The sequence below is a fragment of the Phyllostomus discolor genome, chromosome 13 (genome assembly GCF_004126475.2).
Source record: "Phyllostomus discolor isolate MPI-MPIP mPhyDis1 chromosome 13, mPhyDis1.pri.v3, whole genome shotgun sequence".
In the NCBI taxonomy this organism is placed as follows: domain Eukaryota; kingdom Metazoa; phylum Chordata; class Mammalia; order Chiroptera; family Phyllostomidae; genus Phyllostomus; species Phyllostomus discolor.
The window spans coordinates 41,619,128-41,686,006 of record NC_040915.2 but is presented as its reverse complement, the minus strand read 5'-3'; the positions used below and the strand labels follow the sequence as shown (position 1 = coordinate 41,686,006).

Below are 66,879 nucleotides of genomic sequence, written 5' to 3'. Positions count from 1 at the left end.
TGCGAGGCATTAAAAGCAAAAAGTCAAATGTAATGCTGTTTGAACCTAAAATGGCAAAGGCACGTACTTGTCGGCTTACAAGGGCGACTCATGGGTGAGGGCCCTGGGCACAGCCGGACCGAGTTCGACCCGCTCTCCCCGCCCGCGCACCCACCTGACATTACCAGGTGGCGGCGCCAGGGGGCACCACACACCTCCAGGCGCCTGCAGCTCTGTGACTCCGAGGGACAGGGAGCCAGAGGGGCGCCCCTTCCCCGCGAGCTCCTGCAAGCAAGGTCGCTCGCGGGTCCAGCGGGCGCTCGTTCCCGTGGCCGGGACTGTGGCGCCGAAGCCGCGCGCCCCCACCGACCAGGCTGGGCTGACCCCCCAACCGGGAGGACCCGGAGGTGGATCTGCCCCCTCCAAGGAAGGGACTGAGATCAGCATGTGGCTCCCGAGAGAGGCGGGGCGGGTGCACACAAGTGCAGACACATGTGCTGGTGCGACTACACACATACGTGCACACATGCCCGTGCACAGGCATGCGCACATGCAGCACATGGTGTGCACACACAGGCACACACATGCAAATGCGTAACACACATGTCCAGCCCGGAAGGAGCAGAGAGAGCCCTGGACGTGGAACCAGGGTGCCCTTTCTGAGGCGGGACCTCAGGCAGGCACCGTCTCTGGGGTGCCTGGTGCCCTCCTGCTGACCGGGGTGGGCGGAGGGTGGGCCGGGTGGGCTCCAACCAGGTCTGACTCACTGCATCCTACTGTCAGCTGCTAGGACAGCTCAGGGCCAAGGGTCCAGTGCACATGGATGGTCCATTCTCGACAACCAGGCCGAGGAGCCAGCGTGGAAATGTACCCTACAGAACTTTCTAGACTCACACTGCCTGCTCCACCCCAGGCCTCCACATGTGAAGAGTGACAGCATCCTGGCCAGGAGGGGGTGGGGGCTTCGGGTCACAGAGCCTGGTGCCCTGCACACCCCTGGGCCGGGCTGGCTTCTGGCAAGCGTGGCTCTGGCTGGCATGGTTCTGGCTGGGGTGGCTCTGTGTGGCGTGGGAAAACACGGGGGGGGGCCTGCGTTCTCTGCCCATCGCAGAAGCCCTCTTGGGTGAGGAGGGGGTGCGGGCAGGTTCCCCGTGCGGTCGGAGATGTGAGCTCGCCAGGCTGGGCTCGGGGGAGAGGGGCTGAGGGAGAGCCCCCCGGGCCCACCTGGCCCCTGGCCCTCAGTGCAGGTGGGGAGGAGGTTCGGAGCTCTGGGCGTCCCTGGAAGGGGGACCGGGGACAAAACCACGGTGAGGCTCACATCCCTCGGGCGTCCCGCCGTCTGACACGGATGCTGCGCAGTCCGCTGCGCAGACACACATCTGGTCTCAGTCACGGGACGCTGGTACCATGGTGACAGGCGCCATAGCAACCTCCACACGTGCGGCCCCGCGGCACAGGTGGGATTGATGAGCGCAGGGTGATTTAGCAGCGCAACTGCCCTGGAGAGTCAGGGTCCAGAGCCACTCAGAACACAGGGGCCCGACAGTCAAGGGCAAGGTTGCAGGTGGGGTCAGGAAGGACCCTCCCCACCCCCACTGAGCCCCATCAGCACCCCCTCCCTGCTGGGATTCAGGAGCCTGGGGCCACGCTGGGTGGTCAAACCCTGCGAGGGCCGACATGCTCGGTGGGAAGAGCCTGCAGACAGCCGGTCTCTGCCTCTGCAGCTGCCTCAGCCCCGGGGGCCAGGGCCCTGCCCAGGTCCCAGCGGCCCACAGTGGCAGGTGAGGGCTGGCCAGCGCCCTGCACCCTCCTCAGTCACGAGACCGCAGGTGCCACAGGGACAGAAGCCTGCGAGCATGCACCCTCTGCCCTCCTCACCGGCGCCCTCCTGCTGCTCTGAGGTGCTCAGCGAACTGGTCCCGGGGGGCACGAACCGGTCCTTTCCTGGAGGCCGGACTCTGGGGAGGAGTGGGGGGTGCTGCGGCTTCGGCTCCAGAATGGGCTGAGCACCCAGAGTGGAGGCGCCGGGCTGAGGGGCAACCCGGGAGGAGGGGCTCCCGGGAGGGGCAGGGCTCTGGGGGAGAGGGAAAGGGGGGAACCACAGAGCAGGTGGGCTGGTCCGTGAAGATCTGACAGGAGGACTCGCTCACCCGGAGAGGTCAACAGGGTGACTGGCTCCACTTCCCAGCTGACAAACAGCCTGAGCGGCGACCCCAGGGCAGCCAGGGTCGAGTGCCAACTCAGATCTATCCAATGCTCGTTTCCCCAGAGATGGTGTCCCTCCCGCCGGGACCCCTGGACCTCCCGGCAGGTGGGGGCTTGGTGCCCGGCCGAGCACAGGCACAGACCCAGGTGCAGAGCTCAAGGCCCACCCCAAAGCCCCCTCAACAGGCCCTGACACCTTTCGGACCCGGTCCCTGCACGCCCCAAGTCACGCTGGGGAGACAGCGTCCGCCCTGATCCTGGGGCAGCCGAGGGCGGGCCTCCTGCTCCCATGGCCGGGGTAAGGGTCCCGAGTGACCTGGCAGCCCGGGACTTTGTCGGGGATCCGGCTCCGGAGGCGTCGCTCCGCACCTGCAGGCCTCGAGCACAGAATGCCTCCATTGTCCCTCGGGTGGAAAGCCGCCCAGGGCTTCCCACCTCCCTCCGGGGCATGCTCATCACTCTCATGCTGTTCCCACAGGCAGTGGGCGCTCGCCCGGCCTACCCAGGCCCAGACGGGCCCAGACAGGCCCAGACAGGCCCGCGGAGCGGGTGCAGAACCCGCAGCTCCTGAGCCACAGATGACCTTCAGTAAAGGTCGCGCTCCACAGGGGGCAGGGAGAGTCCCCTCCCCCACCCTGTCTGCTCCCTCGTCTTCCAGCGCCAGCTGCCCGTTTGGGGGTGGACTGTCCCTACTGCCAGACCAGGGTCAGAGGGCCAGGTGGGGCCCTCGCCTCTTCCTGCATGTGATTCAGTGGGGGGCCTGGTTCACACAACGACCACACAGTATCCCCAGCCACAGCACTATTGGGGTTCGGGCAGGTGACCTCCGATCTGGGCCAATCAGGCTCCTACCTGGGCTGTGGCAGGAGCCCCTGGGGGTGTCCTGTGCTCTTTCTTGAGCCTGCCTGACGGAGGACCTGCAGGGCTGGGCCGGGGCTGCCAGGGGTCCCCGAGGGGCCTCAGGTGGGAGGGAGGCCACTCGGAGGAGTGAGGAGCCAGGAGGGCGGCTCCTGCCCCGGGGGAACAGCCCTGCCTCGGGCTAAAGTGCACAGCTCCCCCGCCCCCCAGGAGCCAGCGGCTCCTTCCAGGCCCTGACTGGAGTCGGAGCTTCTGCCGCTTCCGCCTGGAAACTGCCCCGCTGGTGCACTCAGCACTCACTGAGGGGGGTGAGCCTGAGGGTGCTGTCAGTCCCCCAACCCAGCCCCCACCAGACAGCCCGTGGGAATGAGGCTGCCTAAGGTTCAGTAGCAAACGCCCTTCTAGGTGAAAAATAAAAAAATCCCCACACTTGGACACTCTGCTATTGACACAGAAAATTGCTTGTGAGATTCTGCAAAAACAATGGTCACGCCACCGTGTGCTTCAGCAGCTCGGGTGCGAACAGCTGCAGGGAACCGGGTCTGGGGGTGGACTCCGGGGGGGGGGCCACCGACCAACCTGCCCCTCGTCCCCTGAGGGAGGGGCTGAGGCAGGGGCTGGGCACCTGGTGGCACCGGAGATCCAAGCAGTGTGGACACACGCATGCACGCACACACACATGCACACACATGTGTGCACACACACACACACACACGCACAATGATGGGGCGAGACGAACCATGGCCAAACTGGAACGATTTGAGCAACTAAGTGAATGAAGTCACCTGGGCTGATATCTCAGAGTGTGAACCGCCCACGGAGTTATGCTGATGCTGAAGAGCTCTGTGGAAGGGGGAGGGTGCTCCCCTCGGAGAATTCCGGATCCTGTGCACGGCCCCTGGGCCCCGGCGGCTGACGCGCGACCCCCACTCCCAGGATGGGCTGCGCGGTGACTTCTTCCGAAGAGGGCGGCATGGAAAGGGGGAGACACTCTGTCTGCAGCTGGGACCCGACAGACACGCCCCGGCCGGGGGTCAAGGCCACTGCCCACAGTGACGGTCGTGGGGACAGCAGGTCCCTGGACGTGATGGGATGACCCCAGGGTGACCTTGAGAAAGACACCAGGCATCCCAACACTGGGGGAGGGGGGTGGAGGAGGGGAACGTCCTACAACACCTGACCGTGCTCCTCCCAAGGTCAAGGTCATCGGAACAAGGAAGGCCTGAGAAAGGGTCAGGCCACAAACTGACCTGAGGACACACAGGACTGAACGGAGAGTAGCCCCTGGGCGGGACCTGGGGTCAGAAGAGGACGTTAGGGCGGAACAGGAAATCTGACAGGGCGATGTGTCACTATGGCGACCAACCCAAGACCCAGTCACTGCAGACGCCGGGCTCGCAGATAGGGGAACCCTCTGTGCTACCTCTGCGATAATTCTGTACACTTAGAGCTACCCTGATACGAGGCTCATGAAAAGGACGAGGGTGCACAGCGGGTAGGCAGTGGGGTGTGAAGTGGGGCAGCAGGCCCGAGCCGGAGGGCTTCCTGTTGTGGAAGCAGCTGGGCCGTGCACCGGGGCTGGCAGGGCCGGCCAGTCAGAGGCCACCAGGAAGGCCCCACCCATCAGCGCCTGAGGCGTGTGGGAGTCGCTGAGGTTTCATTCACTTCCGCCCCAAAGTCAGACTCCTGCACCGGTTACAAAGTGTCAAGTGGGATACCCTCCCCCCCAAAAAAGATCACTTTAAGGAAATAAAAGCATTAAATGGCTCGGCTAGGTAGCTCTCTGCCTTAAATCCCTCTCCGTCTGCCGGGTCCTCCCTCGGGTTTTATCTGAGACAGAATTCATCTGACGCTGCCGTTTCAAGGCAGTGTTATTGGCTTAAAATAGAATTTTTTTTGTGCTGTGTATTCCCTGATGGGCATGTTTTTCTGACTTTGATCTTCTAAGCACAGTGAGAGGTTGCAGAATAAAGTGATTTTTCTCTCTTCACGTCCACAGAATTGCCCACTTGGCCTAGCACAAAAAAAAAAAAAAAAAAAAAAATCATCTTAAAAAAAAAACAACCTTTGTTATCTTTTAGATAATGGAACTTAAATGAGTGTTAATATGTAAAAGGAGGTAGATTAAAATTTTTGCTGTACCATAGAGCCATGGGAAATAACAATAGCAACATAAGTTTGCCACATGTTGTGGGGACTTCTCAATCCTGGGTCCCTTTAAAACAAAACACCGCAAAATGTACACTGGGTAGCTTGGGAAGCAACTGAAGATTGGGGGGGCGCAGAGAAGGGTTAGCCGGCATTGCTATTAAAAGCAAGGTGTTCTCAGCCCTTGCTACGGGTCTGCGTCAGGCGATGTAATACTCGCTTCCTCCGCACATCGGGCCTCCTGCGGCTGGTTACAAAGTAACTGGATAGTAGTCACTGGCTTCCTCCGCACATCAGGCCTCTGCGGCGGGTAACAAAGTAACTGAACAGACGCCGGGGTTTCCTCTGTTACTTTGGTCACAATGTATCCTGTTTGCCTCCCCCAGAGGCAGCCCATGTCACCATTTCTGTAACTTTTTCCGGAGCTCGTCTAAAAGGGAACAAGTTTCCTATATCTACCCACCTGTCATCTATGTATTTTCCACAAACGGTAGCACACGTTTATATTAGTCCTTTTGTAGGGGAACACAGCTCTCAAGGATTCTTCCCAACCGCGGCCTCACCCAGAGAAGGCCTGGGAGCCGCACAACGTATTTCAGCGGTCCCCTATCCACAGACGTTGAGTCGAGGCTTCTGGTACAAGTGAGCCTGCGGCGGACAGCCTGGCAGGCCGCCGTGCGCACGCGAAGCTTCTTCGTTCTAACGCCTGCCTGGAGTGCGATGAGAGTAATCCGTCGTGTATTTAATGGCCCCCACTTCCCTCCATTATGAACAACACCGCTCGGGCCGTAAATCTGGCGCGCGCCTCTGATGACTCCCTGGGACGCCTTTCCAGAAGGAAGCGCTGCGTAAACACCGTTTAACCTTCAGCGGCCTCAGGCCCTGTTGACCGGGGCTGAGTCGGGCCGCCCCGGCGCCTGCCTGCGCCTGCCTGCACCGGGGTGGGCGTCTCGGCGGAGTCCTCCCCAGGTTTTAACGGGGACGCTGTATTGCAAAGTCCTGGCAAAGGGACAGCTTCTGTGCACAATAAACGACACCGGTCACCTCAGATCAATAGAGCAATCTCAGAGGATGGCAACAAGCTTCCAGTAATTCTCTCCTACACCCACGTCCCGAGGCCGGGTTCAGCCCGACCTGAATGGAAATGGCCCGGATCCAGACGGTCCCCGGAGGAGCTGGGCACTGGGAGAATCGGCCGTTGTCTCTTGGAGCCAGTCGGGGGGCGGGGCGCGTGGCAGCTTGTGCTCCAGATCCGATCCGACCAGATCGCTGGAGAGGAGTAGGGAGGGGCCGAGGGAGGCAGTTGCCGAGGCAACGGTAAACAGTCGAGGGCCAGATTGGTCGGGAAGCTGAAAGCCTCCAGGGCGCGTGGAATTATGGGCGAGAAGAGGCGGAATAACAGGAGGGCTCCGGGGCGGCTGGCTCGCAGGCTCTCGGGCCGCCCTCCCGAGGGCGCTCGGAGGGCGGTGCCCCAGCGGCCTGCCTTTCCAACCGGCCGGTTACTGGACGGGAGGGAGCTCGGCCCGGCCTAGGAGCGGGCGCGCTCCGCAGAGGGTGGCGGGTTATTCTGTGGGTGCTCTAGAGGGAACAGGCGCTGAGGCTGAAGCCTGCCATTCTTTCAAAATTGCTTTTGTGTATTGTGTTGTTTCCGTTTATAAACCAACCAAGATAACTGAAAACTAACGGCGGAGGGGGGAGGGGACCATGGGAGAACCCAGCGTTGGACTTGAGCGTTAATCGGCAGGCTAAGTGATTCCGGCTTGGACCTGGCGGGCTGGAGGGGCTGCTTTTGCATAGAGACTCCTTGTTTTTTTTTTAGGATTTTATTTATTTATTTTTTAGAGAGGGAAATGGAGGGAGATAGAGAGAGAGAGAAACATCAATGTGCGGTTGCTGGGGGTTATGGCCTCCAATCCAGGCACGTACCCTGGCTGGGAATCGAACCTGCGACACTTTGGTTCGCAGCCCGCGCTCAATCCACTGAGCTACACCAGCCAGGGCAAAGATTCCTTTCTTTAATGTCAAACCTTCGCTTCTGGAATGTTGCCGCGGGGGTGGGGTGAGCATCAGGGGCGGGGCCGGGGGGTCCCATCCCTCTGCTGGGGCTCTGCTCAGGGACTTAACCCACTGACCCTTAACGCACTGACCGTGGCTTCAAAGCCCCCTTGGCTACGAAGGGTCTTTTGAGATTTGGGGCTTTTAACGATCACCCTTGGCCCTGTGAGATGAGTGACTAAATTGCAGGGGAGGCACCTCGGGACTACGGTTCAGAGTGGGGACCCCAACAGGGGATCCACACAGGTGTGGGCAGATACGGGGCCACGTACTAACCCTGACAAGCTCAGGGGAGGCCTGCAAAGTGGCCCCTCAGGATGGTCTGAAATGGAAGCTGCAACTGAAGGCAGGTCGCGGTGGGCAGCCAGGTTCCTGGCCGGAGTCTCCCCTGACGGAAGTCAGCCTTTCCCTTCCCTGAGCCCGGTTGGTGCGTTTTTCCATCTGGGACGCCAGATCTCTGGGAGGTCAGGGTAATTCCCCTTCTCAGACCCCGGGGGCGCAGGCTCCTGCCGGAGCGGAGACGGCAGCCCCACCTCCTTACTGCTCTCGTGTTGGTAACTGGCAAGCTCCCACCTGTGCACAGGAAACCGGTGTCTGCTCAGTTTTCTCATCAACCCCCGAGATCCTCCCCGCCCCCGCTCTCTCCTGCCTCCCTCCTCCATCAACCAGGGATTCGCGTAAACCCCGCCCGCCTTCCCTTTGATTCCAATGTGTGAAATGAGTGGCGAAACCGCCATTTTCCAGACCATTTCCTCAGTCCGTTGAGACTTTGCTTCCTGGCAATTGTTGTCGGCTTGGCTCAAATAAACTCACACAAATTCTTACAGGTTTGGGCGTTTGTTAAATCAACACCTGTGACCCTGAGAGCGCTGTGGGGACAGAGACCAAAGCCGCCAAGATGCAGGAGGAGGAAAGGGGTGTGGGGTCTGCATCCAAGACCAGGGCACCGGCTGCGTCACCACTGGTCAGGGGGTCTGGCCCCGGGCGGGTCCGCCTCGAGCTTCCAGAAGTGTGTGGGTTCTTGACTTCGTGCAGGAAAAGACTTCACGACACAAGTCCAGGGGACTTGGAGGGTGCATTTCACGAAGCTGGGGACAGCGAAACAAGGAAGAGGCCACAGGAGAGCCCAGGCTGGGCTGCTGCAGCCCACTGGGCAGGCACAGAACGGGGGCCTTGGGGGCAGGCCCCAGGGGTCGTCCTGAGCCCAGCTGCCCACCGCTGCCCACGGCTCCCTTGGCTGCGAGGCCGTCGGGAAGAACCTGACAAGCTAACTCTAAAACTCCTCTGGAAATGCGAACAGCCGTCTTGGATACTTCCTTTCACGTCTCCGTGCTTCTAGGAGCCTTGACACCCCTCTCGTGACTGGTGCACAGCAGCTGACACCCCGTTCCTGCCACCAGTCCCTTTGTTGCAGCTCAACGAAACCGCTCTCAGGACTCCGTGGAAATGCCCTGGCCCTCGCCTCCAGGCCTCTCCTGGGCAGTCAGCGCACCTTCAGCCTGGCCCTCGCCCTCGCCCGCCCTTCCCACCGCCCAGGCACCCGGTCAGCTGTTGCTTTGGTGTGAAACTCGGTTCCTGCAGAGGCAGGAGAGAACCACGGAGCAGCACATCTGTCAGCCGGCAAGCAGGGTTCACCTGTGCCATGTTCCCAGGCAACAGAACCGGCCTTGCGGGCGTGGGGAGGAAGGCCCAGGCTCGGGGCAGGACGGCCGCAGGCAAGAGCAGGGGCTGCACGGGCCCCGGTCCTTGGACCCAAGGACTTACACACCATACTGTGCCGTGTATAGTGCGCACCTTTTTGCCCAAATTTTCGAGGGCAAAATAAGGATATGCATTATACACAGGTAGTACTAATTGTGTTCAACCTATGGAAAAACGAAAGATTTTTCCCCCATGAAAGTTTGGGGCAAAAATGTGGGTGCACAGCATACACGGAGAGTGCATTATACACAGCAAAATATGGTGGTTGGCGGGAGGGGGGTGAGGGAGTTACATATTGATTGACAGGTACAGGTGGCGTCAGCTTTTCGGGGGCGGGGGGGCGTGACTACCCAAACAGGTATGCTGGGGGTCTGTTAGTCCGAATTCTTATCTTGCTCCAGACGCTATTTGTTCATCTTGTTGTAAATCAGACACACGGCAGGAAGCAGTTAATTAAAGCTGGGGCTGTTACCCAGGGTTATTTATGGGCCCTTTCTGTAAGCGCTAGGGACTCGGTCGTAAAACAGATAGTGACCAGAGGTAGGCAACCAACCAAGGGTGTTTTATGGACTTCTTCTTTGGGCTCTGTGGAGCCCCTCCCCCTTCCCTTCCCAGGCCTTGGGATATAGACATAGTTTCAAAAGCTTCCCTTCCCAGAGAGTGCAAACGATACATAGAATTTCGGGGGGGGGGGCAGTCCCTCCTCTCATGCTGACACGGTGTTTCTTGTGCAGTTGCAACACCTGGCAATCTTATCCGACCAGGCTCAGGGCTGCTGAGTTAGCGGGAGAGAGGTTTGCAGCCTCCCCGCCGCCTGAGTTTGCCATCCATCCCGCCTGAGTGCTAAATGGCGTTTCCTGGCAACCAGGACGCTAGCCGCTGTCCAGCAGCAGCAGTGAGGTCTCAAGAGTTCTTCCTGCCCCTTCTCCAGCTCCCACCCCGGCTCAGGGCAGAGCGGCAAGCCCAGGGTCCCCGAGCGCGGCTGCAAGCTGCCCAGCGACTTTCTGGAGACGGTGCCGTCCTGTGGCCGTTCCACGCACGAGGAAACTGAGGCTCAGAACAGGGCAGGGCTCGCGGGCCCGGCCCTCGGAGCTGGAGGTGGGACCCAGGTCTTCCGACCCCCAGCCAGGCGGGAGAAGCCCTGCACAGGTCGGCAAGCGGCTCTTGCCGGTTCCAGGAGGTCCGAGGGGGCATTGGAGCTTGGCTGGGAGCCTTGGGCCGTACCGCCCCTCCCCGGACCCCAAGGGCAAGTTCAAAGCGGTCCGGGAGCCCAGCGCTGCCCGGGGCCACCAGCGTCGGTAGCTCAGTAACCGGCCAGAGATACTGCGCGTCCCCCGCGGCGGCCCCACCGGGGCCGAGAGCCACAGACCCTGTCCCCACAGTCCCTTGTCCCCAGAGTCCCCCGATCCCCCCCAGGATCCCGGGCACCCTGGCTTCCCAGGCCCCGAGCCGCCAGCGCCCGGGGCCACACAGCCCCGCCCGCGGCCTCTGCAGGGTCCGCCCTCCTTCCGCCCGGCCCGGGCGCAGGCGGAGCAGGATCCGTCGCCGCACTTTCGTCATCGCTCCCAGCAGTCCCCTGAAAAAGCCGACAGGAAAAACGCGGTCTCCAGCGAACACGAAAGCGCCTGCCGTGGGGGTGCCTCCGGATGAGAGGGGCTGCAGTCAAAACATTTTCTAGCGGCGCGAACGGCTCCGAGCGCTTGGCGAATCTGCCGCACAGGCCCGCCGGAAGTGGGGCCGCCCTTCGCCGGAAGTCGCGCTTCCTCCATTTTGTTGCCCGCTATGGCGGCCGTGTCGAGGTTGGGGCCTGGATGCGGCGCTTTTGACTGAGGGGCAGGCCAGGGAGAGGCATCCGGGACAACGGTGCACGACAGGGCCAGCCTGGTCGCCGGGGACGCTGTCATGTACGGCGCGAGCGGCGGCCGTGCCAAAGCCGAGAGGAAAAGTGGCGCGAAGGAGGAGGCCGGGCCCGGCGGAGCCGGCGGTGGGGGGAACCGAGTGGAGCTGCTGGTCTTCGGCTATGCGTGCAAGCTGTTCCGGGACGATGAGCGGGCCCTGGCCCAGGAGCAGGGACAGCACCTCATCCCCTGGATGGGGGACCAGAAGATCCTCATCGACAGGTCGGTTCCTCCTCACCCGTCGGTCCTCCCTTTCCCGCGCCCGCTCGATGTCGTCTGATGTTGACTCGCTGACCAGGACTTGAAAGGGGGTGTTCTGGAGCCGGCAGGGACCCTGGGGACCCCTCCCCTGTCCCACAGCCCCCTGGTGTTGGGGGGAGGGAGACGGTGAAACCGGCTCTAAGGCTCCGGCCGGAGCTGCCGCGTCTGTCGCCGCAGCCCCCGGCGACGCGCGCCCTGCCGCTGGGCTCCGGTTGGCCCCTGCGCGCGGTGGGAGCTGCCGGAGCCCCGGGCCCCGGCCTCGCGCTGGGCCCGGGACGCCGCCCTGCGAGGCCGCGGTCAGAGCAGCGTGCGGACCCGGGGCGGGAGCCTGGAACCGCTTCGGAGCGCCGGAGCGGTGCCGGCGCCCGACCCTGGGTTCCCACGGCCCCTCCCCCCGCCGCGCTGTCGGCGAGTTTGACAGCTGCTGGCGGAGGGAGCCGGCGCCCGTCGAAGGGCGGCGGGCGACGTCATCAGACGCCGGCCCCGCGCTTAGGGCGGGTTTCACCGGCTCGGAGGGAGGCGCCGGGGTGCAGATGTGCTTCTTTTCCAATCAAACCTGCTTCGGAAAGCCACCCTGCGGGGCGCCCGGCCCTTTCGGGCCGAGGGGCCCCTGCGGAGATCGGGGTGTCGCAAGAGGTTTGATTTGAAAAGGGTGACGTTGCATGATGTAGGTCGTTTGCTCCCCGCCCCCCAGGGTTTTCAGGCCCCCTCCTCTTCCCCCCAACTCGGGCTTTTTGCTAGTCGGGTTGGCTTTTGGCCGCTTCGGCAACTGCACTTCTGGGCCCGGACTGAAAAGCCCGCTGTCACCAGCTATTAAACTGTGGGACGCTCTGGAGCGAAGGAAGCCCATCGTTTAAGACAGTTAAACCTGGATTCCGCACAGCCCGGCACCGCGACTGTAGGCATGACTCTGGGCTGACCAGGATGGACGCAGTGACCCGTAGGCCTCCCCGTCCCTGGCGTTCCCGTCCGGAGTTAGCGCTAGACCGCGAAGACTCGAGCAGGGAGGCGGCCGGGGCAGGCGGGACGCGGGCCCAGCTCTCAGGCCGCTGCAGCTTCACCCCGCGGTTGCCACTGAACGATGCCGCTGCGCCCCTGGCTTGTCAGGCGCTCGCCCCTCCAGAGCGTTACTGGTGACAGTCGCTCCTGAAGCTGGCGGGCGAGGAAGGCAGAGCTCGCGCAGATTTCCGTGTCGTTCGGTGCGTGGCTCCAGGCAGGTCCCGCAGAGCCGGTGGGGAGCAAACGCTGCACATGCGCACATGTGGTAGTTGTGGATAATGAACTACATTTGTAAGTTAAGGAGGTTTACAGCAAAGCGAAAGTAGTTTGGAAATTTAATAAAATGTCATCACTTGGCTACCCTGGAAGTTTTGGCCCTTTTTCTTGTCAATGTCTTTTTTGGGGTCCTCCTTACAAAAGTCAGCGTTAAAAACCAGGCAGACTTTTGTCTGACTCTCGGAGTTTGTTTTTGCGACCCTAAAGCTGAGTGTTCGAAGTAAAACGCACTGACTCGTTTATTACCTGAAAGTCGCCCACTGACAGCCTCTCCTTGAATCGTTTCTGTGAAAGGTATAGCAGAAGGCTGCACCTTTCCTTGCCCTTAATGTGGCAGAAGGACCCGTAGGTCCCTGCAGCCCAGGGGCCTGGGGAGGGGTGGGGGGGGGGGGACGCTCCGAGGGAAGCCGCGCTTGCTCTGCCCCCGGTGAACCTCCTTGAGCTGCATGCACCTGTCACTGTTCCTATGTACGTGTGTCTCTCTACCACATAACCAGCACTTATTTCCTCAGCCAAGTGGCTAGGGGCCAGCCTAGCCCAGATTTTACCTCCCATGGACGCAAGTTTCTTTGGTGAAGATCTCTCCTGAGAGTTCGGGACTAGCAGAGAGAAGCGAGGAAAGTTCGACCGTTTGGTTCTTACGGATAGGTATTTATGTACTCGGTTTGTGTGAATGTAAGCTATGATATTTGACTTTTCAGAAAACTGTATTTTGCAAATGGCATTGCCTAGTTGACCGAACCATAAAGGGCAGGGCAGGAACCGCCAGTGGAGCGGACCTGCCACTTATGCTATCGAAGGGTTGTTTGCTTGTAGTCGTAAGTTTCCTCATATCGTAGCAAAAAACGGAGGCTCTGTTAAGATAACTTGAGTTTACAAGTAGGTGAGGTGGGACTAGACGAATGAGATGTAAATCTGAGAAGAGCCTTTATGTTTATTGACACTAGTTGTATTTGCTTTAATTGGTAAGTATCTGTATGCAGTCACACACAAACCAAGGCGCCGTCCACTCCCCCCGCTGACCAGCGCGTCCGCATTGCAGGTACGACGGGCGCGGCCACCTGCACGACCTGTCCGAGTACGAGGCTGCGCACGCCACCTGGAACAGAGACTACCAGCTCTCGGAGGAGGAGGCGCGAGTAGAGGCCCTGTGTGATGAGGAGAGGTATTTAGCCTTGCATACGGACTTGCTTGAGGAGGAGGCGAGGCAAGGTACTGCTCAAGACAAACCTACTGCGGCACCCACGTTTGACAGTTTTTACGTATTTAAATTAAACTTGCTCCCACTCATTTTTTTATACTCACTCTTTCTGATGTTATCTTGACAGTACCCAGTGGATTGGAAAACAGGCGTCTTTGCGCTCTGGGAGGACCTCAGGATAGTTTATGTGTAGAGCCACAGAGACTCTGCCCAGCCTTTGCGGGCAGGCTGGGATTTGGCAAAACAAAACCAAACTCTTTAACTGTTCTTCCTTGACAGTATCGTATGAACCAAAGTTGATGTTCTTGTCTTTGCCTTCATGACCTTTGATGCAGTTCTTAACCCCCCAGTTTCTCAGCAGGAAGAAACCCCCGCACGAGACTGTGTCCCACGGTCTGTGGTAAATGTCCTGGCAGAGGGACACACCGACAGGTGTCAGGGGGCGTTTGCGACAACACTCTTGCCTCAGAAAGAGGTCGGAAAAGCGTGTTGTGTGCTTAACTGATAGCTACAACGTTAGGAAAATGTGAATTTTTTCTCCGTAAATGTCCATTTTGTTAATAAACTCCCATTTTTATTCAAGAGGAAGAATACAAGCGCCTGAGCGAGGCCCTGGCCGAGGACGGGAGCTATAACGCGGTGGGGTTCACGTACGGGAGTGACTATTATGACCCGTCCGAGCCGACTGAGGAGGAGGAGCCTTCCAAACAGAGAGGTGAGGGGGGCGGGGCTGGCCCTCGGGGCGGCGCTCTCGTGTGTGGCGGGGACATCCTCACGGAGCACAGTCTCGGGCACGGAGTCAGGGCGCCGTCGTGGCGGCGGGAGAGCTGGGTGGCTTTCCCGCACAGGACAAGACGCTGCTGAGCACTGTTAGAGCGAGACCTGCTCGTGGGGTGGAAAGTGGGCCCGGCTTCCACCCTCCGCGTCGGGTCCAGGGCTCTCCCCTCCTCTGAGGTTCAGGGAACCGGGAGTCCCCCGGCTTCTTTGTTTCTCGAGCAACAGCTGGTGCACAGGTGCCTGCCCCAGGGCTTGCTCTCGGGGTGTTGAAAGGACAGGCCTCCCCGGGCTGGCCTGCCCCTCCACGTGCCCCCCAGCCGTGGCCCAGTGGGAGGTCGCCCACGGGCCAGGTGACAACAGCACAGGAAACGGCAAAGGTGTTCTGCTCCGGCCGAGTAGGGCACGTGCTGAGAGCACAGTGTTTCAAAGCAACGCTTACTTGAGAGGGAAGACTTCAGACTTGTGCTTTCCTGGCTCAGCCGCTGAACCGTCTGGAGTCCCGGGGTTCGGGGGGCCGTCCTCAGTCGCTGGTCAGGACGGGCCGCTGTGTGCGGGGCGCTCTTCAGCGGGGGGGGGGGGGGGGGGGGGGTGGCACTTGACTCGAGAAGCCCGCGCCTGCAGACTGGAGCCACACCCTGCAGGGACCTGCCGTCCGGGCTCAGGCGGTTCCTCCTGCAACAGACCGAACAAGTGCAAAGGGACAGTGGTGGCGGCGGTGGCTCCGTGAGAGACCGTCTGTCCTGCCTGGGCTCCCCACCCTCAGGAGGCGGGGCCTGGTGGAGACGCCGGGAGGGGAAGGCGCCCGGGCAGACTCGTCCCCTGCTGCCCTTCCTCCGTCCTGCTCGTCACCTGGAGGACGGAACAGCCACGGCCACATGGCCCCGCCCCGGGAGCTTGTAGGGAGAGTCTCAGACCTGGCGTTCACTGCGTGCAGGTGAAGCCCCGAGAAGGTGTCTGACATCTCGCGTGTTGACCTTTGGGCCCCCGCTGGAAATGCCCTTCACGTGAGAAGGAGACGCCTCTTCACCCACACAGGGCATCCATCGTGGGGTATCAGGTCGCCCCGACCTTGTCCCGTCTCTGAACCCGCTGCCTTCCAGCTGCCATGGACACGCAGTGTTTGGGTCAGAGGGATGGAGAGGGCAGAGCCGTCCTTGCGCAGAGAAGAACTGAAGTGTGACCAAGGGACTCTCTTTGGGCAGATGGCGGACTGTTGGTTTCCTAGCATCCCGGGTCGGGGATCAGCAAGTCCCGAGCGAAGGCCCCGCTGGCGTGTGTCCGCGAGGCTCCCTGGAACCGCACGCCCGTCCGCTAGTGGTCCCAGGGGCGCGCTCCTCCTGCCGCCACCCCCCCCCCACCCCCGCCGTGGGGTTGGCCAGAGCGGTTGTGCTTGCTTGCGGTGGGACAGGGTGGACAGCGGTAGAGCGTTTCTGGGGGAAGTGACACACAAAGGGGGTGGGCCGGCCAAGGCCAAAGGCCAGCCCCCCACATTGCTGGTCACTGCGGGTGGGCGCCGGCGCTCCCGGCGCGCCCCTGAAGCTCCGTGTTTCCTTCCCACGCAGAGAAGAGCGAGGCTGAGCACTCGGACGAGAACGAGGAGCCCTTCGTGGCCCCCCCGGGGCTGAACGTGCCGCCCGACGTGGAGCTGGTGGGTGCACTGCCGCCGGGCCCCAGGGCGAGGGGCTGGCTGCGGGGGGGGGGGGGGGGGGGCGCGCTGCTGCGCCTGCAGTGCACCAAAGTCCCTGTGAGCCCGCAGAGAGAGGCCGCACGCCACCCCTTCCCTCCCAGGGAGCGGGGCCGCTGCAACACAGCCGCTGCCCGGGGCGTCTGGGCCCGGAGGGGCGGCGGCGCACTCTCAGGCCCCCCAGCCAGTGGGAGCCCGAGGCGCGGTTGGAGGGGGGTGGGCGCTCGGCCACGTCGAGGCCCAGAAAGTCTCGCTCAGGGCAGCACAGCCTTCAGTAAAGGTGCCTGGTCAGCTTTTCCTGGCGTTTCCGTGGGCTTCACACACGTCTCCTTATACCTTCTTGACCTTGTACGTGTGGGGGGGCTACTTGTGAGAAATCCTGGACTGGCGGGTGCCTCTGCCGGGCTGTGGGGGGCAGCCAGTGCATGTTCGTTGCAGTGACCAGGTCTGCAGCGGCCGTCAGCCTCGGCCCCGTGAGTGGGGTGCACTGTCTCAGAGACCCCCTTCCGCCGGGCAGAGCCCCTGGTGAGACTGCGACACCGGGCGTGCGTCCAGGTCGCCTTGGGGCCAGCAGACAGCTCCGATCGCAGGCATTTGTCCTGCTTAAGTGTGAAGGGCATCGTTAGCCAGGGATTAGCTTCAGATATAAGGCGTTTACATTTTATGAAATTGCAATGAGCATCTTAATTGCCCGTTTTTAATGAGAACACTTCCCCACTTTATTGGCGTGTAACTTCCTGGGGTTAGCTCTTCATCACGACTATGGGGATGTGTGGCGTCCAGCGTTTGGTCTGACCAGCGGCGTGGCAGGGTGTGCCGAGGGCGCGGGGGGTGGCGGGCACTCGCTCAGGGGGAGGTGGCTCGGGGGAGCCTGCCCAGTCACACGGCCCCGGCCTGTGGGCTGCCGTGCAGGGCCCTGTGCTTTGCGTGGGGGTGTCAGTGACCTGCAGCCACGAGCCGTGTCTCAGAGAGCAGCGGGAAGAACGTTCAGGTGCAGAAGGAGGGCCTAGGAGGGAGCATGTGGCTCTCTGCACATGCCCAGAGGAGTTGTCTCCAAGCAGTGAAAACTCGTTCTAGCTAAGAAACAGAAAGGAGTGATTCTCAGATGCTGGAGAAACTCGCTTGAAAATGCAAATGCATGTGCAAGTTTGTCTGCACCCTGTGAGGCCCCCACCCACCCCCCTACCCCACCCCCGCTGAGCCCCACCCAGAGCCCAGGTGAAGGGCCCTTGTTCTGTGGACGTGCCTTGGTGTAGTGACGGCACAGAAGCGGATGCCGGCTCTGCACAGAGCTGGAGTGGCCTGCCTGGCGGGCGAGGGTCTGCTCCACTGAGTGGGGCGGGGTTCGGGGTTCGGGGGCGGAGGCGGCCTCGTGCCTGGGCCCAGGGTGGTTGGTTCCTGTGTTTCGCGTGCCGGGCCAGTGACCTGCGGGTGTCGTCTCCCAGCCGCCCACAGCCAAGATGCACGCCATCATCGAGCGCACCGCCCGCTTCGTGTGCAGGCAGGGCGCGCAGTTCGAGATCATGCTGAAGGCCCGGCAGGCCCGGAACTCGCAGTTCGACTTCCTGCGCTTCGACCACTACCTCAACCCGTACTACAAGTTCATCCAGAAGGCCATGAAGGAAGGGCGCTACCCCGTGCTGGCGGAGGGCAGAGGCGACGAGAAGCAGAGTACGTGCAGCCCGGGCCCTCGCTGCTGTGCGGGGTGCGGGGCGGCGAGGCGGCCGTTGTCACGGGGCTGTGGTGGGGCTCAGCGGCATCTGTGCCACCCGCCACGAGGGGGACGGCGACCCCGCCACCCCCTGCACACACCCGTGAGGCTCTTCTCCACCAGTCGGGAGAGAGACTAGAGTCCTAATTAACACTCGTGTGGATGGGCGAAGCAATGAACTTCCGATGCTCTCAGAACTAACCCCCTGGGTGCAAGGTCATCCCCTCCCCACCTGGCTGCCAGGTGTTTCTGGAGAAAGCAGGAGAGAGCTGCAGGCCCGCCGCCGCCGCCCCCCCCCCCCCCCCGCCCCCACGGGAACAAAGTGCTGACTTTGCTCTCCTCGCTCCTCGTCGCAGCCTGAGGCTGTGGTGCTGAGACAGTGTTGGCTCTGGAGTTCTCACAGCGGACTCTGTTTGAACCCCGCACGCAGACGAACTGTTTTTCTTCTGCTGAGACGTGGTTTTCTTTTTTTTTTTTTTTAAGATTTTATTTATTTATTTTTAGAGAGGGAATGGAGGGAGAGAGAGAGAGAAACATGAATAGGCGCGGTTGCTAGGGGCCGTGGCCTGCAACCCAGGCATGTGCCCTGACTGGGAATCGAACCTGCGACACTTTGGTTCGCAGCCCGCGCTCAATCCACTGAGCTACGCCAGCCAGGGCTGTGACATGGTTTTCAAATGCAGTTGTATAAATCCTAGGACAGCTCTCACTCTGTGTGTGTGTGTGTGTGTGTGTGCGCGCGGTGGTTTAAAAACGCCTGTTGCTGCTGCCTTGCCTTTCACAAACTGGTGAGACTTTGCCTTCTTTGCACAACAGCCCTGGGCTAGTGCGCAGCAGCGGGAGGCCAGCCGCCGGCGCCCGGACCCTGCGCCTGGCGCTCTGCGGAGCGAGTGCTTGTCAGTGTCCAGAGTGTTTCCAGAGGTGTTTTCTGGGCGGATCCCCTGCAGCTCACCAGCGCCCCTCCTCTCTCCCCTGCAGAGCCGGGGGCCAGCTCCGACAACGAGGACGACGACGACGAGGGCGACGGGAGCTACCTGCACCCGTCCCTCTTCGCGTCCCGGAAGTGCGACCGCCTGGAGGAGCTGATGAAGGTGGTGCCCCGCCCCCGCCCCCGCCCCCGCCCGGGCTTCTGCGCCTTTAGCGTCCGCGCGCCTTCCCTGGGAGGGCTGTGTCTCAGTTTGTCCTCGCCGAGCTCTGCTGGGCACTTCTTCCGCTCGGGGTTACTCCGTCCACCCCGTTTATAAAGCGCACGAGCACCTCCGTGCATTGTCCCTGCGCCACCGGCTGTGCAGGAGACCCCGCCCTCTGCGATGGGTCCCGCCCCCACCCGTCCCCACTGTGCGGGGGCTGCTCAGCGCCCTCACACCCACCGTCCCCGTGGGTGGGGCAGGTCCCCAAGGCTTCTGCTCCTGTCTCAGCGGTGGGCGGGGGCACTGCACACCGCACTGCTTATAGCGCTGTTAGTGATTGGAAATGAGAAGCTTCTCTGAGGGCAGACTGCGAGCGCCCCTGGTTGGCGCCTGCGTGCCTGCGTGCGCGTGCACGTGCATGCGTGTGCAGGGCATCCCTCAAGCTGCAGGCGTCTCTCAGAGGCGAGCTGGCCTTCGTGGGGCTGCAGAGCTCCGAGTGGACAGACCACGGGCACCAAGTGACTGAGCTCCCTTTATCCGCAGCCGCTGAAGGTGGTGGACCCGGACCACCCGCTGGCAGCGCTGGTGCGCAAAGCCCAGGCCGACAGCCCCGCCCCGGCCCCACCCTCGGCCGATGGTGCAGCTGCCCCGCCCTCGCAGGTGGAGTACCCTGCGGACTGTGAGTACCTCAGTGCGCCCCTTCCCGCCGCCCCGCTGCAGGGCCAGGCGGGGCAGAACTGCGGGGTGTCTCTAGAGCTGGAGCAGGCGGCACTGTGCAGGGCTGGGGGAGGTGCCTACCCTCCTGTTTAGGCTGTCCTGCGCTCGAGGCCTCCTTTTGCTCATCACTACCCTCGGCACCCTCTGCCGTGCGGGAAGGACGGAGGGGGTGGTGGGCAGGGGCCAGTGGACGCTGCCCCTCTTCAGAGGCCTCCCCAGCGGCCTTGCCGGGGACTCCCTATCTCCCGTGAACCAGGACGGGGCCGCGTGGCCCTTGGTCCGAGGCGGAGGCTGGGAACTAGGCTCTCCGAGGGTGGGAGGCGGCCCTGAGCAAGCCAGAGCTGAGCCGAGAGGGAGCGGGGAGGGTGGCATGGCCGGCGGGCCGAGTTCCGTTGAAGACGCACAGGCCCCTCAGAGCTCCTCTGAGCTTCCGAGTCCAGGGCTGGCCGTCACCTAAGGTGACCCACAGGAGCTGAGCCTGACGGTGACCCGGGAGACCACTTGGAAGGGGGCGGGGATCAGTGTGAACGCCTCGCTCGGGTTCCCACGTGTGCTCGCTGCTGGCTGTGGGCAGACTCCGGCTATCCGGAAAACGGCGCAGAAGCAGAGGGGTTTGGAAGAAGTGGCGGTGCAGGAGGCGCAGCGGGAGGCCTCTGGGCGAGACCGCGGGCGGGCGGAGGAGGCCCTGTTGCAGGCCTCGGATGTCGTCTCCCTGGGAGTGTGCGGCCGGGCCGGCGGCCGTCCTGAGACCGGGGGCCGCGGCCAGGCTGGAGTGGGGGAGCTGCGCACCCCCCATCGGGACTCGGGAGGCGAGTGCCAGGTGCCCTGGTGCCCTGGGTCGGATTCTAGGTGTGCTCTCTGCCACCGGGAGTCACTTTTCCCTGCTCCAGTTCCACAACAGTTTTTAAAAAATGATTGACTTTTTATTCTGCCTTTCTAAAGGGTAGGTCTCTTCTCACTCAAACGTCATCTGCTGGCATAAATTTTCATTAAATCCATAGTCACAATGAGGTTACCTGGAAACAGTAGTTGAAGGGAAAGACCGCTGGTAGGAGGCAGAGGCCCCGCTGTCTGCAGGGGGCAGCGGCGCAGGTGTGGGGGGTCGGCAGGGCCCGGGACCACATCCTGCACAAGGACGGGCCTCGAGGGGCAGGCGCCGATGGACCAGCGGCGCCCCCTCTCACCCAGCAGCAAAGCCACGCTCAGATGCAAGTGCAGGCGTGAAAACTCTGGAAATAAGGGCGCTTGAACAGAGAGAACTCTCTGTTTTAAGCCAACAGACACATTCAGCTAATGGGAAAAATAAAGTTGATGAGAAAGCAGAAAAACCCTCTGACGTACAAATAGCTTTTACAGTCCAGCTGGAAAGCAGAAGCTGATCATCCCATAGAGACGCAGCTTTTACAGTCCAGCACGGAACGGGAGTGGCCCCGGGGAGAAGGCGCCGACGGCTCACAGGGCTGCCGCGCCTCCCCGAAGCCTGGCTGTGGCTCCCTGCCCAGGGGGCACTGTGCCCGTGGCCGTGGGGTCCAGCCTTGGCAGGCAGGAGGTCCCGTGTTCCGTGCACCAGCCGAGGCGGGGGTCACAGGAACACGGGACTTCCGGCAGGAGGGCACACGACCCGTCAGAACCGTGTCTTGGGATAGAACCGAGGTTTCTGGGCTGCGAACTCAGTGCTGCTTCACGTGCACAGGTTTGGGACTCGCAGTGACGGCAGAGGTTCCATGGAAGGAGCGTCGGTGCAGCCTAGGGACGCGCCGCTCTCCGGCTGTCCCAGAGCGAGGAGCGGGTGGGCAGCCGTGGTTTGCACGCGGCGGGGAGGGCGAGCTGGCAACATGTGGAGGCCCCAAAGCGCACAGACCTTTGACGCGGGGTCTCTCCCGGCATCTCCAGGCCAGGGTGTGCGGGCGGAGCTGCAAGGGCCGTGACTGTGAGTGAGGCCTGTCTTCAGGGAGGACTGCTGGGTGACCGGGGGGCTCCCAGGGGCTGCGGGAGGGGGAGGGTGGCGCCCAGGGCTCCCCGAGGTGCTGGGCAGAGCGTCAGAGGCGGGGACGCGTCCTGCCTTTCTCTGGGCACCTCCCCCGGGGCTGCGGCCAGGGCCTGGCCTGTCCCCACCTGCCTGCCCTGGTGGGGCCTTTTGCCCTCAGTAAAAATGTAGGTTGCTCATTTTGAAACTAAACTAGTATCCTGAGTACAATCTTTGCAATTCTGTGATTTCTGTTCACAGCCCCAGGCTGTTGGGTCAGATCTCTGGGGTGGCAGCCCCTGGGCCCGCCACACCCCTCCCGGCTGGGCTGCTGGGCCCACGGCTGGCCCAGGGAGGGCCCCAGCTTCCCCTTCTCTGTGTGACTGACTGTTTAATAATTGCCTTAGAGCACACACAGGTGCATCTTATAGTGTACTTTCTTTTCTCTTCATTTTTTAGAGGGGGGCGGCGGGAGGGAGAGAGAGAAGCATCAGCATGTGAGAGAAACATCAATTGGTTGCCCCTCACGTGCGCCCCTAGAAACCCCGTAAGTGTAGGTGTGGGAAGCTAGAAGGTTTAGTTTGTTTGAGTGACAGTGCACTGTGTGTCATGTTTCTTTTCTGCTGTGATTTAGTGTCGTCTGCTGTTCGGCTGTAAGTCCTTGCAGGAGAGTCTAATAAGCACCGTTAATTGTGCAGGAAGCAATAGTACTGAAATACTGCCCAGCGCTACAGCATGTGTCTTTTTAAAAATAAAACACCAGCTTCAGTTTTTTAGATGTCTTATTCTATAAATAGCATAAGTAGAATTAAACCCCATCATATGGCTGACTTGCTGTTTTTGGCTTCTCTCCATTTTTTAAGTGTGGTTTGGCTGTTGTATGTGTGGCATTTCTTTTTTCCCTACAAAATCATGACCTTGAAGTGCTTTAGTTACCTTGCAAGCCCGTTTTAACAAGCGGCTTTATTGCAAGTCAGGAGAAGTAGGAGAAAGTAAAACTAGGACCCAAGACCCCACCACCAGAAGTGGCCGCTTTTGCCACCTGGGGTGTCCTCGATGGCGCGGGGAAAGCCGCGGTGAGCGGCGAGGGAGACCGGCCCACGCCTGCAGGACGCGGACGCCCCCTCGTGCAGGGCTGCGGCCGAGAGGGTGGGAGCCCTCGTCCTCACTGGAGTGAGTTCTAAGTCCCGCTGGAACTGAACACACGAACCTGGCAATCAGAATTCACGGTGACGTGATTGCAGATAAAGTTTCTTCCGTATCAAGAATTCAGTTCTAAACGTTAGGAGAACGTTAAAGAAAAGAGATCAAAATTGTAGGGTTTTTTTTTTTAAGCCTGCTTTTTATCGTGGGCTTCAACTGTGAGGCCAGAGGGAGTCCAGGGCTCGGTAAAGCAGCTCCCTCTTGCTCCCCGGGCGCCTGTGCTTGGCAGTGAGACCATGTCGCCGTGTGAGCATGCGTTATAGTAACGGCGCGTCCGGCCACAGCCGGCCCGGCCTGCGGCCCCCAGCGGTGCGTCTGTGTCCCGGGGCAGGGAGCCCCTCCACCACAGCTCCCCCTTTGTCTCGGCTCTTGATCCTGTTTGTCTTGGGGGTTCGAGCCTCGTGAGCAAGTACCTTCCAGCAAAGCTCTGTTTCCTGCCCTCCCACACGGGAGGGTGCCCGCCTCCCGCCGGGGGTGAAAAGGAGTCCTCTCCTTTGGTGGGAGGGCTACGGGGAGCATGTTCTTTCTCCGTGACCTTTGCAGACCAGGGCCTGGCGCGGCCCTTCCCAGCACGGGGACGCCAGGGCCGGCCGGCTTTCGCCGCTGACTGGTCTGTCGGCTGGAGGTTTCTGGTCATTGCTCTCGGGCGCTCTCTGCTGTGGCCGGGTGTTTGGAAGCGTCTGTCGCCTCTGACACGTGCGCGGCTCGGCAGAGGGCGCTCGGAGCCACACGGGCCTGGCACTGGGGGGCGTCCGGGTGTTTCGGGGTGCAGGCCACTGTGACGGGGTCGGCTCCCGCTCCCCGTCCTCGCCCCGCAGGCGGCGGCCGCTCCCCTGACACCTGGGCTTTGCTCCTCCTCCTCCACGCCTCGGCTCAGTCACTGGCCGCCTGCCCTCCCGAGCGCCCCTGGGCCGCGGTGCCTGCCGCGCCGTCTGGTCTCCCTTCCCGGAGACGCCACCAACACTGTCGGTCGGCTTCTCTGCCAGGCAGACAGCCGCCCCTCCCCGGGCCGCCCCTGCCTCCCGCCTGCTGTTTCTGTGTCGATCTGCTCTTGGTACCCAGTGGGCCGGCTTCTGTCGTCTCCGGGGGGGAGTGGGGGGGGGGCTGGGGCGGAGCGGTGCTGCAAGGGTGCGGTGTGACCCCCGCTGGTTTGCGGCCCCAGAGCCGGGTCAGCCGGCCTCCCCTGAGAGGTCCAGGGAAACGCCTCCTCTAGCCCCGGTCAGAAATGTGGGCTGCGGGGTGCACTGCCCACTGTCGGGGCACAGTGTGGGGCGCAGAGGGGGGTGTGGGGCCAGGAGAGGCGGGGTCTGAGGCCTCGGGTCGCCCGCCGCTGACGCGCACAGCCGCCCCGCCTCGCGGACAGCCTCCCCCGGACGTCTGCGCCTCCCTGGCGGCCCCGGACGTGGCGCTCGGGTGTTTCTGTGGGGAGGACGGTGCGGACAGGCCCTCGGGGCCGCTGCTCTCGGGGCCGCTGCGGTGGCCTGGTCAGTGTTGGCGTGTGGCCATGGCCACACACGTGTGGTCAGTTCCTGCCGAGCCCTGGCTGCGCGGTCCCCGTGTCACCTCCTGGCCTGAGGCAGGAGGCAGGGCCCACGGTGGGCGTGAAGCTTCCACTGTCGGTAAAAAGTTCACTTTACAGTAAATTAGTGGAAAGTCAAACTAAAGTTCCTCACTTGGGAGGACCTGTTACCCGCCCCCTAGTGAAGGGAAGAGTCAGCCCTCTGGAGTCAGACCCAGTCGCTCATCTACAACGGGATTAGGAATGAAACTTCTTAATCAGGCTGTTCAGTATTTTATGATATTACTGGTTTTGAATGCTGCCCCCCCCCACACACGCACATGCACGCAAAGATGGGTGACCGTGCAGGACTTCCAACGGTTAAACCCGGGGCTGCCGTCCGCCGGCTGTTCGCACGTAGGGGCCGTGGTGCGTCCCCATTTGTGCTGGCGGAGCCCGAGGCGGCCTCCCGAGTGAGTCACCGCACACCCACTGGCGGGGCCCAGGGGCTGCAGGGCACGCAGGGGGCGGGGGTCAAACGGGCGGCCCCAGCACAAGTGTGTCCTGAGAAAGTGGGGGCCTGGGGGGTGGAGAGTCGGGGCCGGCACAGGGGCACCAGCCGGGGGAGCGGTGCCGTCCAGGCAGCCACGCGGGCAGAGGCGGTGGCGCTGCTGGAGAGGGTCCCGGTCCTCGCCAGCGTCTTCTGGCGTGGGGAGGGCGTGGTTGGCCCAGGCAGGTCTGTGTGGCGGCTTTGGTCTCTTGCCCGGGCTGCGCGTCTGGACGTGGCCTGGCCCTTCAGACACGTGCCGTGGAGCAGCCTGTCGGGCGCCTGGAGCACGTGGAGACAGCGTTGCCCTGGAGGGTGCCCCCCGCTGTGCTTCATGAGCCCTCGCGGCCAGCCCGCCCCGCGCCGCGCCGCGCTCACCCCACACTGTGCTCCGCAGCGGCAGTGGCAGCCATGTACTACAGCTACTACATGCTCCCGGACGGCACCTACTGCCTGGCGCCCCCGCCCCCGGGGGTGGATGTGGCCACCTACTACAGCACCCTGCCGGCCACGGTGGCCGTGTCCAGCACCACCGGAGTGACAGCCACCGCCCCGCCCCCTCCCGGGACCACGCCGCCGCCACCCCAAACCACTGCGGAGACGAGTAGCGGGGTGACCTCCACCACCATCACCACAAGGTACCTGCCTGCTCCTGCAGCTCCCTGGTGCACCTGTGCTCTTGTGGTGGGGGAGGGGGAGAGGGCGGGGGGGCGGTCTCTGTTATCTCATCCCCAAGTCACTGAGTTGACAGGGCAGCAAAAATTGTCCCAGCGCTACGCAGTGAGGTGTAAGCACTGAAAGGGTGGGTCCCGGGCAACACCCCCAGCACCCTCATTCCGGACCTGTCTTCGCCGCCGCGTGCAGGGCGGCTCCGCACAGCCGACAGGGCTGCCTCTCCTGGCCGCCGGCCGCTGAGCGGAGGGGCCGTGACCGGACCCCAGCACCTGCCACTGCCCCAGCCGCCGCCCCCGAGTGTGGGCTGAGCAAGCACCCGGTCCTGGGCCCTCTGCGCGGCGCTGGGCTGTCGTGGGCCCCTAAGGCAGCAGGCCACCCGCGTCGGCCTGCTGCACGGACGCCCCGCTGCCCAGTCCGTGGGGGGCCCAGCCGTGCCAGCGGACACCGGCCCGCGAGCTCCTCCGTGGCCTTGGAGCGCCGGCCCGTCCTGGGGGCGATGGCGGAGACGGGGCGCGGTGGTGCGGTGCCCGTTCACACCGGCCGTGGGGTCCCGGCCCCTGTTGTGAGCGGCGTGACGCCATCAGCAGGCCGGCCACCCCGGCGGTTAGCGCCCCGCCTGCGGCCTGGGGCTCGGCGCTTCAGGGAGGGGCTCCCCGTGACCGAGGCCGCCTCTCCCCGCAGTGCTCTCGCCCCCGTGGCCACCATCATCCCCCCGCCCCCCGACGTCCAGCCCGTGATCGACAAGCTGGCCGAGTACGTGGCCCGGAACGGCCTCAAGTTCGAGACCAGCGTCCGCGCCAAGAACGACCAGAGGTGCGTGGGGGGCCTCGCCACTCGCCCCAGTTTCTCTCTCTTTGTCTGTCTGTCTGTTCACTCCTTTTTCTTTTACGGGAAAACGGTTTTCTCAAAAGGTGGCAGTTCGGACTTCTCAGGACTCGGTACAGAAATTTAGACACACGGCTCGGTTTCTGTTCTTGCTTTTGATCAGACGACGTTTCTTGGGGGGCGGTGAGACAACTCGCGGCACCCCCTCGTCCGAGCTGGGCAGGGCATCCGCGTGGCTGCCACCCAGTCGCAGGGACAGTCAGTGTAACGTGTGCAGCACGGCATCTGGCTGCTCGCAGTGCACTGTCGCCACAGCTGGTGCGGCCGCCTGTGCCGAGTGCGTCTGTGGCTGACCCAGCTGTTCTCTCCCCGTCGGCAGGTTCGAGTTCCTGCAGCCCTGGCACCAGTACAACGCCTACTACGAGTTCAAGAAGCAGTTCTTCCTGCAGAAGGAAGGGGGCGACGGCGCGCAGGTACGGGTCTGTCCGGGCCGCGGGGCGGTGGGGCGGCGGTGGCTTTCAGGTGTGGAGAGAAGGTGTCTTCTCCGGGCTCAGGGAGGCGCCGGCTGACTCGGGCCCGAGGGCCCCCACGCTCCCCCGCACGTGGCTCTCGCCTGCCCACGGGAAGCCCCTCTTCCCGTCCTCGTCCCCCTTCCTGCTGCCCCTGCTCTGCAGACACCCTGGCACGGCCGCCCACCCACAGGGGCAGAGAGAGCAGGAGCGGGCCTCGCCCTCAGGGGCACGGCCTCACGGCTGCCCCTGGCGGCTGCAGCAGAAGCACCCTGACCCAGCTGTGGGCACTGGGCCTCGTTCTCACTCCGCAAGGGTTCCCAAGCCGTCGTCCCCCGGGGAAGGGCGGCCAGCGTGGCCCCACGACAGTGCGGAGCTTCAGGGGGCGTGCGTGCCCCCAGGGGCAGCTCCGACCACAGCTGCCCCGGCTCCGCCGCCCCACAGCCGCGGGCGGGGGTGGGCAGCACGTTCCCTGCTGCTGCTCGGGCGGCGGCCTGCGAGGGCAGGTGTCCGGGGCAGGCCTGTGTGAGGTGGCGTCCTCTCCTGAGGCGCGGTGTCTGGCCACGTTCACGTCCGCAGGCTGCATCTGCGTCGGAAGAGGCTCCGGTGGAGCCGGCCCCCGAGAAGCCGAGTGACCTGGGGGAGGACGGCGCGGCCGAGGACCTGGCTGAGGCAGGGGGCAGAGGTGGCACGGCGGGGAAGAAGGAGGCCGCGTCCAGTAAAGCCGCCGCAGACGGGAAGCTCGTGAAAGGTACGCCGGGCCCGCCTCCGGGTGTCCCCCGCGCTGGCAGGAGGGGCTTTGGGCTCGGGGCGGGGGGGGGGGGGGGAGGGGAATGCCCACTGCGGGTTGGCTCGACGCACCCCCGCCGGGGGCTGTGCTGACACGGGCTCGGGGCCGCCTGACGGTCACCGGGCTCCAGGCCACCCACCCTCACAGTGTGGTGGGCGCGTGCCGGATGCTCTGGCGGAGGGGCCTCCGACTCCCAGGCTGACTCACGGGCAACTGTCGTCCCAGGAGGTGTGTCTCCCGCCACTAGGCGGACGTGACGACAGCCCGTGTGATGAAACTCCGAAAGCTGGGCTGCGCGAGCGCCTGGAGAGGGCACTTGGGGACTCGGTGGCAGCGACCCCTGGGGAAGGGGGCGGGCGGCAGGCCAGGCTTGGGCGTGGGGCTGAGAGAGGGCTCTCCGCTGTTGGAGCCCGGGGTCCGGGGAGCCACAGGCCCCGTGTGAGGCGAGGGCGGGTCCCCGGACTGTGCGGCTGGGGCGCCCCCGACGGCGGCGGAGAAGCGGGGACTGGAAGCCTGGTCTGTGTTCTCAGACACTGAAGTCACGGCTAAACCGGTGCGCCCGGTACCGACCCCGGAGCGCTGCCTAGGAGCAGGCGGTTAAACTAGATCGTTCGCCCTGAAGCTCAGGGCAGAGCCCAGGGGTTCACGGGTCTCCTCCGGTCTCCGAGGAGCGGGGTGGAGGCGGGAAAACAGGCACTAGGCGGGACAGCAGCCTGTCCTCTGGGGTGGGGGCGGGCCAGGCTGGCCTGTCGGGCTCGGGCCTGTCGCCTTACATGCCAGACAGGCCGTGTCCGCAGTGGTGAGGGCCAAGCCCTCCGGCCGCGGGACCAGAGGCTCGCCGATGCGGCGGCGCCCCGAGAGCACTGGCCAGGGGGAGGGAGCGTGGTGAGCTGGCTTCTCACCGGAGAAATGACCGGACTCGGCGGGACCTCGGAGGAGGTCCCGGAGGCGTGGACCACGCTCCACACGTGCCCGCCCTGCGCTCCCCGGGCGTCCAGCTGCCCGGGCGTGTGGGCCAGGCCCTCAGCACGGGGCTTGTGCGCTTTTAACGTGACTCGGGCGTCTGTGAAGTCCGCGGGCCTGTCCCCACCACGAAACGCTGCTGCTCTTTCTAAAACGGCCCCTGGGCACGGAACGTGGGCCCCCCTTGGGTGGGAGGACAGGGCTTGCCAAGTGGAAGCCGCGGCCCGACGACACCTGAGCACAGGCCCTGTTCCTGTGCGTGCGCACCTGCCAGGGCCACCGCGGTCCCCTCCAGGTCGTCTTCCGTTCCCTTCGCCTGTGTCTGCAGAGGTTCCCATGGAGACTCTCGCTTTTGAAGTTGGGAGTTAACAGAAGACATGTTACCTTCCAGACCCAAGTCCATCTGGTGTGGGAGTCGGGGCGGGGACTCTTGCTTTGCTCCAAGTGGTCCCAGATGGCTGCTGCCAGCACCGCGACCCCTCCCCCTCCCTGCCCCACAGCCCCCCCCCACGCTCCGGCTCGGCCCCGGGGCACAGCCTGCGGGTCCAGTGCGGGTGCACAGGCAGGCAGGCCTGTGTGAGCAGGTGCCTGGGAGCTGGGTGGAGGGAGCCGGACGCCAGCAGGAGCAGAGCCGGACGGCTCCGGGCGGGGTCTGCCAGGGTGAGCCTGGGGCTCTTCCCTGAGGCTCGGCGAGCTGGGAGGCTGCCCAGGTGCTTTTCCCAAGGGGGCGGGGGCCGCAGAAGCTCCGCAGAGGAGCTGGTCCCCGCCCCCAGCTCTCTAGCCCCGCCCCCCGTGCAGTGCCCGGGCCTCTGTCTCTTCCACTGTGGGGAGGCGCGGGGCCGGCGTGTCTGTCAGTTCAGTGGTCGCGTCACCTGTGCTGTGTAGCGAGTGGCAGTGGCCTGGCCCTGGGGCGCCGGAGCCTCCTCCCCAACCGGAAGGGTGTGGGTTCCACCCCAGTCTGGGTGTGTCGGGTCCCTGGCCCCGCACCTGTGGGAGGCCACCGTGGGGTGCTTCTCTCTGCCCCTCTCTTCCTCTCTGTCTCTCAAAGCAATTAAAAATGGCCTCGGGTGAGAAGAAAAGCGGGGAGATCATACCACCACAATAGGCAATAAAGGGTCAATAACGTTAAACTCGTTTTCTCTGGAAAATCGCAAACATTTACAAAGACAGCGAGACCACACCCCAGGATGAGGGCGGCCCGGCCCCGCCCCCACCGGCGCTGGGAACCGCCCCCAGCGCTGCTGCTGCGTCCGTGGCGTGCGGGGGGGGGGGGGGGGCAGTGGGCGTGCCGGGGGCGGTCAGGGGGGCAGTGGGCTTGCCGGCGTGCGGGGGCGGGGCGGGGCAGCCTGGCCGCAGTGGAACTCTGTCCAGGCGCTCGCCCCTCCCACCAGCGTGGGCTCCGGTCGGGGTTCTTCTCGGGGCGCGGTCACCGGAAGGCCTCACTGCCCTCGCCTGCCCTCCACAGCCTCGTTCGCTCCGATAAGCTTCGCGATCAAGGCCAAAGAGAACGACCTCCTCCCGCTGGAGAAAAACCGGGTGAAGCTGGACGACGACAGCGACGACGACGGGCAGGGCGTGGAGGGTCAGGAAAGCGCCTGCGCGGTGGCCGGCGCCGACCCAGTGGCGGCCCCGCCCTGCGTGGGCGTCGAGGAGAAGCGGCCCCCGCTCACCCAGGAGGAGCTGGAAGCCAAGCAAGGTTTGTGCGGCTCGGCCTCCGAGACCAGCCGCTGGGAGCCCTCTGGGGGGACGACGGCCGCCGCCCTCGCGTGTCAGGGGCGGTGCGGGGGCGCGGGAGCAGGGGCCTCTGAGTGCGGGTTTCCTTTCCTGGTAGTCGGGCCGCTGCCCTTCCTGTGGCCGCTGGCACGGCAGGCCGAGCGCCCCTGGGAAAGGTCACCGTTCGGCCGCAGGCGCCCGGCTCTCAGGGCCTCGTGCTGAGCTGCTCGTGGCTCGTGGCGGCTCTGCACTGTGCGGGGCCGAGGGGTGTCCCAGAGTGTCTGCCACCCACTGGGGCTGTGCACACGCCTGTCCCCGAGGGCCGTCCGGCTCCCGCTGTCCCTGCCCGTCCACCCTCTGACGTGGGCTCTGACGGTGGAAGGTGGGAATTCCCCTGATGAGCGCCGTGAGTGGCTTCCCTCAGCGTTCAGTTGCTGGGTCCACTCACCTGCCCTGAAGCTGTGTGCCGGGGCCTCTCCCAATCCCCGCTGCGGTCCGGGGCCTCCCGGGGACGCCCGCCCTGAACGCCGCCCGTGCGCTGTTCCCTCCAGCGAAGCAGAAGCTGGAGGACCGGCTGGCCGCTGCGGCCAGGGAGAAGCTGGCCCAGGCGTCCAAGGAGTCGAAGGAGAAGCAGCTGCAGGCGGAGCGGAAGAGGAAGGCCGCCCTGTTCCTGCAGACCCTGAGGCAGCCCCTGCCGGAGGCCGAGGGCGGGAAGGGCGAGGAGGGCCCGTTCGGCGCGGAGGTGAGCCCGGGTCCGCGTCGTCCGTGAGGGGGCTCGCCCTCGCCGGGCTCCCGTGTCCCCCATCGTGCTGCTGCGGTTCGGGGGGGGGGGGGGGGCTTGCTCGAAAGGCACCGGCGTCTGCAGAGGCTGCACCCGGCTGCGCTGCGGCCCCTGTGTTCCCCAGTGTGACTGTGAGGTCACGAGCACTCGGTCCCCGCCGGGGTCCCCCGCCGTCAGCCCTGTGCTCCCCGTGAGCACGACGGGCAGCTCTCCCTGGCGCCTGTGTGGGCGGCACCTCTGCCTTTCTCGCCCTCCAGTGCCCGCGTGGGGCCTGGGAAGTGGCGGCGTGGCCGTGGGCGCTCCTTGGGCTGACCCTGCTGGGGGCCTGGGGGGAGCGGCTGTCGTCCCGAGACGATCCCAGCAGAGGGTGGTGCGCTGCCAGGGGGTGACAGACGACTCTGACGGCTTAGAGACAGATGCCCTTGGATCACGTCAGCGGTTGTCACGAATGAGATTCGGACTCGAAAACACTTCCCGCCTAAAGCAGCTCCCAAGGCAGCAGGACACCCTGAACCCTCTGCAGAGTGGCCGGGCACGGGCTCACCGGCCCTGGCGTGCGGGGCAGAGCTCAGCCTGGAGCCGAGGAGGCTGGGGGCATGCGGCCCTGGGGGAGCTGCCGTGTCTGGGGCGCGTGTGCGCACTCTGTCAGGGGTTTGGTGCCACGCCCTTTTGAGTCACCGCCCTCACAGCAGCAACCTCAGGACAGTTGTGGGTGACAGGGATTTCCTCCCGTCAGTGGTCCTGCCAGGTTTATAGGCCCAATCTGAGTCTGAAAAGGAAATGAGGCCCTGGCTGGTGTGTCTCTGTGGACTGAGCACCGGGCTGCGAACCAAAGGGTCTCCGGTTCAATTCCCAGTCAGGGCACACGCCTGGATTGTGGGCCAGTCCCCAGTAGGGGGCGCATGAGAGGCAACCACACCTGGATGTTTCTCTCCCTCTCTCCTTCCTTTTTTCTCTCTCTAAAAACTAAGTAAACGAGCACTCTTTTAAGAAATGATGTGAAAAACGGGTGTGAGACCCGTGGTAGCGGGTGTTTGCCGAGCCTGTTGCCCACCCAGTGACCACGAAGCCACGTCTGTGCGGCCGGCAGTGCCCACGCTCGCGTCCACCCGGATGGCTGCGGGCACACAGCCGCTCTGAGTCAGGGAGGGGTGGGGTCGGCCTGTGGTCCCAGGCCCCTCCCTTGGGGAGGGGGACTGGTGGAGGCCTAGGCCTGGACGAGGCCTGAGGGGCCACCGTAGTCCATAGAGGTGACAGACGCCTGCCCCCCCCCCCCAGGTGGCCCGACGAGCCGGCCGGGTGCACGTGGGGACAGCAGAGCCGCAGGGCCTGGGAGCGGGTGTGGCAGGGCCTGGCCTGCGGAGGGAGAGGGGCGCTGGCGGGGACAGCACGGCCCGCCCGTGGGCTGGCCCTGCAGGGTAGGGCGCAGGCCCCCAGGCAGGGCGGGGCCCCTCCCGGACAGCGGGGAGGACCACCCTCAGTGCGTCTGCGGCTCACGAGAGAGGCCGGAGTCCGTGTGTGGTCGCCCCGTTTCCTGGTGAGCGTGGTGTCGCTCCACAGGTGAGATTTGAGCGTCACGCTCGGCGGCCTGCTCCTGAGCCGCTCGCTCTCCCACTGCAGGAAACAGGCGTCACTGGCGTGTGCTGGCGCCGTCACGGCAATCGGGCCGACGGGGTCACCTCCCGGTGTTACTGGGGGGGCGCGCTTTCGAGGGTTCTCGTACGTGACTCTGTTTCCAGAAGCTCCCCTCGCTTCTCTGGAACACCGTGGGAACCGGCCTGGGCCCCCTCCCCCCAGACGCCTCCTGCTTCTGTCCCTGCTGCTGGGACGCGACCGCCCCTCCCCGAGGCGCCGCGCTGCCTGCCGCCCAACGGGGTGGGGGGGGTCTTCTGAGGCAGAGCGAGTGGGCCTGCGCCCTCTCACCCCCCGTGACAGATGACAGGGCGGCGGTCCACAGCCCAGGGGGAGCCTCCTTCCTGCGGGCTGTCTCTGAACACTGCCCCTGAAGTGGACAGACAGACGCCCATCGAGACTGCGTGCCGGGGCTCGAGGGCCCTCCTCTCCTCTCCCGGGGGGAAGGCCGCAGAGGAGCACGCGGGGCTCTCTGTGACGCGGTGCCCGCTCGCCCCGTCCGGCCACGGCGGCTGGAGTGGGTGGGGAGGGGGGTCCTCCCTCGGGGGGCTCGGGAGCCACCGTCGCCTGAGTGGCCACGTGCCGCCTCCGCGCCGTGTGCAGCGGTGCGGCCCCCGAGGGCTGCCGCAGCGCGTCGTGGCTGTGAGGGCCCCGTGTGAAGTGCCACCTCTTCCCCACTGACACCAGACGTCTGCTTCGGTCCCCAGGAAGCCAGCCCCGCGGCCTGCCCGCTGCTGAGTGGGGGCCGGCCCCTGCCGGCCGCGGACGCCAAGCCCCCCGAAGGGCCCTCCAGCAGGAGCAGAGAGCCCCCCAGGGAGGCGGAGAGGGAGAGGAAGAAGAAGAAGCACAAGAAGCGGTCCCGGACGCGGTCGCGCTCCCCCCGCTACCACTCGTCCTCCAAGTCCCGGTCCCGGTCCCACTCGAAGGCCAAGCACTGCCTGCCCAGCGCCTACCGGACCGCACGGCGCTCCCGGTGGGTGTGCCGGCGCGTCTGCCGGGGGCGGGGCGGCCTGCGGGCCCGACGGGGGGCTCCTGGGATGCTTTTCTGTGTTTGCTCATCTCTGGACCTCGTGAGCTGCCCCCAGGTGTCTGAAAAACCAGGTGGTTTATTTAAGCTCTAACTGGCCTTGGAGGGGGCCGGCACAGTGCGTGTGCCGAACGGTGGAGGAGCTGCCGGGGCTGGGGGCTGTGGAGGAGTGGACCCCACCCCCACCCCCCACGCCCCACGCCCCCGCCTGTGTGACGGCTCTGCCGCAGGCACGTCCCGCCCCGCCCGCTGAGCCGGGGGGGGGGGGGGGGGGGGAGCAGCGGGGAGGCCACGGGGCGGCTCCCCTTTCCCGGCAGCAGCTTGCCTCCAGACCCCCCACCGGGGGTCACCGCGTGCCCCGACGCTGCCCGGTCCGGGAGCCAGCCTGGCCTGTCCGGCCCCCGCAGGTCCGCCCACGAAAGCCTGTGAGGGTCACAGAGCGCCCTTCTCGGGAAAGCGGGTTTGCTGCTGCTGCCGCTGCTGCTGCTGCTGCTCCAGGTGGCTGGCCCGCAGGAGGCTCGGAGCGGGTTTCTGGCTGGAGCACTCGGGTTGCCAGTGGGCGGCCCTCCCAAGCTGCTCTGGGCGCGGGGGCTCTGGCCACGCTCTCCCCCCACGGGGGATTGAGACACTGTGGGGACGCTCCTGCCACCTGCAGAGTCACCCCGGACGTGCGTGGGCAACGTGGGGGCGTACCTCAGGGGGAGGCGTGCGGCTCCTGGCTCTTCTTCCCTGTGGTGAGCCGCAGGGCAGCCCAGCGAAGGGGCCGGCACGCCCTCCCCGTCCCGCCGCTCACTGGAGGGACCAGGGCTTGTGCCCGTCCCACAGGGGGATGGTCCCCAGTCTCTGAGAGCCCAGCGGGCCCCTCGGGACTTGGACGGCTGCTGAGCAGGGTCCTCGTAGGGTTCGAGCTGGTCCCTCTCAGGAAAAACATCTGAGTTCCGCGATGCCTGAATGTTCTCCTCTGTGATTCAGGTGACTGCGGCTTCTCTGTAAGAGGGCCTCTGGCCGGGGCGCCCAGGCGCTGTGCTCACCACGTGGAGTCCCCGTTCTTGCCCTGCGTCCAGGCGGCCGCTGGGGCCGGTCCTGCAGTGAGGGCTGCAGAGCTGCTTTGCTCACAGGGAGCCCGCGTGAGCGCCAGTGTGGCTTCCCGCCCCAGGACCGAGTGGGGTCTTCTCCCAGATAACTCGGAGTCTGGCAACAGCTACTTCACGTCCTTCCCGTTTTTGTTTTTATTTTTAAAGGATGCGTTAATTGATTTTCTTTGGGGTGGGGGGTGGAGAGAGAAACATCGATGTGTGAAAAATCTACAGTTGCCTCCCGCGTGCACTGACCAGGGTCGAACTTGCGACCTGAGTACAAGCCCTGACTGGGAATCGAACCCTTGACCTCCTGGTTGCAGACGGCGCTCCAGCCACCGAGCCTTCCTGTGGCTGGGCTTAGACTGTGGACCGTGCTCAGCAGCCGTCCGAAGTCCGAGGGGCCCGCTGTCTCCTGAAGGCTGCTGACGCCGGTGGCTGGGGTCTCGGAGAATGGAGACCAGCCGGCCGCCGCAGTGCGGGGACCGTCCCCCTGTGGGACCGGCACAAGCCCTGGCCCGGGCCAGCCGCCTCACCGCAGAGAAGCCCGCCGCTACCGAGACGCGCCGTGTGCGCTCAGGGGCCTCTGTGTGGGGGCGCCGCAGGGGCTGTCGGGCTGGCCGAGCAGAGGGGCTGGGGCGCCCCCGCCAGCCTGCCCCTCCGCAGGTGCGGAGTGTGCGCCTGGTATCACAGCCACCGCCTCCCAGGGACACTGAGCACGCCCGGCCCCGGCCGCCACAGGGCAGGGCAGTGACCGGCGGCTGTGCCCTCGAGCAGCTGGACTCCGGTGCCCTTTCGAGGGAAAACCTGGGAGCACGTGCTGTAACGTAAATCCCCCCGGGGGAGGCCTGGGGGAGGGGCCGGCACCACTCGCAGCCCACGAGGCCGCACCCTCCCTCTCCCCCAGCCGGGCGGTCGGGTCGTGCGAGGGGCCGGGGCTTCCTCGGGAACGCGGCTGCGGCCGACCTCAGAGCCACAAACAATGGTGCACTGTTTCGGGGTCCATTGTAATTAAAATGCGAGGTAGACTTCTCTAAATGGCAAAATCAAACTGCTCTTCTTTATTGTTTTTTAGTGGGTCGTCATGGAAACAGAACCAAAAGAAACTAGGTTTTTTCTCAGATTTCTGCTCGTTGCAGGTCTTTCCAAAACAGTAATTTCGCAGAATGAACAAAAACCCAGGATCCTGAACCCATCGTTACAAGATCCTCCTCAGAGGACCTCGGCCCCCGGGGAGGGTGCCGGGAGGGAGTGGCCGTGCGGGCGGCCGCGTGGGCCTGGCAGCTGCGTGGGCCACGGCCGGCTGTGGGGGCTGCGAGTCTTCCCCGGGCCCGTGGACGGAGGGGGGACACGGAGGGGTCAGTGCAGGGCTCTGCATCTGAGGAACGCCGTCGGCTTGGGTTGTGCAGCCCGAGCCCCCGGGAGGGTGCGGGTCGGAGTGGGCAGGGGCTGGCGCTGGGCCACTCGGGCGCAGAGGCCCCCGCCGAGGACGGGAGACACGTGCAGGCCCCCTCCACCTCGTCACACTCCACTGTCTTCTGTGGACTCACTGTGCGCCCCCCTCCCTCCCTGACTCAGGCAGAGTGGCCGTGAGCGGGGGCTCGTGGGGTCTGGGCGGAGGCGGGACGGGGCAGCGGGGCGCTGCCACATGGCCGCGCGTGCCCGGGAAGACAGACGGGCACGCCGCCCCCGCACCAGGCTGGGGTCCCCTCGCTGTCCCCGTAGGTGGCCACCCTGCCAGCCAGCTGGGTTCAGCCACCCGTGTTCCCCGCCCAGGTCCCGGTCCCGGTCCCCCCGGAGAAGAGCTCACTCTCCCGAGAGGCGCAGGGAGGAAAGGAGCGTCCCCACCGCCTACCGGGTGAGCAACAGCCCTGGCGTCAGCAGGAAGCGGACCCGGTCCAGGTAGGCGTCTGCCTTCTCCAGTGCTGCCCGTCAGGGCTTCCCACACTGGCTGCGGGTCCCCGGGGAGCGGGAGCTGGGGTGCACGCCAGGTCCCTGAGCGGCTCTTCTCCGCTGCGGGACACGGGGCTGGGGCCGGGTCCCAGGGCCCCTGTGTCCATCCCCAAGTCCAGCCGCCCCTCAGGACCGCACCCGCCTGCCCTCACCTGTGGGCCGGGAGGGACAGTGGTGGTGAGGAATGTTGGGGGGTGGAGCCTCAAAGGAGATCCCAGCAGGGACCGACCGGGCCCTGACCGCCGGGGAGACCCGTCTCCGTGGAGGAGAGCGAGAGCGGCCAGCTCCCTCGTCTGTTGAGGGGAAGCCTCAGCCGCTGTGCCCGGTCCGGGCCCCCGACCCCAGCAGGCAGGGCCGCCGTCTCGCCAGGGCCCTGGGAGCGGGACTCCGCGGTGCCGAGGGCCGGCTGTGCACGGGGAGCCCGGCCACTGCCGCTGACTCGACGAGACACGCGGGCCACCAGGGCCTCTCTGGGCCCTCAGGACCCGGGCCGAGGGGTGGGCGGCAGGCGCCGGTGGGCCGGGTCTCAGCGTCTCCTGCACAGCCGAGGGCTCCAGGAACCGTGCTGCGGGCTGTGAGCCAGGACCCTCGGTTCCAGAACCTTACGGAGGGCAGGTCCCCAGTTTCCGGGGTGCCTGTCGGTCGCGGCCCCGGGATCCGTGCGCAGGAGCCGCAGGTCGGGCGGCCTCCCGGAGGCCGCGTCCACGGAGGGCGCTCCCGCCCCCCGGCTGGTTCCGTGGGGGTCCCGCTGACGGGTGAAGCGTCGTGGTTTTTAAGTCCACTTTCAGTCTCATTCCCAGATCAGGTCATGGCTGAACACGGAAGGTCGTCGTGTTCTTCTGTCTGTGTAGAGGGCGTGGTCTGAAATTACCGCCTGGTAGCCAGAGGTGTCTCGTAGCAGAACAGCCCTTCCCGCCCCCTCAAGCTGGAGGAGCTGCTGGCGGGGGGGCTGTCGTCGGGCGTCCTCGGGACCCCGTGCGCTCTGCAGCCGTGCTGCCTGCCGTGGGCACCGGCGTGTCTGGTGCTCCCGGTCCCAAACCACGGTCGTCTGTGAGGCCAGAAGACGTCCCATCAGCAGCCAGACCCCCCCGGACCCCTGCTCGGCAGGCGTGGCTCCCGGCAGAGGTGGTGGCCGGTGGGGGCTCACCCGCCCAGTCGGGGTCACCCAGCCTGGGGGCTGTGCCTCCTGCCAGCCTCGAGGGTGATCTCTGCAAGCTGGTCCTGGAGCTCCACTCTCGCCGGCGTCTCACTTTGAAACCTCTGTGACTTCCTGGCACGTTTGGAGCTCGGTGTTTACAAATGGTGCAGTGAACGCACTGGCTCGCCCCCCCACCCCCGCCCCCTTCCTCCCGCGCCTGTGCGCTGGTGCCCCCGCAGGTCCAGGCCCCTGCGCTCGGGGCCCCGCGGTCCGGGTGTGTCTGGTGTCCTCCAGGCTGGGTCCCCGTCGACTGTCGGGCGAGAGGAGGGCAGGTGGTGCGTGACTCCCCCCGGGTGGGTCGCACAGGAAGCACAGTGTCCGCCTGTCCCCTCGCTCGGCCCAGGCTGCACCCGCACGTTGAGCTGCCTTCTCCTCTGAACAGGGGAGGTCCGGGGTGGGGGTGCACGCGTGTGCTGTGCCGGCAGCTGCTGCTCGTGGGGGTGCGTGTCCCCGAGGCTCTCCCGCCGCCGTCCTCCCTTCTCCCGAGAGGACCCTCCTTTGTTGGAGCACCAGTGCAGGCTCCGGCCTCGGGGGCGGGCTCTGTTGGTCGTGCAGGATCCATCGCCGTGTTTGTCGCTGTGCTGGTAGGTAGCGCCGTCTTGGGCGGCCCACCTGGTTGCTCTGGGCCCAGCAGGAGGCCCAGGCGCAGCGGGCACAGCCCCGGCCCAGGATGGGCCATTGCCGAGCGTGAGGGAATCGGGTCTGGGCGTGGGGGCGTCTCTCAAGGGTGAGATCCCTCGGACGGGCCCGACGTACGGCTGCCCCGCCTCAGTCCCCTCGTGCCGCCCCTGCGGGGGCAGACGGGCACGGGGCCGTCACTGCTGTCCTGCCTCGGGGCCCTGCGTGGCGGGAGGACGGAGATGGGGCAGCAGGCAGCAGCGCTCATACTGCAATGGGGGGGCCAGGAGCTCCCGGCACACGGGAGCCGGTGGGTGGGCCACACAGTGGTCGCCGGAGGGTGTGCACCGTGACTCCCTGGAGCAGCCGCTGAGCAGCAGTCGCCACAGCGTGACTGAGGGCGGAGACGGGAACCCCGCCGGTGCTCGGTCCGGAGGAGGCAGGAGGGGCGCAGAGAACGGGTGGAGAAGCAGCCAGCGGAGCGGGCGCCCGCCCCGCACGTTGCCACGCCAGGCGGCCTGGAGACGCCGGCCCAAGGCAGAGACTATCGACGGTGCCTGGAGCAAACCGGCCTCAGGGCAGTGTGGCTGCCGAGTGCCTGCACCGGCGCCTCCTGGAGACCGAGGGCGGATCCTCCTGCGCCTGCAGACGGGCTCGGGCCGAAGCAGACGGGCAGGTGCCGAGAGGGTGCCCGGCACGTCCTCCAGCCACGCACCGCAGCCCAGGCGAGAGGGCCCCACGTCTCGGTGCACGGCCCGACCCCATGGTGAGGGAGAAATGCTTGGGAAGGACACCCGGACAGTTCGCAGATACTTGGGGATGACACTTCAGTCACTTGTAGGTGCGAGAAGAATCCCCGAGAGGAAGTAGAGAGCATTTTGAAGTTAACGGGGATGAAAACGTAGCTCCCCTCGGAGGGCGCTGCACACACGAGGAAGCCGGCAGTTGGAATGCCCGTGTCGGAGGGGGAGGGAGGGCTGCAAGCAAGGACCCACCCTCCCGAGAAGCCGGAGGACGCAGAGCAAATCAAACCCGGTCAGCAGAAGCCGCGAGTGAGGCAGACGAAGGTCGGACGCCAGCAGACGTTGATACGAGGACGTAAACGTTCTGGCTGATGGGACGGCCTAGGGGGAGCGGACAGACTCCTGAGAGAACTCGCAGGCGGACAACAGCAGAGACGGAGACCTGGGCAGCGCGTCCGGCAGAGGGGGCGGGGCTCCTCCCGACTCCGCCCCCTCCCTGACACGCAGTCCTCCCCCGGGCCCTCGTCGGCGGGTCCAGCAGACGCTCAGGCAGGCGGGAGCGCCAGCTGTGGCACTGCGGACAGACAGTGGGAGGCGAGGGTGGTTCCCCGCACCCGAGAGGCCGTCGTTGTGAGGGGCAGGGGCAGGGGTGCGCACAGACGCAGACCCACAGGGAAATATCACTGACAAGCACAAGGGGGCAGCTCCTGGCATCGGGGGCTGGACAGGAACGCCCTCCGTCTGACACGGGGCCTGTCGGAGAGTCTGGGCCCGCGGGGGCTCGAGCCCTCCAAGACCGGAGACGGGCGGCGTGTGCCCTGAGGGGGGCTCACGGCGAGGACGGCAGGGCAGGAAGGGACAGAAAAGGCGCTCCGGGGGTGGGCCCCGCCCAGGAGGCCAAGGTGCAGCACCGTCAAACTCGGGGGACAGCCCAGGGCACTCAGCTGCCTTGCCCTGCTCCCCCCGGCAGCCACAGGAGCTGTGGGGTTTGGGGTTCAGACTGTTGTGGACCGAGGTCACGCACCTCTGAGTCCCGCGTCCCCTCTCCCGTGTCCCCAGAGGCCGCCTCTAGGGAGACGCACACCCAGACCCTCTCACGGCCTGGAGCATGCAGCTGGCACGGGGCCCAGTCGGGGTCCGCACCCCTGCGTGTCCGCGTCAGGGCTGGTCTGTTTTTTTCCCGGCCCGGGGCCCGGCCCCCTGCCCCCTGCCTGTGGCCTCCACTCCTCGGGGACGCCGCTTCCCAGGGCTGCCACCACCCTGGCCGGTCCCTCTCGACTGGGCCGCGCTGCTCGCCCCTGCCTGGCTGTGCTGGGTGTCGGGGGCCTGGACCGGGATGCGGGCCCTGCTAGCACCTCAGGGCTGTCCCTGGCGGAGGGTGGCCAGTGGACGTGCACCCGGGACAGGGCGTTACCCCAAGGACCAGGGGACGGGGGGGGGAGGGTGAGTGCAGCGCTCCGCCCGCAGCCCACGCTCCAGACCACAGGGCGCCGCCAGGGATGGGACACGGGCCGGGCCGGGTCCCCCCGGGGCAGTGGCCCTGCCCTGGGGAAAGAGGCCCACGCGGAGCCCTGCCTGCAGGAGCCAGGTGGGGAGGCCCCGGGCCCGCGCCCCCCCCTCACCCATCAGGCTGCACTCGGGCAGCTGGTGTTCGGGGACCCGGGGGTCACCCCGGAGGGCGGCCCCCTGGGGAGAGAACAGCGAGACTGAGGAACACCCGTCAGTCGGTGACAACGTCTTCTGAGTGGGTGGGGGTGGGCTCCTCTGAGGCGGGGGTGGGGGCGTCACCTTTCGTGGTCTTCCTGGGGGCGCCGGGGCTCGCGAGCAGGGTGGGTGGCGGCGGACCACGCGGGCGCCAGGGGACGGGGCAGCGAGCAGCGCCTGCTCGTGCTGGTGCGGGGTCTCAGCGCCCCGGCGTGGGGGCTGGGCAGGCGGGGGAGGGGGGGGCTGCCCGGGCCGCCCTCTGGGTGCTGCCGGCCAGCGGTCTGTGGGAAACCCCAGGGCCCCGGAGCCGCCGGGCCCCGCCTGACCCGCTGTCCCCCCAGGAGCCCCCACGAGAAGAAGAAGAAGCGACGCTCGCGGTCGCGGACCAAGTCCAAGGCCGAGTCCCGGCCGGCCTCCCCCGGCAAGCAGCCCCCGCGCCGGCACTCGGCCCACTCGGCCAGCATCTCCCCCGCGGAGAGTCGGGGCTCCAGCCCGGAGCGCTCCAGGTAAGCCGGCCCCGCCCGGCCCCGCTACCCACCGCCCCTCGGGGCTGAGCGGGGGGCCGCACTGGGCGTCGGGACAGAGGCCCCCGCCCCACCTCCCCTCGGGCAGCGGGGTCCCAGGCTGGTGTCCGCCCCCCGGACTCTCCTGGGTCGGAGCCGAGAGGCCGGGCAGGGTCGGGGCCGCGGTCCTCAGTCGCACGTCTCCAGGGCGCCCGCAGCCACTCTCCTCGCTGGCACTGGGCCCACCGTGACGCCCACCCCCGCGTCCTCGCTGCGCGTCCGGGTGGGGGACAGGCGTGCTGCTGGGCCCACCGTGACGGGGACCCGGCAGTCCCCGCCCACACGCCGCTCCCTCCCGGCTGCGAAAGGTAGAGCCCAGCCGTCACTTTCGGACCGGACAGGCGGGGGTCACCCGACTGGCCCGGTCACCTCTTCGACGCGGGTGTCCCCACACCGGCGGGGGGGGGGGCGGGGCTGCAGGCGGGCTGCCTCGGGCCGTTGGGGTCGCTCGCTCTCGGTCACGACGTGCTGTGTGCTCGAGCCTCTGAACTCCCTGTCCGCACTAGGGGCGTCTCTCAGGAAAAAGAAGGTCAGATCTCTTCGGCGATTGTGTCTTCTGTGCAGAGCAAAATCACTCAGGTGAGGCGCGGTGTCTGTGTCCCCTCCCCCCCCCCCACACAAAGGGCCCTGCTGTCCTCACCTTGTCCCCTGGGGTGGCCGTGTGACCTGGGGGGGTTGCCGCTCACAGGCCCAGCCCCCCCTGCCCGGGAGGGACCCAGACCACACAGCACGCCCCCCTCTACCCCCCCCCGAGCCACCCCTCCCCCGAGCCCCCCGCCGGCCTCTGCCACGCGCACAGCCACGGGTCACCTCGCGGCGCGGCCGTCTGCCTCCCGCACCGCCGTGGAGCTCACAGACGTGTCCCCCCGTCCCCCCCCCCAGGACCTCATGGCCAAAGTCAGGGCGATGCTCGCCGCCTCCAAAAACATGCAGACCAGCGCCTCCTGAGACGCGGCGTGGGCCTCGCGGGGCCAGCCAGACCCCCGGGCGTCCGTGGCCGCCGTGGCTTTTGTACATTCATTTTCGATGACATTTTCAGTTGAAGATTTTGACCAGCAGTCTCTTACCTGTATATTTGTAAATAATATCATGTTTCTGTGAAAACGTATTATCAAATAAAATGGGAGGAAAACAGCTTTTCTAGACGGCGGCTGGGGCTGGCTTCTTCCTGGTCTGGCTCCTGACTGTGTGCGCCCCCTGTGGCCCGTCCCGGACGCCCACGCGCCAACACTTGGGGCCCCCAGGTGGGTGTCCCCCGGGTGACCCCTGGGGCAGCCAACACCAGGGAGTGGCAGGCGCACGAGGGGAAGGTCGAGGCGGGGACTGTGCTTCCCCTTCCCGCCGCACCGCGCTGGCTCAGACCAGCAGTCGCGGGGAGACGGCGGGGAGCGGGCCTACAAAGACGACAGTGACGCCCAGGAGTCCGACTGCCGCGGGCTTCGGGGCGGGCGGCAGCGCTGCCACGGAGTGGGGCACGGCGGGCGGGCGGGCCGACAGGCGGGAGGAGGCGATACCTGGGGTTTGGGGTGCGCTGGGGTGTGCAGTGAGGCGGCGGGGCCAGAGGACACAGGTCGGAGAGTTGGGCCGGCAGCGTGTGGCTGGTCATGGAGCACCCAGAGTTGGGGGGTCACACGTGGGGGGGCGGGGGACAAGGGCAGAGCGGAGACGGCAATGGGACCCATCGCAGGCAGAGCAGCAGGACCCCTGCCTTGAGGGGACCCTCGGGAGCAGGGGAGAATGGGACAGTGACACCACTGGGAGGGAGGGCAAGCGGGTGGGTGAGGGCAGGGCCCTGTGGCGAGGGCATGGGGAGGAGGTGGGGGGGGCAGAGACCCTGGAAGCAGCGAGCCGAGGGGGGCAGCCCCATCGCTTCACAAGAGGGAGAGTGGCCCTGAGGAAGGCAGGCAGTGCGCTGGGCTCCTGGGAGGCTGGGGTGCCGGGCGGCTGCCCCAAACCACCACCCATGGGGGGCAACAGGTTTGTCCTCTTGGGCCTGGAGGCCAGGAGTCCAAGACCCCGCTTTTGCAGGGCTGTGACCCCCAGGGCCGAGGGAGCGTCTGGTCCTGCCCTTGGGGCAGCGGGACTGGGCCCGGCTGGTGTCCACGCGCATGTAGGTCACACCCAAGGGCCAGGAGCATTGGCCCTCGCATGCACACTTGCCCCCCCCACATGCACACCCACATGCTTATGCACACAACCCCCCCACGGGCTTACATGGGCACATAACATGTGCACACATGTTTGCACGCACACACACACATGCTTACATGTGCGCAGGCAGCCCACGAAAGCTGCCGCCCTCATCCTGGCAGCCTGGCCAGCCCGGCCGGCAGAGACCCAGAGGTGCAAGTCACAGCCCAGGGCCACCGCCCGTCGGGGGATATGGGTCTTGGGCCCCCCCTGAGCCAAGCGTGTGGCCGGAGAATGAAAACGAGCAGTTCCTGCCCGGGCTCTGTGCCCCGGGGGCTGACAGGGACCAGGGCGGGTTTCTAACGGAAACTGGGGTGCGAGGTCAGAGAAAGGGGGTTGGACGGCAGGCATGGCTGGACCCAGGGGCTCGGCGGAGAAGATGTGCACGTTTGCCCGTGTGGGAGCGAGACGCAGGCCGGTGCAGGGCCACCCCCACGCACCAAGGGTTCAGAAAAGGTGCCCGTTTCTCCAGCGCACATGGCCGCGGTCCAGGAGTCACACGGGGGCAGCGGGGGGGGACCCCAGCCAGCACCACCGTCCGTACACGCGGCCCTGGTTCAGCCCGGACGGGCGTTTGGATACTTCCGACCTTCCTCACTCTTCCATCCTGCATCGGCCTTCGTGGGCAAAGGGGGGCCACGCTCCTCCAGGCTCGTGCCTGCCAGCAGGGCCGGGCCGTGGAACACGCTCTCCTTGGATTCAATCGCCGCTCCCGGTGGCCTGCGAGTGAGGCTGTGCTGGCCGGTACTCGCTCCCCAGGCCCCCCGGATGACACGCAGCTTCCGCCGCGCTGCCCATCCTGCGGGTGGAAGGCGGCCTCTCGGAGGGCTTCGGTTCCGGCCACATTCCAGCCCCGGGAGCCAGTGGCAGGCTTGAGGGGAACAGAGCGGTGGTGCCCCACGGCCCCCCAACCCCCCCCATGAAGTGACACGTCCCCTGACATCCTCGGCTCCCACATCGTTCACCAGCCACCATCTGGGGAGAACCCCGGCCCGTACAGGCCCTTCCTGTGTTTGTGACCTGAGGCCACTGTCACAGGCCGCCTCTCATCACCGCCCTTTGGTGTTTGTGCCTGCACAATGCCTCATGCAGCCCTCAGCCAGGACTCCCTCTCAGGGTCCTCAGGTGCAGGCAGACTGTTACACAGCGGGGCCGGCCGCTCCACCTGACTCCATGGAGCCCTTTGATCCAGCCCTGCCTGCCACCCACCCCCTCCTCTGATGTCAGCGCCTCCACTTCCCTCAGCAAACCCCTTCTGCCCAGGCCAGTGCAGGCAGTGGGGCTCGCTTCCGTCCCGCAGCCCCACGGCTGGTTCAGGGACGGACACACGACTGACGTCACCGAACGACAGATGGCCCTGGGACTGTGGCTGGGGAACTGCAGCTGGGCTCGAGGGTGTGGGAGGAGGCGGGCGGAGCTGCCCGGTGCTGTCCGTGCTGCCCTTCGGAGACATCTGCCTGAGAAGAAAGCCCATGTGGAGACAGAGAGAGAAACCATATTCTGATCACATCCTTGTGCGACTTGATCCAGCCTCACCTGACATCCGCGTGCTCTGGGATGTTCCAGTGCGAGGAGCCCACGACCACAGCCACACCGAGCCCGGTTTCTGGCCGCAGCAGCCGAGTCGTCCCAATGCACATGAGCAGACTTTGGGGATGTGCCTGTGAAGGGTCAAGGGTGCCAGGTGCCTCCTCCCACGGTCTCCATCCCCCTGCGGCAGGTGCGCCCTCTCCGAAGGGGGCTGCCGGAGCTGGGGAGTAGCAGGTAGGACAGGCAAGGCCACCCCTGGGGCAGGACGGTGAGGAAGGGCTGTGCCTCGGACGCACGCAGCCCTCCGCCCCTGGGGCCGTGGATTCAGTCCAAGGGCCTGGGCCTCTGCTTCCCTGTCTGTACAATGGGGCTCCACTCCTGCCACGCCAGCCGTGACGAGGGGCCGCCGGGGGAGAGGGGGCAGCTGCAGCCCCGCCAGGACGGAAACCAGCACCAGGAGTGCGGCTCCTGCGTCTGAACCGCAGACCCCGCACGACCTGCCCGGAGCCTCTGCATCGTGGCCTCCTGCAAGTTACTCGGTTTCTCCGGGCCTCAGTTTCCTCCTTTAAAATGGGAATAAAAGTTTTCTTTTTAAATATTTTATTCATTTATTCTTAGAGAGCGGGGAAGGGAGGGAGAGAAATCCATGTGCGGTTTCCTCTTGCACGCCCCCCAGTGGACCCGGCCTGCAACCCAGGCCTGTGCTCTCTCTGGCTGGGGATTGAACCCGCGACCCTTTGGTTAGCAGCCAGCACTCAGTCCACTGAGCCACACCAGCCGGGGCTAAAACGGGAATAATGGTTTTAATGAGATGTTGGGAGAAGCGAACGAGATTATGTGTGGGAGGCTCTGAGCACGCGCCGGGCGCACACGGACTACCAACGACCAGCTGCGGCCAGCTGTTCCCGCCCCAAACCCACAGCGACCACGGACCGTCCGTCCTCGCTGACCGCCCCAGAGACCCGCGCTCCCGACTGTACCCGGCCTCTCCGGAACTTGCACCCCAGCCCACCCTTCCCGCGGCCCCAGCCCCCACCCTTCACCCCCTCCCACTGCGGAGTGAGGGCGCCACCTGGCGTCCGATGGGCGCTGCGGCTGCCGCGCGGGGTCCCCGGCCAATACTGCCGGTCCGGACCCCGTGCGGGATCCGGACGGGAGCCGGGGTCAGCTCCCCGGGGGACGGCCCGGCTCCCCGGCCTCTGCGCCCACGCGCCCGGGACTGTGTGGAGACACTCGCAAAAACGCCCTCTTTCGAGCCGTCGCCTCAGCCCCTACCCCCAGCGGACTCGCGCGGAAGGTTAGGAGGATCCCCGCGGAGCGCGGGCCCTTTAAGGCGGTGGGCGGGCCGCGCAGCCGGAGGTCATTAGCATACATTAGCATGCCCCGCCCCGCCGCTGGGTAGCTCAGTCGGCCGGGAGCAGCGCGCGGGGCGCTCGGGACGCGGGGCGCGGGGACGTCCACGCCGCGCAGCCCGCCCTGTGAGCGCGATGCCCGGCCCGCCGCGCCCCCGGGCCCGGGTCCCGCCGCTGCCGCTGCTGCTGCTCGTGCTGGCGGCCCGCGGGGGCTGCGCCGCGCCAGCACCCCGCGCGGAGGATCTCAGCCTGGGGGTGGTGAGTGCGCAGCCGCGAGGCGGTCCGGGCTGGCGGACCCCTCGGGCGCCCTGGACCCATTTCCCGGGCAGCAAAGCCGAGGCGGTGGTGGGCCGAGGGTCGGGCGCGCGCGCACCGGGCCAGGGGCCAGGCGCCTGCCCCCTTCCCCGCCCCGTGCGCTCGGAGCGCTGCAGCCGCAGGAGCCCGCGGAGGGGAGCGGGGGTCGCCTGGCCCGAGCCCCGTGCCCGGCTCGGAGCGGCTCCAAATGGGGACCCCAGGCGGGTAGGGCAGGCGTCGCGGCCCGGGAGAAGTGCGCCCCGCGTGCGTTCCCGGGGGAGGGAGGGAGAGGGACGCGCGCCCACGGCCGAGGACAGGCCGGCGCTGCGGAGTGTGGGCGCCCGGAACGCGGGTGGTTCTCGAGTTGGCTCCGTGGCGAGTGTTGGGGAGCGAGGGAGCCGGCCCTCAGCATCCCCCCCGAGCCTGGATCTTGGCCCTGCGCCACCTCCACTTCCTCTGCCAGGGTGCCCAGCCCCTCCCTGCCGCCCCCACGGCCCTGTCCGGAGCGTGATGGGGTCCCCCTGCCGGCCCCAGGCTCGTTCGGAGCCCCACCGCCCGCCTCTCCCGTGTGCTCCAACCCTGGTCGTCCTGCTGGCTTGGGAGCCGCGCTGGAGAAGGCGGTGGCCCTTCCTACACCCCCTCCCTCGTGCAGCCTGCCGGGCTTGGAGCTTCCTCTGGCCCTGGGAGAGTTAGACCAGACGTCGTGCATCTGGTGCCCCCCTGGGCGCGGGAGGCCAAGCCAGGGCGCCAGTGCATTAAGCCGGTTCCTCCTGAGGTTTCCGCCCCTGCAGCTGCCCTGGCTGCGCCCGGACGCAGGGACCCAGGCCGGGGCCCTTAGCGCCCCACCCGCGCACGGCCCACATCCCTGGCATCTCCTCAGAGGGTTCTGGGGGGGGGGCCCTCTGCCAGTGCCAGGGGCACGCAGGAACGCCAGGTGGGTCCAGACAGGCACAGGCGTTTGGGCGTTGTCGGCAGCCCCGTGCTCGGCAGGACTTGGCCACAGGTTCTGGACGAGAAACAGGCTCTGGCCGCTGCCAGGCCACCCCAGCCCTCCAGCCACAGGGAAGGTGCAGCCAGGGTTCCCGCATGCGGACTTCGGGGGACCCCACGGCCGGCTGCCCGCCAGCCGAGCTGCAGCCTCTGAGGAGGTGTGCCCTCACCCACCTCCTGCAGGCTCTCGGGGGCTAGGGGGTTCCCCTCCTGGACCCCCTCCCGGGGCGCACACTCTGTGGACACCGTGTCGGGGCTGAGCCAGCGCACAACCCAGGCCTGGAAGGCTGCTGGGGGTCACGGTCAGGCGGCGGAGCTCCGGCCCAGCCAAGTTTGCTCGTCAGACCCAGTGCGGTCCTGAAGATCCCCCCGCTGCCCGGAGACAGCGCCAGGCACACTGCCCCCAGGTCCAGCCTGGGCACCTCCTGCCCCTGTTCCCATGGGCTCTCCAGTGCCCAGGCGGCCACTCGGCCGCACCCTGTGGGGTGCGCTGGGCTGGGGACCTGGCTCGCCAGCCTGGGGCCCAGCGACGGCAGGGCCCTGGCGTCTGGCCCCCCGGGGAGAGCAGAGGCTGCTGCCCTTGCCCGGGGAGCCCCCACCCCCAGGAGGCCTAGTGCGGGAGAACCTTCCTGCCTCTTGCCCTGGTTTGTGGGCAGAGGGCGGCCTCTGGTGGCCTTCTGGGGAACGACACCTCAGAGCCTGCGCCCCAGAGGTGCGAGAGTTCTGTGAGACACCCAGGATTTACGGGGATGGGGCTCTTTCCCGCCAACCCTAACGACCTCCCTGGGGCCCACCAGCTGGACGCCCAGGCCTGCCCACGCCCGTGAGGAGAAGGGCCCCTTTGTATGTGGGATCCGGCATCACCCAGACAGAGCTGAGCCCGTGGGCCAGGACATTGGATGCCTCTGGCAGGGGCTCCCCGCACCCCGCCGTCACCCAGCCCACCGGCCTCAGCTGGGGGGACGAAGCCCGAGTGAGCCCGCCACGCCCGGCGGACGGCGGCTGTCAGGGCCGGGCTGCGCCCCCCTGGGCCCGAGCTCCTTGTTCTTTCGGAGCAAGAAGTTTGTGGAGCAGGACACTCTGGCCGTGTGTGGGGCCACGGGGGACGCAGCACCCCCCTCTGGCCCCCCACCCCTCCGGCCCCCCTTCCAGAGGTGCGGGGGCACCGGGACCTCAGCCCCGAGTCTTCGTGGGTGACAACCTGCCGCCCCTGCTGTGAGCCTGCCGCCTCCACTCGGGGGTGTGTCCTGGAGGATGGTGCGTCTGCCCCGCGGCAGTCTGTGCTGGGAGTCACGCCTTCAGCCGGTGCCCCTGGGACGGGCGGACGGCTCCTCACACTGAGCTTTGACCGGAGCTGCCCGATGGGGGCCGAGGCCTGTGAGGCCCCAGACCCTGCTGGGGGGGGGCCCTCGGGACAGGCCTGACGTGGCGCGTGGCAGGCAGGCCCACTCCCCAGCGTGCCCAGGGAAGTCCCTTCTCCCAGCAGGCCTCTGAGTTCCCATCGCTGCACACCTCACACGGAACTCCGCCCTCCCGCACCTGGGTGTGGGCTGGGCTCGTGGCTGAGGCTGTGTGTGAGGGTGGCCGGGAGCAGCAGCTCCCAGGGGCTGAGCAGGGCAGGGCGGTGATGGTGGGTGGGAGCCGGGACCACATGGAGACTCCCTGTCCCCCTCCTGCTCCGCACGGGGTGGGGGTGGCAGAGCGACAGGCACCCTGGCCTCAGCCTGTGGTCCCCAGTCCCAGTGCCCAGGGGAGCTGTGGGCCCCACGAGGGCTCAGGCTCGAGCCACAGGCCTGGCGGGGGGCCAGACGCGTCCTCGCAGCAGCCGCCGCCGCAGTGGAGGAGCTGGCCACCTGCCCTCAGCGGGAGCCGGGGAGTGGGGCAGGGTTAACCCGGAGGGCCGTGTCGCCGGGCTCCCAGGCCCTCTGCCCTTCCCCGGGAGCTTGAATGTAAATGGGTGTGGCTGGGGAGGCGCCCCTCCCCGAGCCCCTCCCACTCCCGGACACCCCGCAACAAGTTAGTTCGGACTCTGGGCTGGCGGCCGGCCAGGAGGGACTGAGGAGTCTTTGTGGCTTTGTTGTGGGACCACCGTGGCCCCGGCAGGACCGCGCTGCGTGCCCGTGGTTGCTGCCTCAGGCGGTGCCCGACCCCTTCCTGGTGTGGCCCCCAGGCCTGTGGCCTAAGCGCTGGCCTCGGTGTGCTCATCAGCACAGTGGGGCCAGGAGAACACGACGTGGGACACTCGCTGGGCGGTGCCCCTGCAGGGCCCAGGGCTGCGTCCGGCAGGAGGGTGAGGCGGCCTGGGAAGGCGGAGAGGGTTCGGGACCCGCTGTGTTTCTCCGACACAGCGCGGTCCCCGGGGACCTGCCCAGGGTGCTGGAGCGCCCATGATTCTTGTCTCTCGGTTAATGGCGACGTGGGCTTCCAGCGGGACGTGGCGGGTGCTTGTGAAGGGTGATGCGGCCGCGACCGGTTAGCTGGCAGCCCCCGGCTGCGCCCAGCACACCCAGCTGTCAGAGGGAGGAGGAGGGTCTCGGCCAGGCACCCGCCTGCCAGGCCCCTCCCTGAACTCCCTCAGGTCACCCCCAGGCCCGGCCCTGAGCACTAGCTAAGGAGCCCTGGCTTTCTGCCGCAGCCAGTGGCGCGGGGATAGGCCCTGAGGCCAGCCGGCCCGTGGTCAGCACGTGCCCTGACCTCTGTGTGCCTCAGTGTCCACCTCTGTAAAATGGGGACAGTAGAGCCCGTCTCCAGGACCGACTCAGCAGTCTGTCCTGAGTGCCTGCTGTGGGCGGGGCCTGAGACTCGGCAGGGTCGCGCACCCCGTCCCCACGCAGCTCTCCTCGTGGCAGGTTCACCAGTGGACAGTGTGCGACCTCCGTGAGCAGTCAGGGTCCCCCAGCGCGATGACTGTCGGTGATGGGATGTCTCTGCTTGTTTATCTCGGGTCCCCGTGTGACTGTTCCCCCCAGGGGCGGCAGGGCAGGGTCTCCCGGTCTGTGCCGGCGCCCCAGCGCGCCCCACCCTGAGCCCTTGGTTGGGGTGTGTTGATGGACTCTCAGGGTAGGGGGGACTTGGGATCACCCCAGCGGCCAGCACCCCCAAGCCAGTGACTGTGGCCTCAGTTTCCTCAGCCGGGAGGAGACAGCCACCCCAGGAGGCACCAGGGTGAAGAGGGGACGGGAAGCAGGTGCTGGCCGCGCTCCGTGGTTTCTGTTGTCATGGGGGGCAGGGCTCTGCGCGGCACCCGTTCCTCCTGCTCTTCCCCTGGTGCTGCGGTCTGTCGGTCGGAGGCGGGAGTCTGCACTCAACCCGCCCCCCGGCTCGGCTCCCCCATGTGTGCGGTGGGGCTAATGCAGGGGACCCCGAGGCTGGGGGGTGCCCTTAGAGATGCAGTGTGGTCAGGGACTGACAGTTCAGCCACCTGTCCCCAGGCCCCCTCACACCAGGGCAGGAAGACGCGCCCACCTGGCGTCAGGGGCCAGCGCGCGTCCGCCCACGTGCCCGCCCTCCCCCACCTGTGAGTGCGCACACGGTGGCGGCGCAGTGGGGGGCGGCTGCGGGACACAGTGCGCGCAGCGAGCCTTGGTGTTCGCCGGCGTCCTGGCGTCACAGCGCGACGCCCCCGCCGTGGCCCCGGGAGCTGCGGGACGAACGAGGGGAGGGGTGCCTGTGGCCTGCGACCCGCGGGCGCAGTGACCGATCGGGAAGCGCGGCCCCGGTGGTGGCTGCACCCCTGGAAACGGACGAAAGTCTCGAAGGGCGCTCAGGGTGCGCGGTAAGTCCGTGGGCCCTGAGCAGGGACGCACGTGGTGCCCACGGGCGATACACAGAAGCCCCGGGGCGGGAGAGCGGCAGCCCACGCCTGCGGGGTGCGGGCGGGGCGCCCCTCCCGGGCCTCGGTCTCCGGATCTGGGTATCGGCTCAGCGCCAGGGTCCCTGCAGGAGCGCCCCCTCGGCTGCTGGGATGGGGGCGGGGCCACTGCGGGTTGGGCGTCCCTGGCCCCTCCCCTTGCCGGTGGCCCCGCCCCTTCCCCAGCTTTCTGGAAGGTTCAGCACCACCCTCCCGCGCGGGCTGTTGCCCTGGAGACGCGGGTGCAGTGGGTGCGCAGGCGGGGGACGCCCGGGCTCCGTGGGCTCCTAGGTGTTGGGGGCGGGGCTGCCTTGGCTCCGGGGTCCGGGGGGTCTCGTCGCCCCTGCGGGGACCGCACGCAGCCCGGCTCTCGCGTGGGACCTGCTGTCCCCGTGGTTAACACTCCCGCCCCGGCGCCACCCCCTTAGCTCCCTCCGCTGTTTCGAAATGTGTCAGCTACCGGGGAAAAAACTGATCCTCAGCCGTTTGGCAGTCTGCCCGCGTCCTCCGTGCTCCGCGGCTGGGAGGAGGCGGCCAGTGCGGGGGCTGTTCCGGCCGCCCCCTCCCCACAGCCTCTCTCTGGCTCGGCGGGGGCTTCTTGTTGGGGGGGTGCGGTCCCCGTGTCCGCCTGCAGGTGGGGCTGCCGGGTCCCCCCAGACCTGCCGGAGGCTTGTCCTGCTCTTAGCCTTGGGGTCTCGCCTGCTGAGCCTGAGGGCTGTGCGACACCCCCACGCCACACTGGAGCCCAGGCCTGGGGGGTCCTGGGAGGAGTTGGGGGTTGAGGCGAGGGGTCTGCACGGTGCCGCTGGGCGGTCTGAGACTGAGGGTGCAGAGCCCCAGGCCCGGCCTGCGGGTGGGTGCGAGGTCCCGCCCCCAGCACCCAGACTGGGTCCCTTTCTCAGAGCCTTGCCCCCAGTGGGGCTTCGAAGTGCCGTGCCCCGGGGGGAGGGGCAGGCACCCGTGGCTGCCGCCCGGCTGGGGGGAGGAGGGGCCGCGCCTGCACTGAGCTCGGCCCCCACCGCTCGTTCTGCGAGTCGGCACGGCCCTCGAGCCCGCGGCTGGTGCGTGCTTTCCAAGACTGGCAAACGTCTCCAAACAGACAAAGCGTCCTCAGGTCTCCGGGCCCCGCGCTCCTCGACTGTGAACCGCTCCCACCCCGGGGTGGGGGCTGCTCACTGCGGCCCCACGCCCAGCCGTTGTCCTAGTTACAGGCAGGCTGCGGGGGCGGGGCGGGGGGCGGTGCTCTCAGGGTGTCTCACTGTGTCCTCGAATCCCTGCGGCATCCGCAGACGGGGGTGGCCCAGAGGGGTGGAGCCACTTGCCCCCCTGGCACAGCAAGGAGGGTCGTGAGCCCTGAAACCTGGCTCTGGGGTCTGGGCCACCCCCATCTTCCCCCTCCCCCATGGACAGCCCTCGACCCGGCACCCCAAGTTGGGGCCTCAGCCCGTGGCCCTTCTCGGCGTGGGGTTCACCCCTCGGGTCCTGAAGTCCCCTCAGCAGGGGGTCCGCGGGGTCTTAGGGACTGATGGGGGGCTGGGCTGGGTGAGCCCCAGGACCCCCTCACGCTGCTCTCTGCCCCAGGAGTGGCTGAGCAGGTTCGGCTACCTGCCCCCAACGGCGGACGAGGCTGCGGGGCGGCTGCAGACGCAGGAGGAGCTGTCCGAGGCCATTGGAGCCATGCAGCGCTTCGCCGGGCTGGAGGCCACCGGCGTCCTGGGTCAGTCCCCAAGCCTGCCCCCCCCCCGGATTTCTCCTCACCTGCTCCCCCTGTTCCAGGTCTGACGCACCCCCAGCCTGCCTGTGTGGAGTGAGGGTTGGGGACAGGCCTGCTGTCCCTGGGCAGGACCTAGGGGTCCCACCACCTGGGAGCCCCTCTGTAGCCACCGCAGTGTCCCCAGGGGGGCACGGCCACGCCCAGACCCCCCTCCACACCACACCTCAGGGGCTGAGGCTCAGTGACCACCGCAGCCGCCCAGGGCCAGGCCCCATCCTGCCCTGCAGGGCGGCGCCTGCCCAGTGCTGCCCAATGCCCAGCTTTCCCTGAGGAACCAGAAATCTGGGGAGTTTAGTGAGCACCCCACTTCTCACATGTTGGCCACCAGTTCCAGTTTTCAAAGACCCTCCTGAGGTCTGTCCCAGGGCTCCGCCTGGGACACACGTGTCACATGAAACACAGGAGGAGTTGGCTACACCGGCCCCCATGGGGCCCCGTGATTGGTCACGGCCCTGCCATGGGGCCAGGGACCCCGTAGAGTGGCCCCATCCCCCCGGACTGAGGGCAGCAGGCGGCCGGGGGCTGTCCCTCAGGCTGCTGGGAAGCCAGGTTGGGGGCAGTGCTGGGCCTGGCCCCTGAGCCTGCCCGCCCGCCCCTGCAGATGAGGCCACCCTGGCACTGATGAGGACCCCACGTTGCTCCCTGCCCGACCTCCCGGCCGCCACCCCCGCCCGAAGGAGGCGCCAGGCCCCAGCCCCCACCAGGTGGAACAAGAGGAACCTGTCATGGAGGTGGGTGGCAGGGCCCCCAGCCTGTCCCGGGCTTAGCGTCCGGGGGCAGCACCCGCTCACCGGGGCTTCAGACTGAGGCCTGGCCCTCTTGGCTCTGGGGGCCAGAGGCCCGGGACCCCGGGCCGCAGGCAGGGCCGGCCGCTCCTGGGCTCTGGGGGAGAGTCCGTCCCCAGCCCCGTCACGCCGTCCTCAGGGGGCCCTTCTGTCCTCTCGTCCTCTTCTTCGTGGTGGGGGTGCTCCCCGTGGACTTGGGGTCCCCCGAAGTCCAGACCGGCCTCCTCTCAGTCCCTGCCTCGCCTCACGCCCCAGAACCCTGTTTCCCCACGGGGTCCCAGCCCCCAGCCCTGAGGAGGGGTGCCCCAGGGAGCCCGGGGCGGGGGCGCGGGGCCTCCCCCGGCGCCCCCACCGCGGCTCTGACCCCGCCCGCCCAGGGTCCGCAGGTTCCCGCGGGACTCGCCCCTGGGCCGCGACACCGTGCGGGCGCTCATGCACTACGCCCTCAAGGTCTGGGGCGACGTCGCGCCCCTGAACTTCCACGAGGTGGCCGGCAGCCCCGCCGACATTCACATCGACTTCTCCAAGGCCGAGCACAACGACCGCTACCCCTTCGACGGCCCCGGCGGCACCGTGGCCCACGCCTTCCTCCCGGGCGACCGCCGCGCCGCGGGGGACACCCACTTTGACGACGACGAGGCCTGGACCTTCCGGTCCGCGGGTGCGTCCGGGCCGAGCGCGGGGGGCCGCCCCGCCCAGCCCGGGGGACATGGCAGGAGCCTCACGGGGCCCCTGGGAGGTGGAGAAGCCGCCAGGGCCTCCTTAGGCGTCCAGACCGCAGGGCCCACCTGTCCGCTCGTGGCAGCGGCTGGGCAGCTCCAGCGTGGGTGGGCCTCACCTGCGGCCTCTGGTAGGTGCCCCCACCTGGCCGGGCTTTCGGGCTTGGGACACGGCTCCCCGTGTCCTCTGACTGGCCGAGGGGGCTGTCCTTGTGCAGGGAATGTGGCCGACCCCACTGTGAGTGGGGTGTGGGCCCTGTCGCCCCCAGAGGGCCGCTGCCACAACCCAGACAGGCCCAGGGACTCCTCCGGCACCTTCCTGCCCAGAACCCGCCCCGTGCACGAGCCCGGCCCCATGCCCCCCCATCTGTGACTCACTGCCTGTCCCCGTCCCCAGATGAGCACGGCATGGACCTGTTCGCGGTGGCCGTGCACGAGTTTGGCCACGCCATCGGGCTGAGCCACGTGGCGGCCGCGCGCTCCATCATGCAGCCCTACTACCAGGGCCCCGTGGGTGACCCCCTGCACTACGGGCTCCCCTACGCGGACCGGGTGCGTGTCTGGCAGCTGTACGGTGAGTGCCCCCCCGAGCCGGCCCCGGCAGCCCGAGGACAGGGGTGGAAGCTGGGGACCCCCCCCCACCGGGGGCGCAGAAGGGTCCCTCCGTCTCCACCCCTGGGTTCCGGGAAGGGTGCTGGGGTTGCAGCGAGGCGGGTGCACCGGGCTCCACCCAGCCCCCCTGTCTCCACAGGCGTGCGGGAGTCCGTGTCCCCCACGGCACCGCCGGCCACCACGGAGCCCAAGGAGCCCGCCCTCCTGCCGGAGCCCCCTGACAACCGGTCCAGCACCCCGTAAGCCCGTGTCCCCCGTGGCAGCGCTGCCCTGAGCCCCAGTCAGTGCTCTTTCCTTAAACTCCCCCGTCGGCGGGGGCGAAGCTGCCCCCCCCCCCCCCAGCCCTGGAACTGCAGAGGCCCTGGGTTTCCTGAGTGACGTCCTCTCGGCCTCCGTCCCCGTCCCTGAGGGGGGTGTGACAGACGCCTCCTCCATAGCCTCAGACCAGCACCGCCTCTGAGCCCCGGGATTCTCTGGGTCAGAGACTCGGGCAGGGCCCACGGGGTGTGCAGGGGCGCGGCTGGCCCCTGCTCCACGGCGGAGGGGACGTTGCCGCTGGTGGCGGCCCGGAAGGCGGGACGCCTGGTGCGGTCGGCAGGACTCGCACACGCGGCCTGTGCACGAGCCTGGAGCCCGAGCGGCCGTGTCTCCAGGGAGCGTCCTGAGAGCTGAGCTGGACGGCGGCTGGACTCGAGCCACCTGCCCTTTGGGGCCGAGCCTCAGAGGTCGCCTCGGCTGGCCCTTTGGCCCCCACAGCGGGGGCCAGCCCGCCCCCTGCCTCCTGAGCGCCCGGCACGGCCGTGTGCACCGTGCGCGAAGCACAGACCAGTGCACGCGGTTGCTGGTGCTCAGGCCTCTTTGCTCTTCGTGGGTTTGATTTTCGTTTCTGAAGCTGGTTTCACGCTTTCCTCCCTCCGCTGCGGGCCACGCCAAGTGTCCGCTGAGCTCGGGAGATGCTGCTCCAGCTTCCTTTCCGGTCCCCTCGTTGAAGAATGAGCTTCTCGGCCCTGAAGGCCCGGGTTCACCTTCGGGGGAGTCAGCCTCCCTGGCCGCCACCTCCCAGCCCCCCTTACCCCCCCACCCCCGCCACAGGGAGGTGTCCCCTGAGAGCCCGTCCTCACCGCCACCGCGGGGTCTGAGCCCCGCCTGCTCCAAGCTCTTCCTCAGGCGCGTCACCCTCACGTCGCCCTGAGCCCGCCCTCAGGCACAGCCGCAGCCCTGACTGAGGCCGGTCCCGGCATGGTGGCCAGTGTCCCAGTGGCCAGTGGGCTGTGGGGGTGGTGAGAGTGCCGTCGGTCCAGGTGCCCCCAGGGCTCCTCTCGCTCAGGGTCCACCCTCGGCCGACCCGACGGGCCGGTTTCATTTGCTCTTCTCTCCGGACACCAGTGCTGTGCGTCTCCGAGCGGCGGCCGGTGCAGGGCTCCCTCGGGGAGGGGGGGGGCTCCCGTGGCAGCCCAGGATGGGGCTGCCCCGCCCACCGGCTCCGTCTGTCCCCAGGCCCAGGAAGGACGTGCCCCACAGGTGCACCACCCACTTCGACGCGGTGGCCCAGATCCGCGGCGAGGCCTTCTTCTTCAAAGGTAGCCCCTGCGGGGCGCAGGGTGCGGAAGGTGGGGTGCGGGGTGCGGCGCCCAGGGCGGAGGGGGCCCTGGGCCAGGCCTGCCCCACACGCGCTGTCCCCGCAGGCAAGTACTTCTGGCGGCTGACCCGGGACCGGCACCTGGTGTCGCTGCAGCCGGCGCAGGTGCAGCGGTTCTGGCGGGGCCTGCCGCTGCACCTGGACGGCGTGGACGCCGTGTACGAGCGTGCCATCGACCACAAGATCGTCTTCTTCAAAGGTGGGCGCCCCGCCTGGCCGGCCCCAGGACCGCCGCGCCCGCCCGCCGCTGCACCGGGGCGGCCCGGGTGTGCTCCGAGCCCAGCCGGGGGCAGCCTGTTCCCCCGAGCGCTGACCGGGTGTGTTTGCCGAGCACCTACTGTGCGCCATGCACCGCGAGGCTCTGCAGCACCCAGGGGCCAGAGCACGGGACCTCTGCCCTCACGCTGGGGGTGCACACGGTCCGCAGCCACCGGGGCTGAGGCAGCTCATCCCAGGGCACCCAAGGGAGCAGGTCGCAGGTGGCGGGAACAGCCCAGGCGAAGGTCCTGGGGCAGGAAAGGCCCGGCCCAGCGCCAAGAGGGCAATGAGGCTGGAGCCGGGTGAGGGGTGCGGACGCCGGGCTTGGCCGTGGGGGCGGGAAAGGGGTGGGGAGGAGCTGGACTCTGTCCAGGTCCGTGTGTCAGTCTGGGCTGACGGGTCCCCCAGAGGAGGGCATCACTACCCCCCCACCCACGCTGGGGCCTGGCATGCAAGACGGGCGCCCGGACCCGGCCGCTTAGAGTTGAGCCGCGGCCCTCAGCGCAGCGGTCGAGGGTCGGGTGGGACCTGCCCAGGGCAGAGCCGGCCGTCTGCACTCAGAGGCCGGAGGGCGGGGAGCCCACCCCTCCAGACAGGCCAATCCCCGCTCAGGGCCGGGCCTCCCCAGCGTGAAGCCACCTGCTGCCTGGACCCGGGCTCCCCCCGGCCCGGCCTCCATGTGGGGGGCGCAGGGCCCGACGCCCACACTCACCGTGCGGCCATCCCGGCCAGTCTCGCCGCCCAGCGCGGCCACACTCACGGTGGCGACCCGGCACCGACAGCGTGTTCCGGACTCGGGCTGTTTGACGGTGCGTGAAAGCCACGGATGCCCCGGCAGACCCCACAGCTCCGGCCTCGCCAGGTCAGGCCTGCAGCCCCCGGGGCCTGCGCTCCTGCTCCGCCTCTGGTCCAGGGCGCGCACGCCAGCCCACAGCCCTGACCGCTGAGTCCGCACGCACGGGGCCACCACGCCTGCCCCGTCCCCACGACTCGGCCGTGTCTGGGCCCCCGACGTGAGTGGGCTCGGGCGCTGGTCCCCTCTGTGGGTCCGGCTGGCGTCACGATCTCCTGTCCTCTGGGCTCATGCCTGGGCAGCAGGTGTCCGACCCCCTTCCTCCTTGAGGGTCAGGCCCCTTCCACGGAGCGGGCGGGCCTCCCCATGTTTGCCCTTCGCCTGCCGGTGGACACTCGGGCTGCCCCGAGGTCCAGCCACTGGGACGATGCTCCTGTGAGCTCAGCCGTGCAGCTCCCCCCCCCCCCCACCGGGTGCCTGCTCTCGCCTCTGGGCGTCGGGCCAGAACGACGCCCCCGGCGATTCTCCGTGAAGCTGGGGGAGGAGGGTGCCACCGGCAGGCGCAGCTTCCCCGCGTCCTCACCGGCACCCGCCGTCCGCGTGGCCGTGGGGGCGTCTGGCTGGTTCTGGCGGACACCTCCCCGGCGTGTGGCACTCATCTCCCGGGTGACGAGGGACACGGCGTCTGTCCCCGTGGTCAGCGGCCATCTGAAGACCTTCCTCGGTGGAACGTCTGCTCCCGTCCCCGTCCAGCAAAGGACTCCTAACGTCCGCTGCTGCTTCTGTCCTGAACAACAAGGCCGCTCCTTGCTGGGCAGCGGGGAGGATGCACCGTCACCCTGGAACTGAACTCTCGCGTCCCCACCCCCGCTCTGGCGGAGCGGCACCACCGAGCTTCCGGACAGAGTGGAGGACGGGCCCCAAAGCCTCTCGGACCGTCTTCCGGAAGTTCGGCGGATGGGTTTGAAGTTCTGGGTGGTGTCCGAAGGCTCACACACTCGTCGGCTTGCCGCCTGTCTTGTCTCTGCCACAAAGACGCTGCCAGCCCACCTCCTCGCAGAAGTAGGTCGGGCGGAGCAGAGAGAGGGCATCCGGTGGGCCCCGACTCTTCCCGGGTCTGCCCAGTGGTTGCCCTCCCAGAACCTGGGTGCTCAGGCTGCCCCCGAGTGGAAGGAGCCCATGCCAGGTGCAGAACAGGTGCCAGGTGCGGGGCAGGTGCCAGGTGCCAGGTGCGGGGCAGCTGTCCGGCCCTCAGTAGGTGCTCAGTAAACGCCGGTGAGGACTGCTGGGCCCAGTGGGGTGGGGGCGCCTGCAGGCGGCCGGGGTGCCGGGGGAGAAGCGAAGGCTGGAGCCCCGCCCGCAGGCGGCCGAGCCCCAGCCGGCTCTTTCTCTCCCCAGGAGACAGATACTGGGTGTTTAAGGACACTAACGTAGAGGAAGGATTCCCGCGGCCCGTCTCCGACTTCGGCCTCCCGCCCGGCGGCGTCGACGCTGCCCTCTCCTGGGCCCACAGTGACAAGACTTATTTCTTTAAGGACCAGCTGTACTGGCGCTATGATGAGCACGCCCGGCGCATGGACCCCGGGCACCCGGCCCGCAGCCCCCCGTGGAGGGGCGTGCCCAGCACGCTGGACGACGCCATGCGCTGGTCCGATGGTGAGCCGGGCGGACCCAAGAGGGGGTGCGGCCTCCGTCTCCCCACCTGTGGACGGGCGTGGGGCGGGGGGAGGCTGGGGGCAGCCCTGAGCCAGGGGGCGCACCTGGGCACCCCTGCTGCTGACCCTCCAGGGGCCCCCTCGCCCGCCATGACGTGGCCGCCCCGGCGCCCAGCCCCCTCGTCCCTCCCTGACCGGGCAGCACAGAATGACCGCCACCCCACAGGGCAGCTCCAAGGGGAAGGGAAGCTGCTTCTACTTGGCTTTTTAAAAAACAAGCTAATCTAATCTTTTATTTATTATTTGCTTTTATAATTTATCTCTTAAAACATCTTTTTCATTGATTTTAGAGAGAGGAAGAGAGAGTGAGAGAGAGACATTGATTTGTGGTTCCACTCATTCATGATTGATTCCTGTGTGTGCCCTGACCGGGGACTGAACCCACAACCTTGGTGTATCGGGAGCGCACTCTAACTAAATGAGCTACCCGGCCAGAGCAAATTTAATCCTTTTAAATACAGGACCTGCCCTGATCAGTGTGCCTCAGTGGGTGGGGCGTTGTCCCACAAAGTGAAGAGTGGCTGGTTCGATTCCCAGTGACGGTGCAGGCCTGGGTTGCAGGTTCGGTCCCTGGTCAGGGCATGTACAGGAGGCAACCAACTGATGTTTCTCTCCCTTTCTTTCTCCATCATTTCCTCTCTCTCTAAAAATAAGTAAGATATATTTTTAAAGAATTTATTTATTTTTAGATACAGGGAGAGAGAAAGAAAGGGAAACATCAATGTGTGGTTGCCTCTCAAGCGCCCCCTACTGGGGAACCTGGCCTGCAACCCAAGCATCTTCCTTGACTGGGAATCGAACTGGTGACCCTTTGGTTCTCAGGCCCATGCTCAATCCACTGAGCTACACCAGCCAGGGCATAAGTAAAATATTTTTTTAAATCTAAAATGTGGGGCCTAAGAATTGATCATCGAAGTGCACAGTATGTGAACCGTATATCCAATTAATGATCGACAGAAAATCATGATGTCGATCGTAGTTTAACTGAAAGAAAAAGCAGGCTTGCAGTCCAGCGTACCCCTGGCACCTCAGACCCTGTTCAGAGTTCTCTCTCGCCTCCCGGAACCCCAGCTACTCAAGGTTCCTTTTCCAGGGACACCACGTGCCTTGCCATGTTCGAGCAGCGTTAGGGAGAAAACGGATCAAACTTACTCAAAATCCACATGACGGAAAAAACCCGCATTATTAGAAAAACAGTCACGCTCATCCGCTAAATCATCTTAGTGTATTTTCTTTGATTTTTCATTTTGGTGTATTTTAGAAAATGGACTGTTAAAGTAGACCCGGGAATAGAGGCTCCCCCTCCGTCCGAGCTGGGCGCTGCCCTTCCCACGGGCTGTATCGGGTCAGGGCGTGGCCTCTGCCCCGCCCACCGCGCCCTGGCCGGCCACAGCGCTCCCGGCGGGGGGCATGGGGGGGAGGGGAGACGCCGAGCTAGGAGGAGAGGAGTGTAGCCTTACAAGGGAGCCTAAGTTACCGAACACAGGCGTGAGAACCATTAGTTTGCCAGAACGGAGAGGAACCACGGCAATTTCAATGATGCTTCTGAGAGCGAGGCAGCGTCCCAGCCGGCGTGGTGGGGCTTGGCGGGCACTTGGGGGCTCTCACGGGCTCTTCGCTCGCTCGTTCTCCGCAATCGCGTGCTGGGAGCAAGCCGCGCCGCACCCCCCCCCCCCCCCCCCGCTCCGCGTGTACGGCTGGGAAAGCGGCTGGTGACGACGCCGCAGCCTTTCCGCTCGGTGCTCCGCGCTACTCCCGCGGCGCCTGGCACGTAGGGGGCGCCAGCAGTGCGCCCACAGGAAAGACACCCGGGGGCGGCTCGTGCGTCCCTCCGCCCGCAGGCGGCTGCCGAGCTTTCCCCGGCCTGTGCGGCCAAGACAGGGACTCCGACCCGCGGGACCGCGCGGCCCGCCCCGTGGCCCCAGCCTCGCCCGTGTCCCCCGCCGTGGTCCAGCGGCGCGGCAGCTCGGAGCTCAGCCACCCCCCTCTCCTCCGCAGGGGCCGCCTACTTCTTCCGCGGCAGGGAGTACTGGAAGGTGCTGGACGGCGAGCCGGCTGTGGCGCCCGGCTACCCCCAGTCCACGGCCCGGGACTGGCTGGTCTGCAGAGACTCGCAGGCGGACCCCGCGGGCGCGGGCGCGGAGGCCGGGGCCCCCGCCCCACCCGGACAGCACGACCGGAGCCACTCGGAGGACGGCTACCAGGTGTGCGCCTGCAGCTCCGGGGCCTCCCGTGCGCCCCGGGTCTGGCGCCCCCTGCTGGCCGCCGCGCTGCTGCCGCCGCTGAGCACCCTGTGGAGAGCGGCCTGGGCCCCGGCGCTCTGACAGCAGCTGCGGGCCTGCGAGAGGACAGGCAGTCACAGCCCGGGGTCACCCAGGGCAAGGAGGAGTGCCCCCCACACCAGGACCCGAGGCAAGAGCTCCTGGAGAGCGGGCGTGTGGCCTTGGGGACCCAGCGTTGCAGCCCCCGAACACAGCCACCACTTCAGCCTCCCGAACAGAGCGGCAGCTTGGGGCTGCCCCTGAGCCGGTCACCCTGACTCGTGGACACAGGAGCACCCCTCCCCCCCCCACCCCGGCCTTTCTGCCTCCGCCTGTCTGGTGGGGACCGGGAGAGACTGCCCTTGCAGCCGGCCGACACTGGTCACAGAGACCCTCACCAATAGGCCCGGGGCCTCCGCTCAGGGTCCGGAGCGCAGCCCTGCTGGGGCCACCGCCCCCGTGTGGCCACCCTGCCCCTGGCCCCTGGTGCGGCCACCCACCATGGGCGTCTCTGCCCCCAGTCCCCATGGGCTTGCCGTCGCCTTGCTCAGGGCAGCAGCCCCCAACACTCAGTCAAGCTCCCCCCCCCCCCCCCCCCGCCCCGAGCTGGGGCCGCCGCCGGTCTCCCTGGTGACAGCTGCAGACAAACACGACCTCCCTACTTCCTCGCTGCTCGGCGTGGCCCCTTGCACCCCAGGTGGGGCCTGCAGGTGGCCGTCCTCCAGGCCTGGATCCCGGACCTGCCTGTACTTGGGTGGTGGTGCTTCCTCCCCTCGGGTTCAGTGGCCCTGGCCCGTCCAGCATCTCCGTGATGAGGCTGTGACCCGGGGTCCTTCTACCCATTTCACAGATGGAGGAGTGGAGGCCAGCTCCGGAAACTCGCCTCCTGCCTGCAAACAGGCCGACAGAGCCCACAGAGCCCGCTGGCAGAGCCCCTGCCCGGGAGCACTGGACGTGCAGAATGAGACACGTCCCGTCCTGGGGAAGTGCCTGGGGCGGGGCAGCCAAGCCAGCGAGCGCCCTCAGGACCTCGGGGCAGCTGCTGTGCCCTTGGCTGCTGCGGCTGCTGCCCCGGCTCCGAGGCAGGCCAGCAGCCCCCTCCCGCCAGAGGGGCCGGTCAGCCCTGGCCTTGCAGGGTGGGCACCAGGCCAGGAGCGGCTTCTCAGTGCCCACAGCGGTCGTGGGGCTCAGTCAGGACGAGCAGCGGGCTCTAAGGTGGGCTCAGAGGGAACCTCTGGGGGCTGGTTCACGGCGGTAGCCCCCACCTGGAGGGAGACAAATGCTGCTTTTGGGGGGGCATCCAGGCAGGTTCCTGAGCAGGAACCGGGAGGAGTTGGTCCCACACGGGATGGACAGGGGTGGGAGCAGCAGGCATGGGGCAGGGGCCCGTGCCCTCCCGCCACAGAACAGCGGCCCCTGGAGGGCAGGGGTGTGCAGTCGCTGTGGGGCTCAGAGCTCACGCCCTGGCCACAGGACGCCCCCCCCAGACTCCCCACTAGCCCGAGAGAGGGGCTGGGGGAATCCCCCATCTCAGATGAGGGCCCCCGACCTGGCGCCCAGGTAGCAGAGGCAGAACCCAGCCTGTGCAGCCTCCTCGGCGGGCGGCAGGCTCCAGGCCAAGCCCTGGGCTCGAGGGCCAGGCCACGTCCCATGTGTCTCCGCCAGCCGCCTGGAGCCAGGAGGGCGCTCTGCCCGTCGGACTGCTCATGTAGGCTGACCTGCCCGCCCCTGCCCCACATGGCCCCACCTCAGCCCCACGGTCCGCCTGGGAGCTGCGTGTCTTCGGGGAAAGGGCCGGGGGAGGGTGGGCACGGCCCCGGGGGACTGGGTCTGCAGGAACCCGGCCGTCACCACGGGTGGTGCTCGTCCCCTTGTGTCCAAGCCAAATGTGTTCATAAAACTTTCCGACCGAGGCTGTTGTGTGTGAAGGTGGGGACGGCAGTCGGTGACGCCGTGCCGGGCCGTGAGGGAGGAGTGGTGACTCGGGCAGTGTCCGGCTGGGCCCCCCTCGCCCCCTGGACAAACCCTCAGGACACTCAGCTCCAAGTCTCGTTGTTGTGACCTGCGTGTGTCCAGTTCGGAGCGACCTCGAGTTTGCAGAGGGGGCGGGCAGAGTGCACCCCAAACACTGGGCAGGGGTGCCCACAGGGACATCGTCCCACCGGCCGGGTTCCCGCATCTGTCCAACACCCTCCGCCGATGGCAGCCACGTCAGCGGTGCGTGGGTGAGCTCTCCCAGGCGGGCACAGCCCCGGGGCCTTCCCTGACCGCTGTGACCTCACAACCTCCGGCTCAGCCAGGGCTGAAGGTCATGTGTCGGCTGGCTGCCTGGTGAGCTGCCCCTCGGCGTCGCTGCCTGAAGGGTCCCTCACAGTTAGGTTCCATTCAGCGTCTCCGGCCGGAAGGTCACAGAACGGAGTGACACGCGGAGTGTCACCGTGGAAGCCCTGGAGATTCTGTGGGAGACGGTGGATTGTCAGCCACCGCCTGTTTTTATCCCCGGCTGCACTGGTGCTACTTGCAGAGGCTGTGCGTCCCCAGGGGCCCGGCACCCTCAGGGGCAGACCCAGAGCGACCCCCGGGAGGAGGTCCAAGGCCTCCCACCACTGCCGGCAGGGCAGGGACCCCAGTCAAGGTCACACGCCGGGCGCAGGTGCTGGCTGACCTCGGCCTGACTCAGCCTTGTGAGCAAACAGACAGGTCCCCAAGTATGTGGGTGTCAGGTTTACAAAACGTGTCCCCACAGGTGACCTCAGGGGCCAGAACACACTGTACAGGGGAGGAAACTGAGGCACCCGCCTTCACTCGGAAGGCCAGCCAGCACTGCGGGCCGGGGGCTCAGGCGGACCCGCCCCCTGTCCTGGAGGCTGGGAGTCCCGGAGCAAGGTGCTGGCAGGCGCGGTCCCCAGGGAGGGCCGCCTCCTGTGTCCTCAGGTGACAGACTTCCTGTCTCTTCTTAGAAGGACTCTGACCCCCAGTGAGGGCTGGCCACTGTGGCCTCGCCTGAACCTCCTCCCTCCGTGGGTCTCACTCCCAACACCCTCCCCCTGGGGGCCAGAGCCTGCACACCACGGGAGCGCGCTGGGGACAGACATTCAGCCGTGACTCGGGGCCAGGCCGCCCCCTCCCACCACCGTCCTGGGAGCAGATGGTGGGGCCCTGAGGGGCCGTCGCCCGTCAGAGGAGGCCGGGTGCTATGGTCTCCGGCGCCGTCCTCCTGTCCTGGGTGGTCGTCTGAATGGGGGCAAGGTGGTCACCCCCATCTTCCAGATAGGGACACGGAGGCCGGGGGAGGAGCCGGCACTGGAGGGCAAGGAGTGGAACCCAGTCTGAGGGCCCTGCTCAGACTCCTGTGGCTGCTGGGCCCCGGGCCCAGGTGGGGGCGGGGGTGGCTATGGGGTGGCGGCCGGTGGCCTGTCCAGGGTGGGGCCTCGGGGCGTGAGCAGGCTTCCTCCAGGGCCGTGGGGACCCAGCCAGCCTGGCGGGCGTCCAGGCGTCCCTGTGCCTGCGGCCACGGTCCCCCTGCGGGCTCTGTGGCCCTGGCTGCACGAGTTGGCCGTCCGCAGCGGCAGCGCCCTCTACTGCCCGTTTCTGGAGGCCGCCTGGGGCGGGGATGCTGGGTGTCTCCGGGGCTTCCGTGTGGTCTGGTCTTGCTCACGCGTGTGGGCGGCCAGGTCCTGAGGGCCGGAGTCACAGCAGAGACCTGGTGGGAAGCTGCGTCACCCTCACGACCTTGTCTTGGGGTCACCTCCACCACCTCCTGCGGGGAAACCGAGGCCCTCAGCTCCCAACCTGCCCCTCCCTGGACCGGCTGTGGGCGGCGCCCTTGTCGGCTTCCTCCCAGACCTCCCGCCCTGTCTGTCCTGCCCCCCGGATGTCCCCCCCTCGTCACCCCCGCCCCGAGCCATCTGCTCTGCCTGGAGTATTCCGGCAGCCTCCTAGTGGCCCCCTGCACCCGCCATCAGGGCCCGAGGCCGGTCCCAGGTGCCCTGGGCACTGGTCCTCCACAGCCCAGGCTGACGGAGCACCCAGCTCTCCCGGGGCCTCGGGCTCCGAGGCGCTGGCCGGAGGCCATGACCTCTCGTTCCAGAGGCAGAAGAGGGGGTGACAAGCCGGCGCCCCCATCCATCCAACGAGACTCCTCAGATGGTGCCTGGGGTCAGAGCGGGCAGGGGGCGCTTGATTTACTTTCCTCTCTTTAACTTTTTTAAGCTTTTTATTATACTTTATTGATGATGCTGTTACGGTTGTCCCAATTATGCCCCTTTGTGCCCGCTCCACCCGGCACCCCCCACGCCTCAGGCCTCCCCCCCACCCCTGTTCCTGTCCGTGGTCGTGGGTGTGAGTGGGTGCAAGGCCTTCAGTGTTTCCATTTCCTGTGCTGCACGGCACGTCCCGGGGGCTGTCCTGCAGCGACCTGCTTGTGGGTCCTCGTGCCCGCACCTCCTCACCCATCCCCCACACCCCTCCCGTCCTGCAGCCATCAGAATGCTCTCCGTATTCGTGATTCTGTCTCTGTCCCTCTTGTTTGCT

General features: G+C 66.8%; 2 protein-coding genes across 6 annotated transcripts; both read left to right on the top strand.

Annotated features, from left to right (window-relative positions):
• Window positions 1-10,701: 10,701 nt before the first annotated feature.
• Window positions 10,702-57,355, top strand: LOC114489734 (splicing factor SWAP). 5 transcript variants are annotated; one of them, XM_036014751.1, is made up of 19 exons: window positions 10,702-11,066; window positions 13,423-13,592; window positions 14,165-14,296; window positions 15,921-16,006; window positions 17,488-17,713; window positions 18,732-18,844; window positions 19,427-19,562; window positions 25,212-25,452; window positions 26,171-26,302; window positions 26,694-26,787; window positions 27,403-27,574; window positions 30,042-30,272; window positions 30,841-31,031; window positions 33,410-33,675; window positions 36,582-36,707; window positions 41,363-41,527; window positions 42,091-42,163; window positions 42,467-42,544; window positions 57,323-57,355. In XM_036014751.1, the coding sequence occupies exons 1-18, from the start codon at window positions 10,849-10,851 to the stop codon at window positions 42,530-42,532; spliced, it is 2,838 nt and encodes a 945-aa protein (XP_035870644.1). In that variant the 5' UTR covers window positions 10,702-10,848; the 3' UTR covers window positions 42,533-42,544; window positions 57,323-57,355. The 5 variants fall into 5 exon arrangements, with proteins under 5 accessions (XP_035870644.1, XP_035870645.1, XP_028359417.1 ...); XM_036014752.1 differs by lacking the exon at window positions 57,323-57,355 and having other exon boundaries at window positions 41,366-41,527; window positions 42,467-42,608; XM_028503616.2 differs by lacking the exon at window positions 57,323-57,355 and having other exon boundaries at window positions 42,467-42,608.
• Window positions 46,757-62,922, top strand: MMP17 (matrix metallopeptidase 17). The gene is made up of 10 exons (XM_028503575.2): window positions 46,757-46,914; window positions 53,372-53,507; window positions 54,166-54,295; window positions 54,727-55,010; window positions 55,466-55,642; window positions 55,820-55,919; window positions 57,178-57,260; window positions 57,366-57,518; window positions 59,769-60,026; window positions 62,084-62,922. Exons 1-10 carry the CDS (start codon window positions 46,792-46,794, stop codon window positions 62,407-62,409), a joined length of 1,770 nt encoding a protein of 589 aa, XP_028359376.1. The 5' UTR covers window positions 46,757-46,791; the 3' UTR covers window positions 62,410-62,922.
• The last annotated feature ends 3,957 nt before the right edge of the window (window positions 62,923-66,879 follow it).

Excerpts from the sequence above, each read along its gene's own strand:
- LOC114489734 (XM_036014751.1), top strand. The coding sequence starts at position 10,849 with ATGTACGGCGCGAGCGGCGGCCGTGCCAAAGCCGAGAGGAAAAGTGGC. Across the intron at positions 11,067-13,422 it reads CAGAAGATCCTCATCGACAG|GTACGACGGGCGCGGCCACC; the intron begins GTCGGTTCCTCC and ends TCCGCATTGCAG. Across the intron at positions 41,528-42,090 it reads TCCAGCCCGGAGCGCTCCAG|GGGCGTCTCTCAGGAAAAAG; the intron begins GTAAGCCGGCCC and ends TGTCCGCACTAG.
- MMP17 (XM_028503575.2), top strand. The coding sequence starts at position 46,792 with ATGCCCGGCCCGCCGCGCCCCCGGGCCCGGGTCCCGCCGCTGCCGCTG. Across the intron at positions 55,011-55,465 it reads CTGGACCTTCCGGTCCGCGG|ATGAGCACGGCATGGACCTG; the intron begins GTGCGTCCGGGC and ends CCCCGTCCCCAG. Across the intron at positions 60,027-62,083 it reads CGCCATGCGCTGGTCCGATG|GGGCCGCCTACTTCTTCCGC; the intron begins GTGAGCCGGGCG and ends TCTCCTCCGCAG.